This window comes from Diadema setosum, chromosome 16 (assembly GCF_964275005.1).
Source record: "Diadema setosum chromosome 16, eeDiaSeto1, whole genome shotgun sequence".
Taxonomy (NCBI): domain Eukaryota; kingdom Metazoa; phylum Echinodermata; class Echinoidea; order Diadematoida; family Diadematidae; genus Diadema; species Diadema setosum.
Window position 1 is genome coordinate 6563420 of NC_092700.1, and position 72089 is coordinate 6635508.

Below are 72089 nucleotides of genomic sequence, written 5' to 3' on the forward strand. Positions count from 1 at the left end.
AATGTATACATTTGCCGGTTCGTAAAGCCCATGCTCAATTCGTGTGGACGTAGCGAGTGCGCATTACGAACCGGCAAATGTAACATAAAATGGCGCGTATCATCACACATTCCACACGCTTAGGTGGTACGCGCACAGTGTAATGTATACATTCGCCGCTCTAGGTAGTGGGATTGTGATTCATTCATGTTCATTCATGTTCATTCATGTTAGTTGTATCATAATCATGGATATTAGGAAAGTGTAACAAACACCACAGTTATTTTCTCAAACTATACAACCTACCTGTACTTTTACACATTAATTGTTGATGCGAGTAATGTTATCAAACTGTGCAATGGGTTTTTGATTGGATGAGTACCGTTCTATTAAAGTGTGCCTGGTAGTCACTCACCACTATCTATAAATATTACAAGTGTTTAGTCATTATCAGTATTGAGAGAATATAATTACACCCATACAAACACAAACATACACAAACACACATACACGCACATATACCAGTAAACACACTCGAACCCACACACACAACATACTTTCTGACACATTAATTGTTGATGCCAGTAATGTTATCAAACTGTGCAATGGGTTTTTATTGACTACTGGATGAGTACTAAAAGTGTGCCTGGTAGTCACTGTCTATAAAAAAGTGTAAATTCATTATTGAGAGAATATAATTACACCCATGCAAACACAAACATACACAAACACACACTATACATGCACATACCAGTACACACACTCGAACAAACACACACACACATACCCTCTTACAAAGCAGTCATAATCACCTTGTTCTCCCAATTCTAGGTATCTGTGTCTCTCTCACTCCTCTTTTTTTTCTTTTGTTCTTTTTTTTTTGTTTTCTATTCACCAGTCCCCAAGTTTGTGAAGAATTCTGCATTTTATTAATTCAAAATGCACCATTCCACATGTGTGTTCATAATTACATACAGTAACTACAAAACAAAGCATTCTCCTCAAACTTCCAGATATAACCTGTGAATTCAGAGAGTGATTTTTTTTTTTTTTGCATTTTCGACAGCTCACAATAATTACATTGCACACTATTATTACAATACATTAAATTACAATTGATACAAAATAAATGTGACATTCTCCATGATACTTCACTATGTAATCTCACTTGGAATGAGAAGTTAGGCATTTGTTGCATTTCAGAATTGTGTTCTGACCACTATAAAAGTGGTGCAATAACATGTACAAAATACAAAATTCTCCCAATACTTCACGAGGTAATCTGACCTGTAAATTGGTGAGAAGTTCTGCATTTCCTTGACTTTAATGTATTACAGTAGTACGCGTGTTAGTCACAAATAGTGCAATAACATGATCAAGTGTACCATTCTCCTCACACTTCACAAGGTAATTTTGCCCAGGGTTGAATTAATGAAAGTGATACCCAATGTGTTTATAAACACGAGTCTACAAACTTTAACAGTCTGCCAACTACTGGACTGCTGGGAGGAGAGTAGTGTACGTCATTTGTCTCTTTTTGCTGTCCTTAGGATGGGGGACAACATGACAGCATGTTAATAACATGTCTGGCTAGCCATTCTCTTTCTAGGACCAGAATTTTCAAGGCATGATAATATTGTCTGATAGACATTCTGCCATTTTCACTGAGGCAATCATAGCCAAAAGATTGATATGGTTACGTGTTAAATCACATCTTTGATGGTTAAAATGTGTTCTACCATCTACAAATATTTCTGACTTTTTGTAAGCTTCCCCACTGTTCAGCCTTTTTTTTTGACAATTCTGTTTTAGATTCCATGAATTTTTTCATGACAACTGAAGATCTATCAGGAATAGAACTGATGTCAGTACCTACATATTCTTCCACATGAAAATCTTCTGGCTTTGCACTGACATCTATCTCCCACTCCCTCAAAAGCCTCAATGGCAGTAGTTTCCAAATTTGCAATGAAGAGACAATAAATGGAATACATACTGGAACACTACACTTTATTTCTGTTGTTTCTTTTATATTTGAATAAGGTCCTCCCGAAGTGATAAAAATTGGTCGATTTATGTGAAACTGTGTTGAAATTATTGAAAGCATGTAGCAAATATATAACACTGAAGATAAAATAATTACCAGAAAGTATTACAAACTTGATCATGCATCAAGTCTATATTTGTACAAGGCACTATGAGCAAGAAATTCACCAATAATTCCCTTTCCTTTCTTTACGAGAAACATGTACAATAGTTTGCCTAAATGGTCTTTATTTTAGGAAAGTTGGTCAACAGTTAGTGCACTACATATAATAATGTAAATACAACCAGATGTATACCAACAAGACTAGATAGAGGGCAGTATAGAATACATACAGCATAATATGAATATGCTGTACTTCCATTACACTTCACAAACAGTTTTCTATTGCTTTCCTGTGTCCGGTTACCATCAAAATCGGTTCTTCAATGTCTGACAGGGACATTGCTTTCTCGAGATTTAACAGTTTTCCATCATCCAGCAAGGTTCAGTATTCTTTGTAATCTGAAATAAGAGTGGAGGACTTAGTCTGCTTTCAAATTGAAATCAGGTACACCTAATGCAAGGAAAACAAATACATAATTTGATGAAACTGCCAAGTCTGGTTGAATAATTGTTACTTCATTTACTGTTTTTTTTTTAAACTATTCTTTGCAGAAAACAAACTATTTTCTTTAAATTTTACAGGTTGCCTGCCACAAACTTTTTCTTACAAGAGTGAAGGATAAAAGAAAAAAAAAGATAATCAAAGTATTTATCACATGTTTAAATTATTTTACATTTGTTATCGGAAAATTAAGTTTTGGCTCATAATTGCTTTTTTAGGAATTTGCACCACACAGACAGATAATGCAAGACATACAAACAACAGTTATACAATGCCCTGAACTTCTCAACTCCAGTTGAATTACCTTCAGTTTCAAAGGTAACATTGCTGCGTTGTTTCTTAGAATGCGGACACCACAGTTGTTTGTAGAGGCTCTGCTTGAACTGTTGCTGCTGCTGCTTCTAGCAGTGTTGCTAATGTTTCTGGAAGTGCAGATGCTAAAGTTGCAAGTAGAGGCTCTGCTGCTACAGTGGTAAGTAGAGGCTCAGTTGCTACAGTTGTAAGTAGAGGCTCTACCACTGTTGTCGTACTTAGAGGCTCAGCTGCTAGGGCTGTATGTACAGGCTCCGCTGCTGCTGCTGCTGCTGCTGCTGCTTCAAGCGGTGCTGCTGATGTTTCTGGGGATTCAGCTGTCACAAATCGACGTTGAGGCTCTGCTACTGCTGTCGCAAGTAACGATACTGCTGGGGAAGTTGTAAACAATGCATCAATGAAAAAAATTATGTGACCATCCTGAGGGTAGAATCAACAAGATTTATACTAGATATACTTGCAAACATCTATCATGGACACTAGAATCTACAGTGTATTACATGCACATAAAGCAAATTATCAGTAATTGATTTTGTTTTGGGACTGAGAAGAGACGTGGACATGATGAATTGTAAGTAATAATCAATATCAGACTTTTAAAGAAAGGAAGTGGAAAGCTAACAGTCTTCAGCATCCTACAGTCATTGCAAACTGCAATTACGACATTTGTTTTATTCATTACACAGAATTGAACATTTATATTGAAATGGTAATGCAATGAAAGTACATTGTACCTACATGATACTATGCATAAAAATCTCTACATCATTTTAAAATGAAAAAAGACATAATGTATCTTGATAAACTTATTGATGTAGAACAAATCAGTAACTATGTATTCAAATTACCTCAGGCAGAAAGAGGAATGCCCTCGTCATCTGACATCCTACGTCCATCCATGGGCATGTTGAAGACTTGAAGCACCCTCCCTTTCCACCAGCCATTTTCACTTCTCATATGTACGCAGGAACCTTGTTTCGGTTTGGTCCGTTGAGCATGATAGAGGTCACTTGAGCTGACAGGATTCATAGAACCATCCCTCTTCCACTTGACAAGAACATCTATGCCTACGGTGGTTCAAAAACACAAAAAATTGTATGGACAATTTCAGTGAGAAATTTGACAGTTGTGTCATACACTATGTGATAAAACATTACAAGTACCTGCAGGTTTGAAAAATGTGAAGAAGAGTATTTCTTAGAGCTAAAGCACAATTTCAGAAGAAAAAACAAAGTAAGATAAGGAAATTCTTTACAGGCAATCACCTACGACATTTTGTGAGACAAAATGAAAATAGCTACAGCCAGCATACCTATTTGAAATGCAAAAAAAAAAATTGTCATCAAAGTCTGCTGATCTCTGAAGGGCATAGTAATTCAGGTGCTATTGGTCGAGCTTTTACACCTTGGGGTTGGCAAAGGTAAATAATGATAACTGCTACACATTCTTTGATTAGAAATGTGATGTCTTTCACATAAAAACCTAACAATCTTATACACAGAAGTGTTAGTGCTTGCTTTTTTCTCTTTTAATACATTGAGTAGCAGTCAACATTGATATACATGTATGAAATAATTACAGTAAGGCCATTAGAAACTTCCCCCAAGTATGCTCAAGCAGGTGCCTAGGGAAGAGCTTGTAATATCAACATGAGCCTGTCCTCACCAGGTTAATATCTGCATAAGATACTTGACAGTAGAGTTAGATAAGATCAACATTACAGAAAAGGTATGACTACATTACATTCCAGATATCAAAACAGTGATTTCTGTCAAATGACATGGTATTGTTCAATCATCTATTCCACTGAAAGTAATAAATGACCTATTCCAATCACCGTCAACTGAGAAATGTTTGTGAATACCTGGTTCCCGGTACACTTTATGGTCCACAAGTACCGGTACCATAATCACTTGTTACGAATCAAACTTACCATTATAGGCAGAAGGAAAAACATCCTCATCACCACTACTCTCTGCGGTTGTACGTAGAGGCTCTGCTGCTACAGTCTGAAAGGCTCAGCTGCTACAGTTGAAAGTTAGGATCATGCTGCTACAAATGTAGAGTTTTACGGTAGCATACGTAGACGCTCTGTTGCAATAGTACTGTCGGTAGGCCTACTGTAGTACGGTACATAGAGGCTTCGCGACTACAATTGTATGGAGAAGTTCAGCTGCTACAGTTGCACTTTACAGGCTCTGCTAATGCTGCTCCTGCGCCGAGAGGTGCTGCTGATGTTCCTGGGATGCTAGCTGCTACAGTTGTAATGATAGCGGTGCTGCCTTTGTTTGTGGGGACTCGGCTCCTGCTTGTAGTGGCCTGCTGCTCCTAGAATTATCCCCAAGATATAAATAAGGAAAATCATGTCAGTGTTATCAGGGCACAAATAGGATACCGCGGTAACTTATATAGAATAAAAATCCCTGGATATAGGCTTATACTTGTACCGGTACACGAGTGTTAAAAAAAAACTGTGAGTACCGGTACCGGTAATCAACTTCGTTTAATTTTTCTGAAAGTTCATTGATATCTGTCCCAGTAATCAAAATAAGTAACATACCGGTGAATACAACCTCGATCTAGCCTATAAATTTACCGTTTATGCAGGATTTTAGTTAGACAGTAAAGGCCAGAGCAGCTATTCTTGCATGCTTAAGGAAGCTATATGTAACTATAACTGACTTAACACTGACGCTGAACAGTCTCATCATGCAATTTCATTCTTACTTAGGGCCTAAATACTTTTTTTTTCAATGCAACAACATGAATCTTTGAAAACAATGGTAATTATTTATTACTTTGGGCCTATTTTCAGTTCTACCTGGGTATTTGCAATTGCTACACGATATTTTTTTTTCAGTTTATAGATTCTACTATGCTTTAGTTTAAAAAACAATGCATCCGGGTTGTATGGGAGGATTGCTTTATCTCTGACCAAGAATAATCAAGGATCCCCTTCGACAAAAATGGTGGCTAGGTGTACGACTACGACTGTGTAGGATCTACAAGGAAATGAAATACACAGGAAAGCTACTTTTACATGATAATGTCGAGCAATTCTACTTCTCTGATGTAATATTTTATGATTACACATTAACCTGCCCCGATTATCATTACTTTTGTTTTTAAACAGAAGATTAAATAACAAATGAGCAACAAAATGCACCTAGTAGTTACATACCAGCACAATTCCGAGTGCATGGGACTGATAATGATGACGAGCCCTCGCTCGCGGCCTCGCAAGCTCCTCGATTCGCCCCACATACCTCACGTGTGTTCCGTCTGAACAGGGATTTTACGAACCGGCGAATACGAACATTTGCCGGTTCGTAATGTCACAAATTGCAGCATTTGGACATTTTGAAAATTCGTCACTACCAAAAATACATGTTTTCGTGAATTTTGCGATTTGATATTTTGGGGATAGGTAGAGTTTGGTATGGACATTCAAAAAATGGAAAAAAGTGAATTTTGAAAAATTGACCCAAATTCGAACATTCGCCGGTTCGTAATGCGACCGACGTTATGCGGGCGCGTGCGTGGCTCGAAGTGCAGCGATCTATTGAATGCGTGCGCTCTTTGGTAGCAGCACGCACGGTTGACAGCGTGAATTCAAGTCGAGTGAACTGCCGATTATCAGATGTACGGTTCGCACATGCCGCAAATAATCATCATTTTCGGTAAGTTGTAAGTGCATTTCAATATTGATAGCACAGGTATGAAGTCTCATGAATAAAGATTTCTATTAGATGAGTTTGAGGTGACAAAAAATGATCTAAAGTATCAAAATTCAAAGCGATCGCATGCGATCGCTGAACTCTCTTCGTGTTGCGGGTCATGACGGTACAGACCTGTCGCTACTTACAGCGAGTGGGCTGTGACATAGTTAAGTAATTCCATTACAAGACCGCTTGCTTAACAAGTTCAGCTGTATAGAATCTATGCATGCCTTCTTTTTTTGTTCTGCTTCCATGAGCCCCAACTCATGCATTCTTGTGGTGAGGCTGCATGTCATCATCCTTGTTCATTGCAGTTTGTCATAAATTTTGAAAACATTATTATTCCTCATCCCAGTCACTTAAAATTCTGAATCTCTGTACTCAGTATAACTTATTTATAATTGTTCAAATGTAAAAGTCTGGAAATCTTCCGGAGGTCCCCTTTTTAAAGCTGTACGTCATGTACGTCTGAAGATCATAGTACTGTCCCAGATCTCTCATAACATTACATCAATTGAATGGAATACTATTCATTGACCCTACAATTTGAAATCTGTTCAAATGTCCACATACAGACAAGGCAGTCGCATAGTCAAAACCAAGTGTCAAACGACAAGCCGATGAATGCCGCCATGACAGATTTCTCTCAAAATGATGAATTTCTCGCTGCCGTAAAAGACGCAGTCAAACAAGCAGTGCGCGAAGAAATGAAGGAAATCAGGCAGGAAGTCTCCATGATGACGACGCAGATTGAGCTCAACGAATCCAGAATACTTTCTCTAGAAGTTTGCAATGACCAAAAGTCAAAGAAAATAGACGAATTGGAGAGAAAAGTACTTGAACAAAGAGAGCAAATACAATCACTGGAAAACAAAGCGAAAGAATCGGAGCAATATTCGAGAAGAAACTGTTTGAGGGTATTTGGAATCCCGGAAGTCAGGGGTGAGAATACTGACGATATTGTCCTCAAGCTCGCCAAAGAAAAGCTCGGTATCGAAATCGACATTAATGACATCGACAGAAGTCATAGAACAGGACCCCATCGAACCTCAGAGCGATCGCATGCCCACAAAAAAGCAGAGCGTCAACGAGCGCACTCACAAATCCAGCGACATCGACGTCATCATCGTCATCGTCGTCGCGCGTGAGTGAAGCCTCGTCTTCTTCCAAGGCGGACAGCAAGCTGTATCATCGGCCTATCATTGTCAAATTCGCAACGTACCGTGCACGGCAAGTCGTCATGAAAGCTAGGCGCAAACTCAAACAATCGGGAATCTCTATTGCAGAGGATCTCACAGCATCAAACTACAGAATTCTCAAAACAGCCAGACAATCCAAAAACGTCTCTGCTGCGTGGTCTCAAGACGGCAGAGTATATGTTACCATTGTTTGGAAAAGTGAAAGGAAGCACGTGACCTCTCTCCAGGACGCGCAAAAGTTGTAAAGCTTTTAAAAAAAAAATAAAAATCACGTCAGACCAGATGAACAATGAGGATGCTTGTTGTCATTATAATTCTTCCCACCGGCGGCACTTTTCTGTTGTTTTAACTTTTAAATCGATTGATTTTTTTTTTCGAAGTTATAATCTAGGTGTGTTGTAATTCAGTTGAATTTATGGGTAAAGATTTTTTATGTGGTTTATGTAACAAGTCAGTAAGGGTAAATCAAAAAGGTTTGAAATGTACGCAGTGTAAGAAATGGGTTCATATCTCATGTAATGGTATCGCAGAGAAGCTGTACAATGATGTAACAGAGCAGTTTGTAGGCTGGGAATGTCGTAAATGTACTATGAGGCGTATGCCGTTTTACGGTGAAAAATATCATGAATATGAAAAGAAAACTGCAAGTGCATGTAATCAGAAAAGGGATAATTCAGAAAGTGTAAAGAATGAAAGTTTAAAAATTTCGCATATGAGTCAGAATGGGCTAAATTGTGCACATTTAAATGTTGTGAGTTTAATGAAGAATTTTGATGAGATTAAAGCTATACTTTGCAGTAATAACATTCATATATTTGCTATAAATGAAAGTCGGCATGATGAAAGTATTCATTCTTCGGAAATTAAAGTTGACCATTATAGATTGATTCGGAAAGATCGTAATTGGCAAGGCGGTGGTGTTGCTGTATACATTCATGAAAGCTTGAATTACAAAGAAGTATCAGATCCCTCCATTAATGAGTTGGAGGCGATACTGTTATTGGTTGATGTTACAAAATGTACACCCCTACTTTTTGCGAACTGGTACAGACCTCCTAATTCAAAATGCAATATTCTCTCTGTGTACGAAGATATGTTGGTTTTTATTGAAGGGTTCGGAACACCTGTGATTTTGATGGGAGACATCAATCTTAACATTATGCAACAATCATTAAGTACTGATTGCCGAAGGTATTGTGAGATAAATGAAATTCATGATCTTCATCAAATTAATACATGTGAATATACGCGTATATCTCCTGATTCACGGTCTCTCATAGATCATATGTTGTGTGGTCAACGTGATAAGGTAATATCTTGGGGTATACATGACGTGGGATTCAGTGATCATTCTCTGAGCTATCTCTCATGGAAAGTAAAGCAGATGAACAATACAAATAATTATGCAAATGTGATCACGTTTAGAAAAACTTCTGGTGTTGATATTAATGCATTTAAAGATGAAATGCGGTCACAGAATTGGTATGAAGTAGAAGAATGTGGCTGTTTAGATGATGCAGTGTCTCAATGGGAGAAATTGGTTATGGAAGTTGTAGATAAGAGTATGCCAATCAGAGTCAAGAGAGTAAAGAAGAAACACTCTCCATGGATTAATGAGGTTATTTTTGAATTGATGAAGAAACGGGATAAATCGAAAAAGAATGCGAAATTGCACAGCAGGGTCGAAGACTGGAGAGAATATAAGAAAATACGAAATAAAGTTACGTTGGAAATAAAAAAAAAAGCAAAAAAGAAATATTACCTTGAAAAAATATGTGACAGTCAAGGTCGTGGGCAATCTTGGAACATCCTCAAATTATTCATGCCTACTAAGTCTTCAGAAATGGTTCATATTGTTGGAGATGGAAAAACTATAGCTGAGGAATTTAACAGTCACTTCTCAAATGTTGCCAACTCTGTTCTTTTTGAGGAAAACGAATCGCAAGATATCCCACTAAATTGTATGAATAGAAATGGAAACTCATTTGTATTAAGTCCACTGAGGGAAAGAGATGTATTTAAAGAAATTTCTGCTCTTGCAAACAAAAAGTCAGCAGGCATTGATGGTATAAGTTCTTATGTTTTGAAATCATGTGGCTTGGAGCTTGTTAAAGGTATAACGTACATTATCAATAGATCGATTCGTGAGGGACGAGTTCCGAAGCGATGGAAAATAACAAAGATCACACCATTGTTTAAAAAGGGAGATAAATCCGATCCCGATAACTATAGACCTATTTCTCTCTTACCATGCGTCTCGAAACTCTTAGAAAAAATCGTCCAACGTCAACTGATCCGATTTGTGTTAGACAATGACATTATCACTCACCATCAGTCTGGATTTCGAAAATTGCACTCGACAAGCACTGCTGTAATTAAGGTAACAGATGATTGGCTTATGTCACTTGACCATGGCATGTACACTGGAGCTGTTTTTGTTGACCTCCAAAAGGCTTTTGATCTGGTTGACATTGACATTCTACTGGAGAAGCTTGCTTCTACCCTAGGACTTAAGGGTAAAACCTCAGACTGGTTTCATAGCTACAGTATTTAAAGGGCAGACATATAAGAACTGCAGTTAACGGTACGTTATCATCAGAATTACCGATGACTCATGGGGTACCACAAGGATCTATACTTGGTCCGATATTGTTTTTGTTATTCATAAACGATTTGCCAAACTATTCGATAAATGTTCGAAACATTTTTATGCAGACGACACTGTCATCTACTATTCAAATAGAGATCCGAAAATAATAGAACATGTACTTAATGAAGAATTACAGAAATTAAGCGTGTGGATGAATTATAATAAGTTGAAAGTAAACTGTTCAAAAACTGTCTCTATGTTAATCGGCACAAAACATATGCTTCATAAACATAGTACACTCAACTTAAGAATAAAGAACAAATTTATATCTCAAGTTGAAAGTTTCAAGTATCTAGGCATTATCATTGATTCGCAGTTAAAATGGGACTTACATATTGGGCAATTGTGTAAAAAGATTAGTAAGATGATAAGTTTTTTTGGGCAGAGTGAGAGGATTCGTCAACGAATCAACTATGAAATTACTGTATAATTCCGTAATTTTACCACATTTTGATTATGGTGATATGATCTGGCACTCAGCAGCAAAATCCCATGTAGAAACGTTACAGAAACTACAAAACAGAGCAGGCAGTTTAATACTCAAAGTAAAGTCGTCTGAACATAAATCAATAAGTGAAATTCATGATAATCTGAAGTGGGAAACTTTACAAAGTAGCAGCATTTATTTGATGATGTACAAAATTTTTCATGAAATGGCACCTACTTATTTACGTGATAAATTTATTTACAAAGAAATCGGTTACTCTTTAAGACAATGTGAGAAATTGATTTTACCGAAGCCTAATTCTCAAAATTGCAAACGTACATTTTTATATCGTGGTAGTATACATTGTACAATCTATTAGACAGTCCAGCAGCCTTACTGATTTCAATAGAGAAATCAAAAATTGTATATGTAGATTTTGAACCGTAAAATAGTAGAATTATTGAAAATGAATTGATGAATATATGTTGTATGTATTTACATGTATATTACCCTATATGTCACCAGAGATCTAAGATGAGTCGGGGGGGGGGGGGAGGGAGGGGGTGTTTGAGGGATTGTTTTGTGATATAATTTTAGATATTATGTTTGGTATGAATTAAAGACATGTTAGTTATTATATGTTTATAAATCTTGGACCCCATGGAAGAACAGATCTATCATGTTGATAGATCTGAAATGGGCTATCCACCGTTACATGTTATCATCATTGTCACATGTCAACTTGTTTTCATTGTATTTTGATACTTCAATCTTGATTCATGTTTTAGTTATGTCATGTTCAACACAGTTTATCTTGTATATGATTTTATTGTTTCGGAAATAAAAACAAACAAACAAACAATATCTACCACTTGAAACATTTTGGTTGCCACTTACCATTTACAAATTACCATTCAGTATACCATTTACCCTACCATTCATTTACCTTTTACACTTCATATACTATTCACCATTCGGAACTACCCTTCAAACTAATTTAGATTATTGGAACATCTAATTTGCATACCACTGACCACTCACAGTATCATTCGGCATACCCTCCATTTACCATCCACCATTCATTTACCATTCACCCTTCAGAACTAACACTTAAGGTCTACCCTTCGTTTTACCATTTAACTTACCATTCAGCACACCACTCATAATTAGGCTACCATTGGTCTACCCTTTATCACACCGCTTGAGTTTACCATTCAACATTTACCTTTAGCGTATCACTCACCAGTTACCGAGGAGGTGGACACCATTCGTATACCATTGACTTACCATTCAGCATCCATGAAGGGTATACCACTGGTATACCATTGGCTTACCACTCACCATTTATCTCTTATCGCATTCTTTTTTAATATACAGGAGAATAGTTGTATCATTTTTGTGCTTGTTGATTACTGAAGTGCTGCTTTAATGACAGTTTTTGATGAAACATAATGTAAATACAATTTCTAAGAATGTTAAGGTCGTTCAGTTGCAGCATAAATATTAAAAAAAGAAATAAATTTGAAAAAAAAAAGTTTTCATCTATTTCCTTTAGTTTTCAAGATTTAGATTTCTAGACATATTATATATATATAATGTTATTTAACAACGTAAAGGATGTTCACATATCTATGCTGTTTTGTTAAAGAATAGAGGGCATGCATATCAACGTAAAGGATTTTTAAAATGGCAACAATTAATACAACTTGAGGGAAAGAAATGACAATCTTTTTTCGTCGGCCCCGTTCAAGAGCACGGCGGATGTTAATTTACGATGGCTTCAGTTTACAATAGTTAATAAAATTTTATATACAAATAAAGATGTTGAATAGAATGGGGTTGGTTGAAAGAAAAGAATGTTTATTTTGTAATGTGTATGTTGAGACTTTCATACATATTTTGAGTGAGTGTCAATCAATTATGTTGATAGATTGTGAGTTGAAGTAAGAGAATGGATTAATGCTAACGCGGGGTTAGAAATAACATTTACGACGGAAAATAAATCATTTGGTTTTGTGGGTATCAACAATTCTTCTTTGAATTGTATTACTTTGCTTGTGAGATATGAAATTTATGTTTGTGAAATAAAAAAACTAATACCTTGTTTTTATTTATGTAAAGATAGTATAAGGGAATATTATGATAAAGAAAAATTTATTGCTAGAAATAATCACAATTTCCAAGTGTTTCAGAAAAAATGGCGTCTGTTTAGACTCCTGTTTTCCTGATATGTATATGATGATCTGAGTCACGATACTTTATTGGTTGCTTTTCAAAGTATCTTATCTGAAATATTATAATGTTATTTGAAATATTATGATGTATTATGTGTTCAATGAACACATGAATATGTATGTATGTTTGATGTAGAGTGATAAATATCCCAGTGGGGGAAAAAATATTACATATATACATGTATATATATATATATATATATATATATATATAATATACAAATATTCAATGTTTATGAGTGCGATGGTTCCGAATATTACATGAGCGTGCAAGTTTAACCGTTCTATTCAACGACGCGAAGCGGAGTTGAATAGAACGGTTAAACTTGCACCGAATGTAATATTCGGTACCGTCGCACGAATGATAAACATTGAATATTTGTTTTATACAACACATGATATCGAAATATTTAGGCATGGTCTAGAGTCTAGACCAAAATAGATATGCTTTAACCCTAAATAGGTAGGTCGAGAACTATGCGAAAGCCTACGCCTAACGTTACTAGTATGCCTATACTATAGCTATACGTAATGTACGGTACTGCCACTCGCTCGATCTGTGGTAGGTCTTGAAAAAAGGTCTACCTAAACCCTATATATATAGGGCTGGAGAGTTTGCTTACCACTATTTAAAGCATACTGTATTAGACCACTTTCTTAGTATTTGCTGCTGCACTTCACTCATGATTAGCAATGCGCTGAGATCCTCATCAGAGACGAGAACAAAGCTCGGGTGAGAAGAGGTATAGGTTACGTAGCCATGATAACGTATATAGTGGCATGGCCGTACGTGAGTACGCATGGTGGACTGGTGGTGAACCGGTTGCGTGCTGGGCTGGCGCATGCAGCGCAAACCCTACGGGTGCGCGTATACAATGCCAGCTAGCTAGTGTACGATACACAAGTTCAGTGTGTCCTACGATCTATTGCACTGCCGGCTCGCTTGTACCGTTCAATAGTCGACTATTGCACTGCCATTGAGAGTGAGCGTTGGATAGCTGATTCCTCTGAATGTCATGTGACCCGCATTCATCCAATCAGATGGCAAGATTCCATACATGTGTTGTATAAATATATATATATATATATATATATATATATATATATATATATTATGCAATAGTTATGTGAAACACATGTACATATCATATCACACATTATATAATGTGTACAATAATGATATTCATGTGTCTTCTAGATAGATAAAGGCTAGTTTGAGATATTCATGTCTCGCAGTAATTAAAGACTAAATTGCACAAAGAATTCAAAACTTAAAGAGATAACAATGATTCTAAAGCAAGTACTTTCTAATACTAAATACTTATATTCATGTTTACAACATGTATACTGACAAAAGTAGGACAAATTGTAACAACCAAAGAACAAAACAAATCACTTTAATCTAGAGCTCTGTCTTTAAGTGTGTTGTCTTCATGGGTTCTAATACTAATCCAACAGACACCAATAAAGAACCAGTGGTGAAATGAACCATCAGAACAGCAGCACGGCACCACTTTTTATCAAATTAGCTAGATCCCCCTCCCCCAACAACAAAAAAAAAAGTTTAAGTAATCAAATCATGGCTTAGACTCCTGTCTTTCTGAATGAATTTCGACTTTAAATTACTGTGACATGTTACGATTATATTCACGCCTTTGCCAAAGAAAGGGAAGATACGGAAGAAGACGAAGAAAAGGATGAAGAGGAGAGAGTTATACCCTGCAAATAGCTGAATTGCATCTGATTATCGCCTTCACTTATAAAATTCTAGCATGATAAACGTTGAACTGCTTTACTGAAATTACCTTTCACCATTGAGTTACCGCTGACAAATGGAATCCTACCAATGCCTCCATTTGAAATAACTTTCACCATTGACAGTTACCACTGACCACTGGAAAATTACCATTCCAATACTTTTAATCATTGACAGTTACCATGTACTACCCACTGGAAAGCTATCATTTAATTCACCTTTCACCATTGACAGCTACTGCTGACCAGCACTGGAAAGCTCCCATTCAAATACTCTTCACCATTGAAAGTTAGCAATGGGGTCTAGAAAAGCCACCTTTCAAATACTTTTCACCATTGACAGTTACCACTAAACATGCTGATGAGCCTGGATTCACAAGGGAACGAAATTGTACATTTTCTCAATGCAGGACTGGCAATGTGAATAAATTGGACACGTTCGAGCCTTTTGTGCATCGAATGTCGACCAGGCAGGCAGTTCTGAATTATTCTCAAAATGGTGCCAACGAATTAGCAGTAAGCGAAGTCAATCACACCAGCGAAGGCGGAAGAAACGAATCCCAATGGCCAGAGGCTTTTATCCAACGGTTTCTGAGGACTAACATCAATGAAACTGCCGCTGTGGAGCTGCGGTAAGTTCAAATACTGCCGTTACTATGGCAACACAGTAGTGTTGACAACAAAATCTTATCTTTTGGTTCCTGACTGTGTGGGGCGAAGCTGTTTAACTTGTGCCCGTGCGGAACCTTAACAAAGTCACGGACTAATCGCTTATCAAATCTTGTGCCAACTAATACATTGGTACAGAGGAGCGTTTTAAATGAATGTTCTATAGGGCAAGTTTCAAGTTCATATAGCAGCTAAGAACTCGGAGCATACTGCCAAATCATTTACATGTATATAGGCCTAGATGGCAATGTCCCTTTATGAGTACCGATCTGCCGGATCCACAGTATAATTCGGTATGCATTATATGATAACATGCATGATTTGTGTTGCATTATACATAGCTTAGGCAAAAAAACAAAAACAAAACAGACGTTGATCATCTACCATCTAATGCTGATAAATCAAATTGCACACAACATCTGTTCAAGTTTACAATGAAAAGCAAAGTAACGAATGTGGTGTTAGCAGTTTCATCTAAATCTGATATTGACATTGGTAGAATAAAGATCTCTATGGACTTTACTATCACAATTTTAGGGGGGGTTCCCAACAAAAGCAAAACACTGCAAAAGATGGAGGAAATGGTCAATGAAACATGGTGAGTCTGTGACATCACTAGGCTAATATGACGATACTGTTCTATAATGATATTGATAATAATAGTGATAATGATGATAACTACGTGTAAACTAGTGATATGGCCTTGTTTAACTACGGTGGCCTTTTTATGCCTCCGCCACGAAGTGGTGCCGGAGGCATTATATTTTCGGGTTGTCCGTCCGTCCGTCCGTCCTTCCGTCCGTCCGTAATGAATTTTGTGGACAAGGTAACTATCAAAACCTGTTGAGGTATCCTAATGAAACTTGGCATGTATGTGTATTAGGGGGTGAAGTTGTGCCTATCAACTTTTGGGTGCACATGCTCAAGGTCAAAGGTCAAAAGGTCAAGGTCAAATACATAAAATTTCACTTTTTCCACCATATCTACTGAATGCCTGAAGATATTTTCTTGAAACTTAGTGTATACATGTATTACCCAATTAAGATTCTCTGGTGAAAGTTTGGGTCATGAGGTCAAAGGTCAAAGGTCAAAAGGTCAGGGTCAAATACATGAAATTTCACTATTTTCGCCATATCTATTGAATGCCTGAAGATATTTTCTTGAAACTTAGTGTATACATGTATTACCCAATTAAGATTCTCTGGTGAAAGTTTGGGTCATGAGGTCAAAGGTCAAAAGGTCAAGTAAAAATATCAAAACTTCTTTTTTTTCTCCGTGCCTTGGAAAATTGTTCAAGGTATCTTCATGGAACATAGTATATACATGTACTGACTGGAAGTGATTATCTAGAGAATGTAGGGTTCATGGGGTCAAAGGTCAGGGGTCAAAGGTCAAGTGCAACACTTCAAAATTTTACTATTTCCCTCATATTTATGCAATGCCAGCAGGGTTATTATTTTTTTACACTTGGTGTATGCATGTGTAACCTAATAGAAATTCTCTGGAAAGTTTTTTTTTTTTCTTCTTTTTTTGCCTCAAAGGTCAAAAGGTCAAAGATCAAGTGAAAGTGCTGAACTAACTTTTTCCTCCGTATCTCTCGAAGTGGCTCAAGTTATCTTGAAACTTAGTACATATCGTCAGTTGAGAATGATAAGGGCGTTAAGTTGTCACAAAACCCATAGTGTTCAAGATAACTTAACACCCTTCTCATTCTCAACAGACGATATTATGCATGTTCTACCTGAAAGTGATTATCTTATGAATTTTAGGGTCAAGGGCCAGATGAAAATGGTAACAATTTACTATTCAATTCAGAAATTGCACTTTTTCTCCACACCTGTACCTTGAAAATTACTCAATGCCTAAATGTATGAATGGGTCAAAGTCAAGTTAAAGTCCTTAAATCCCTAGATACATGCTCTCCTATTCATCCAATTAAACCTAGGTCAAGGAAGGTGAACATTCAAGACATTTGTGACAAACTTGTCATTTCAATATTTTGCCAATTTTGTGAAAATGTAATCACACATTGTCCACATGTACTATCTAGACCTATTGGAAAAATCATGCATTATGGCGGAGGCATACCAGTCGCCAAAGCGACATTTCTAGTCTGTATTAGCGTTTATCTTCAGGTCTTTGCCATTATTATCACCCCTGCATGCTAGGTAAGTATCAATTTTCGCTCCCAGGTTGAGAGGATGTCGAATTTCGGTTTATGTTTTGTTTTGGGGGCGCTGTGGCATACTGGATAAGACTCCCGACTCCCAGTCGGAGGACCAGAGTTCGATTCCCACCCAGTGCTTCTATATACGTCCTTGGACAAGATGTTTTTACCAGTCATGTCCCTCTCGACCAAGGCGCATAAATGGGCACCTGGCAGCGCTGGGGCAATAATATTGGCAGGGCCCTCTGGCAGAGAAGTAGCAGCATTGAAGAGGCTACCCTGTATAAATAAGACATTGTTATCATTATCGTTATAAACACAGAAATGTTTTGACCCTAGTCTCATCTTTGATACCAAACACACAAAAACAACCCAACTGAGGTGATTTTAATATCAATACAATCTGCCCTGTAAAGCCTGCAATTATCTCATGTTTACACATTATGTTGCCACCCAGAAAGTACATGTGTAGCATATCAGGGCCCTGTTTTGTGAGGAGTTAAAATTGATTATATAATTGATTTCAACTGTAAGTCTGTGGCAGCCTGTGTGGTAAGGAAATTTAAAATCGATTTTATCTTTTGATAAAACGGGGCCCAGGTGTTATCATTCTTATGATAAAATGTATGGAATAGAAAAGTGTGATTTCAGCATTATTTCTACAACCCTTTTTTAGAGGAGAGTAGAATGATCAGGTATGTCTTAGAGGCCCGTTTTCGTTTCTTGAAATCCTTTGCACACTCTTCACTTTCATGTCTAATGACTTTTGAAAGAATGATGCTACTGCTTTGAAAGTTGGCATTAATCATAGACAGAATGTGTTGATTAAATTATAACATGCTTAATTTCAGCTTAATCTGATAATCTCTTCATTGTTGTTGCTCTGGTGGTTTACATCCTGTGTTTTGTCCCTTTCATCGCACAGCTATAGCACAGCTTGGTCAAGATTAACCGCTTGAATAGACCGCCTGCACTTCAGAGCCTCTTTTCTCAGTTCACACTTTCCCAGAGTGTGCGCTTTCTTTCCAATATTTAGATAGGTTAGGAGAGTCCATATCAATTGAGCTATACATCATTTTTAAAGCTTAGAGTCTGTTCTTTCAGAATCTGCCATTAGCTAAAAATCCATGTCTGGCGACTTTTTGTTTGTTTTGTGATGCAGGGTCACAAATTATACCTGCATTGTCCTCTTTAGGAGCTATAGCACTATGAATATTCTCTGTATGGCATTATCCCCAGCCTATGTGACATCTTTAACAAACATGCTAAGTAGCCTATATAGGTCACAAAATCTGTTCTTTCATGAAACTTTGTGACAAAATAGAAGGATGCCAAATCCTGTTGTGCCAACACTTGCCTCCACAACATCTAAATTTACCTATGGAAAAACAGGCGCAAAAGTGTTCACAGGCAACACGAAAATGTGCTGTATAACATGAATGTCACAAAGTTTCGTATAGCCCTACAAAAGGTGTGCAGGCATTCAAAAAAAAAAAGTGGTTATCTCTTATTGTCCTTAAAGGGGCATTCCAGACGATTTTCATAATTTCACATCGTGTAGTACACAAATCAACAGCTCCATGTATAGAATTGTGGAATCTATTGTGGCCCTTGAGCAGAGAAACTGAAAATCTGAAAAATTTAAACAAAACCGTGCTGATGACTCAGACCCCGTTTACAGTGCGCTTCAGTGTAAACGCGCAAAAGGCCAAATGCGAGGCCAACGCATTTGGCCTCGCTCTGGAGGTGGTCTCGGCCGCGGCCGAGCCACGGCCGAGCCCTGCCTCTTCTTGGTGTAAACGCAAACTGGGCCAAATGCGCGGCCAATTGCGCGGCCAATTTTAGTCTGGGGCCGTATTCTGAGAGCTAATTAAATGTCTGATTAGCACTTAACAAAGAGATTATACCACAAGAGGGCGTAGTCCAGTGGGGAGGCAGCCGCGCGAGGGAGCTGCCATTTTGCGTTGTGGGAGCCGCCATTGCACGTCGGATCCTGTAAAATCAGGTGGCAGCGCACTTAATGCGCTCGACTTGAATATTCGGCGCAGTGACCTTGCGTTGTTTTATTGTGACGTCACAATGGTCATGTTGAAGCGTCATAATGGTGCTGATGTTGTTTGAGTTTATGGCGTGAGTGGGAATGTACGCAAAACAAACGTCATAATGCTCAAGTACTGTCTAGTCTACACCCAAGTTCCCACTGTTTATTTTGCGAATAACAAAAAGGTCTGGACTCTACCAAATGGTTCAAATGATTATGATATCATCGTAGAAACTAATATTTAAATAGTTAACCACATTGTGATTCTGAAAATGAAAATGTGTAATGAAGATTAACATATCATTCCACATATGATATGAGAAGATATGACTTGAACGTAGACTTAGATCCAGTGCCAGGAGCTGAGTGTGCGCTCCCTCTTCAATTTTGGACGCACTATTTGTACGCACGCGTATGGCGACTACTTACTCTATAGGTATAATCTCTTTGGCACTTAATTACCGAATTGGTATTCTGAGAGCATGATTAAGTAGGGGATATATTACCTACCATAGCAACAAGCGTTTTGGCGGGAAGGACCTACGCGTTTGCGCGTATCAATGCGCGTGCACCTCTGAGAGGACTTAATCACAGAGTTAATTACGAATCGGTATTCTGAGGGTGTAATTAAGTATGAAAGTTAATGGAAAACTTAATGATACCAAAGAGTGTCATTAACTACTCCGATACCACGCATTACATCGTGTTTTCTCTACCACAACGATGCTTACCGTCTTCGGTAACCGAGGAGCGGTTGAATCTTGTTATCATGGTATCCGTAGAATTCAGAGAAAAAAAGCAATATAGCCGATCTTCGAGGAATTTTGTCATTTTATATGAGCAAAGAGGTTGAGATCTTCGCGTGCGTAGGTGAGGGGTTGTAATCAAATACCGGAGTGTGCGCACGGAGCTCTTGGGTTGTAATTACAGGGGGCGTGGAGGAGCGCGCATTGAGGGCATATTTGCGCGTATACTAGTAGTCATCATTTTGGCTTCTAACAACGCGTCTGATTGGATGGAATAACAATTAGATGGGAGGGACCTAAGATAATTACAGGGGACTTAATCATACCTTAATTACGTCCTCAGAATACCGATTTTGCCCATGATTAAGGGCCTATTAACTTCACGACTTAATCACGAAGTTAATTACAGACTTAATTACGACCTCAGAATACCACCCCACGCTGGCTTTCAAACCCTCTGCCTGTATCTTTCGCTATTCAGGGGCCGTATTCTGAGAGCTAATTAAGTGTCTGATTAGCACTTAATTACCGAATTGGTATTCTGAGAGCATGATTAAGTAGGGGGTATATTAACTACCATAGCAACAAGCGTTTTGGCGGGAAGGACCTACGCGTTTTGGCGGGAAGGACCTACGCGTTTGCGCGTATCAATGCGCGCGCACCTCTGAGAGGACTTAATCACAGAGTTAATTACGAATCGGTATTCTGAGGGTGTAATTAAGTATGAAAGTTAATGAAAAACTTAATGATACCAAAGAGTGTCATTAACTACTACGATATCAAGCATTACATCGTGTTTTCTCTGGTACAACGATGCTTACCGTCTTCGGTAACCGAGGAGCGGTTGAATCTTGTTATCATGGTATCCATAGAATTCAGAGAAAAAAAGAAATAAAGCCGATCTTCGGGGAATTTTGTCATTTTATGTGAGCAAAGAGGTTGAGATCTTCGCGTGCGTAGGTGAGGGGTTGTAATCAAATACCGGAGTGTGCGCACGGAGCTCTTGGGTTGTAATTACAGGGGGCGTGGAGGAGCGCGCATTGAGGGCATATTTGCGCGTATACTAGTAGTCATCATTTTGGCTTCTAACAACGCGTCTGATTGGATGGAATAACAATTAGATGGGAGGGACCTAAGATAATTACAGGGGACTTAATCATACCTTAATTACGTCCTCAGAATACCGATTTTGCCCATGATTAAGGGCCTATTAACTTCACGACTTAATCACGAAGTTAATTACAGACTTAATTACGACCTCAGAATACCACCCCAGGATATTAACCCCCTCAACGTCGAAAACTAGTATAGTTTAAGGTGGTTTTGTCCTGCAAAGGATTTTTTTTTCCTTCGGCAAAGGCCTTTGCCCGAACGGCGACTTGGCAAAGGGTCTGAAAACCAGACAATACCAAATTGCGTTTGTTTGCAAGCAGAGCGCCACTACGACAAAATATTGAAAGGTTTGAATCAAAAGCGCGGCCGAGCCCAGCAGTGTAAACGGACAAAATTGCGAGGCTCGGCCGTGCAATTGAGGCCGGACTCGGCCGCGGCCGAGCCGCGGCCGAGCCCGGCCCCGCACTGTAAACGGGGTCCAAGAGCCTCACATACCAGAAATGTAGCAGAGTAATTCCATTACAATACCGCTTGCTTAACAAGTTCAGCTGTATAGAATCTATGCATGCCTTCTTTCTTTTGTTCTGCTTCCATGAGCCCCAACTCGTGCATTCTTATGGTGAGACTGCATGTCATCATCCTTGTTCATTGGAGTTTGTCATAAGTTTTGAAAACATTATTCCTCATCCCAGTCACTATAAATTCTGAAACTCTGTACTCAGTACAACTTATTTATCTTCAAAATTAAGGGAGGTAAATTCGGCAGTACAATATAATCATAGAGGTCACTGTTAAGTACAATTAAATCTGATTTTGATTATTTAAGTGAATTCCTTATTGTAAATTAGGACAGTATTGTTTTGTTGATATTTTCCAACTGGTGTATAAGAAATAATTACTTAAAATACCATTAAGGGTATACTATTGCACTTGGTACCATATATCCCTGGTGATGCCATAAGGGTATGTTTTACAAGCATAACGTCATTTAAGGCGATACATATTGGATATGCCGTAATACGTCATTCACGACGACATTCAGGGTCCATTAAACTTCTGAGGTGTTTGGACATGGCTGGGGAAGTATATTTGGGTGCACGTCATGAGACCGACACCCACGAATCATACAGCCCAATCAAGGCCCACAAGACCGACGCATTAAGCCCCGTGTTGTAATGTCGAACTCGTGGGCTGTTTTCACCTATATAGTGTGGCACTCATGGGCTGTATGACTACTGGACCTTTTTTCAATGTATGGGCTGTATGACTCGTGGGTGTCGGTCTCGTGGGATGGCCCCGTACATTTGCCCGTAGAGCTAACACTATAGGACATACAGGTCCTACAGTTGGGCATACCGCCTGTACTTGATATGGTGTTCAGTTCACTGTGTGCAGACTGAGCACGACCCGGTAATTCAGAACCTCTGCCTGAGAAAGGATCGTAGCCCACCCCACGAGTCAAAAAAAAAACTTTCTTATCATCTCGTGCATCCTGTACTCTATGTGCAATGCACCCATCATAGCGAAAGGCTTGTCTTCACCTAAACTGTTTAGATATTGCCATTGGTAAACTCTGATGATCGCATACAGTAGCTGTGCTCCTATAAGAACGCTGGTCTGACCTCAGGATGTCTATCCAGTTCAGTCGTGGAGATCTGTGTGCCGATCCCTGCAATGTATAAGCTCCATCGCGTGCTTCACTGAAGATGCAGATGCTGCCCAGCTGTCTTGAAAGAGATCGAAGGTATATATCTAGACCAATTTCAGCATCTGAATCATCACTTGCTGGCAGAGCTTTAACCGGATCATGCAGGTGATATTACCCGCTGCCAGCGTACCCTGATTCAACACCTTGGTTTCAAACCGGATGGTGGCCATATTGGAAACAAGCAATATTGGGGCATGGGGCACAACTCTTGGCCAGGCCCAATTGTTAAGGAGTATAGAGTATAAAGAAGACAATTAGAGCAAATAGGAGTTCCACTTATTCAGCGAAAGGATGTGAGATACCTAAAGAGGTATTAAAAAATGCCCCAAATTGATTTGACCCAAACTTGACCTTGAAAGAGACCTTGAGAGGTGATCTTGACCTTGAATTGTTGAAATGATATCAGGATCACATTCTCTAACACCAAAAACCCCTCCTCAGTGGAAATATTTCTAATTCAAGCTCTTTCAGTTTGGTAATTACACTTGACCTTTAACCTGGATGGCAGCATATTGGATTTAACCAATATGGCCGCCCCAGGAGGTGCCAGTCTTGGCGCCCATCAAAAATTATGATATAAGTGACCTGTATAGGCCGCATGGTGCTTTTGGAAGAATTTGAACGAAACACCCTATACTGTTCCCTTAGGCCCCCGACTATTTCATTTTGGGCTCGCCCATGGCGAAATATGCAAGCTCCCGTGTTTTATCGTGGTGTGCGCACAAATACGTTGTACTTGCATGTGATAATACAGGCCACTCTGCGATCTACCCGTAAACATCGTGCGAGCGATCAGCTGGGTGATCGAGGTAGAGTCTGCAATCACTGCATATACACGCGACTGCGCACGATAGCCGAAAGAGTCCAGTACGCAGAGAGTGTCCCGTGTATCGTCAATACATACACAGGCGCAGGCCACACACTGCAATACCCGTATGTATACATCGTGTGTGTGTGTGTGTGTGTGTCCTCCAAAGATGATAGAGCTTTCGCTGCACCCTATAAGCCAGTTCGGAGTTAGCTCATAGGCACATTGGTCCGAATGACCTTTCTTTTTTTTTTTTCAGTCGGTTAGGGGCACTTCACTCATTTTTGAGCGACACAATGCGTAAACTTTATGTAACAAATATTGTGGAATTATTGAACCTGTCCAAACAAAGAATGAACTTGCGTAGACCAGATGACTAGAATGATCCGTCAATTAACACTTGAGAATGCATCCATTTCATTATTTTGCATTGAATGTATTAACAATCTCTTTCTAATGATATTGCCAAATACCACTTTTGCTGTGAGGTGGATGTGCTGACAAGCAGCATTTATAAGGATTACGTGAATAATCATTACATCACAGATGCTTACCCCAGTGAATTTAGAAACGAACATGCTGTTGGTACAAATGACCTTTCTTCTGCTCATGCCCAAAGTGGAACTGTGAACTGGCGTATTATCTTAGTATCCCACTGTCTCTGCAAGCGAATAACTGGGCGATCGGCAAAACAGGAGTCCAGCGCAATCGCTGATTATGCACGATGAAATTCTGCGCACGATAGCCGAACGGCAGAACTTCCTAAGTCGATTTTGGTCGATTTTCACGTTTTAAGTGTTCCAAGTGGGCCAAAAAAAAATGTGATTCGGTACAGAAAGTTATTTTTAGAAAGTACTTTTGGCAAAATTCCTAGGAAGAGAGGGCGATTAATCTGGCAGAACAGCGTAAGGCGAGATACGAAATGAATTTTACGACGTCAAGGACGTTCCTCAGTTATGTTTGTGCGCATCTTAACTGCGCAGGTTAGGTGAGTGAGAGAGAGCGTAGAAGGGCACGCACGAGTGATGAGATTAGCTAGCTGAGCTGAGCTGCGGATACCCAACAGCTCCCCACCGCGGCAGCACTGGGCGGCCTGCCCGCGTGCCGACTGTACGTTGCGTTACGTATTACGCACAGTGACAGTTCAGCGGTCCCAGCCGCATAACGTACATGGTCATAGTAGCACAGCACTGATCGACGGAATCGGAAAGCTTGAATGTGGAACTGAGCTTTTCCATTTTCATTCCGTGAATCTGTTTTGTGACATGCATCTGTTCATTAACATGATCAAGTCGAGTACTAAGGTACCTATATAGTCGGGGACTATTAGCAGGAGCGGATCCAGGAATTTCGTAAAGGGCAAAATTACTCGGGGGGGGGGCGGTGCGCGCCCCTCTAGATCCGCCACTGATTAGTCTACTAGACTAGGTGTTTAAAAACCAATCAAAAAGGCACACATTTCACCTTAAATTTTAACAACTAAAAACTTTGTGAGTATCTCTGTTAAAGTCGTTAAGTTAGATCTAAACTTGTCCTAGATTACTAATAAAAGATACCATTTTTTAATTTTTGGTTGCAAAATACAAGGTCACGGAAGTATAACCAGACATGTACTGTTCTTAGGACTTTCACCATGCAGATATTAATTTTGATTACCAAATCTAGTGTAACAAAGGGAGATTCAAATAATCGGGTTTTTTTTTTCGGGGGGAAGGTTACTCTAGGTACATCGCCATAGTTTACAACATACGAGTACACTGTACCAACCACAGCAACAACCAAAGAATGCAATCTACAATCAAGCTCAGCCCTAGCTCAGCCCTAACAGAAAATGTCCCTGACAAGGATTAGAGAGATTTTGGTGTAAGTTCTGCCGCGTGAGGGCGCTGCTCAAGAATGAGAGTGTAAACCCCAACTTTAAAACCTTTTCCTCGTTTTGGGTACATTTTTCTGCAATTCTTGCAAATTTGGAGAAAATAACGTGTATTTTGAAAGAATCATGGGGATTTAAGTTTGCCATTGCAGATTTCTGTTGGCCATGATCTTGTAACGCTATCATTTTGGTACTGGACGGCAGATTGTCACATGCGTCAAAGTCCCGTAGAAAGAAAAACAAGCACATGAACCCGTGGTTTTATTTGCAGATTTGGGCTTTGGATGGGTCAAAGTTACGGTATGGAAAGTTTGAAGAAAATGACATGGACTTCATTTTAGCTGAGGAACGTCCTTAATTGGATAATTGCATGCCATGCAGTAGACGACAGTCACGCTAAAGCAATGTTTGTTTGTTTGTTTGTTTGTTTTTATTTCTGCATTCAATCAGATGCAATTTGAATACAAACTTCAAAAAGTACAAAGAACAAAGAATAACAGGTGCAGTGAAATAAATCGATAACAGTAAATAGAGACACATAGGTGATTGCATTGAGCAATGTAGATACACAGAAACATAAAATAAGATATACAGTATTTTTTCAGTAAACAACAGAGATCAATGAATGCAGAAGACCACCATCATAAGCGATTAAGCTTGAAATGGATGGAGGCCTCATAAAATGACTATCCAACGACATAACTCTCTTGGAGGAAGGTGATCAGGTGAGTGCAGTGGAGTTGCAGGTGAGAGTGCAAGATGCAGTTGAAGGAAGAAAATAGAGATTGACAATAACATGACAATCATTTACTATAAATATTTGTTAGCTTAATTGGTTTGGAGAATATAATTGTATCAAATATCGTTTTAGTGAGGTTTTCAAAGAATAAATACTTGAACAGGACTTTGTATTATCCGGGAGATTATTCCAAATGTCCGGACTCGAATGTCTTATAGATTTATGTGTCACTAATACTTTGGGATTCAAAAGGTGGAAATTTCTACATATACGAGTAGGGTATATACGAATGGACAGAAGTATTTACCTAAACATGTTATTAAACGATGATGGAAGTTGATCATATTATATTTAAACATAATTACTGCTACTTGAATAATATTCAAATCAAAAACCTTCAATGTTTTAAGCTCATGAAATAAAGAATCAGTATGAGCCAGAAAGTGCGATCCTGTACAAATACGTATAACTTTTTTTTTTGTAATTTGAATATAGAATCTATTATGGTAGAGCCGCAAGTACCCCATACAATATTGCAATAACTTATATATGGGAGAATTAAGGAATTATATAATAGAAATAAAGTTGAACGAGGAAGAAAGAACTTCAGCTTGGAAATTATCCCTATATTTCTAGAAATACACGTTGTAACATAATGCAAATGCTCATTCCAAGTCAAACTTTCATCTATATATACTCCCAGAAATTTTGAATTCGTTTTCTTTTCTAATGGGATATCATCAATGTTAATATGTATCAGCGTATCTTCATTATGAGAATGAAGTTTGAAATAAATGAAATGAGTCTTTTTTATATTCAAAGAAAGTTTATTAGACTTAAACCAATTTGATACTTTACTAATTTCAATATTTAAAGTATCATTTAACAAAAGAGAGAAGAGAGGATGTATTAATGATATCATTGACATAAAGAAGGAATAATAGTGGGCCCAGAATTGAGCCTTGAGGAACACCACATTTAATTAAAAGGGGGTCAGATTCACAACCATTAAAAGTAACATTATTGTCTTCTATTAGTTCGATAATCTTTAAGCCATAAAAGTGCTTGTCCTCGAATACCATAATGACTAAGTTTGGAGAGTAAAATAGAATGGTCAAGAGTATCGAATGCCTTACTCAAATCACAAAATATACCTGCAACATGTTCTTTGTTTGCAAGAGCACTCGTAATTTTGTCATAAATTTGTATTAATGCTAAATCAGTTGAATAATTTTTTCTGAAACCATATTGAATGGGAATAAGTAAATCATACTTATTAATAAATTTAAGAAGTCTATTATAAACAATTTTTTCTAAAATTTTGGATATACTAGGCAACAAAGAAATGGGACGATAATTACTAATTTCATGAGGATCATCTTTTTTATGAACAGGATTAACTTTCGCTATTTTCAGCAGATCAGGAAAAATACCTTGTGATAAAGAAAGATTAATATATTGCTTAACGGTTCTGCGAGTGGATAAACTATTTCTTTCAATAACATCATACTTATTTTATCAAAACCACAAGATTTAGAACAATTTAAAGATTTAGTGATACTAATGATTTCACTGGGACTCGTTGGATTAAAATAAATAGACTCTTGATTTTGGTCAAGACGATAATCTGTAAAATGAGCAGAAGTATTGCTAATTTTAGTAGCAAGTTCCGGATCGATGTTAACGAAAAATGACCTAAATGAGTTAGCATACATATTGGGATCATTTATTTTGATGCCGTTTAATGTGATATCATCCGTTGGCGGAGAATCAGGCTTTTTACCTAGGACCTCTTTGATGATTTTCCATGTTGCATTAGTATTCGAAGAAACCTTTTTCATTCTATCAGAAAAATATAATCTACGGGATAAACGAATCAATTTTGTCAATTTATTTCGATAAACTTTATACATATTCAAATTAAATTCAGTTGGGTTACGAATATGTAACTTATACACAAAATTACGAGTGTTTATGGATTTCAAAATACCTTTTGTAATCCAAGGATTTCTTGGTTTACTTCGGTTACTTTTTATTCTACATAAAGGAATATTATTTTCATAATAATACAACAATTTATCATTGAAACATTATATGCCAAATTAACATTATTAATACTATAAATATCTGTCCATTCCTCTAAAAATAAATTCTGTTTCAACAATTCCACATTACGTTTTGACTCTTTATAATACCATATTTTATCGCGTAATTTCTTACGACCCAATTTACATTCACAAATTGAGAATATTGGTAAATGATCAGAAACTTCAGAACATATTATACCCCCCGTAATTGTATTATTATACACGTTCGAAAATATATTATCAATCTGAGTTGATGAGTGCGGATTTATCCTGGTGGGTTTATTGATAATCGATATAAAACCGTATGAATACATTAAATGCATAAAATTAAGGGAATTATTATCGGATGTTGGGGGAAAGTTAATGTTGAAATCACCAAAAATAAAAAGATGTTTACTTTCATTACCTATCGTATGGAGATATAAATCCAATTCATCACAAAATAATTCATCACAAAATAATAATGTATTCAAAAGCAATGACCCTCAACTCTAGGGGGAAATTGCTACTTTCTTTCCCTTCATAGACTGGCAGGCTTCAAAACAGGTCAATATGCGGTATGCCTTACTATCAAGTTTTGTTACAAGCTAGGGTATTTTAAGCCTAGAGCATTTCTAGATCTAACAAACATTATAGTTTGCATCTTGTCTGACATCACGCTCTAGTCAACTTTAGGCCTAGGGTGTACTTAGTACTGCAAGACTTGTCCATTGTTAGTGTACGTGAAATCAATATACTGTGCGGTAGGTCACGCTAACAATGTGATACTGCGCTACTGGTTAAGTCCATCTGTAATCCATAGCTTCTCATTTTTTTTTCATCGTAATAAACGGTTAGTTGTCTTGGATCTATCAGACTGATCTCGAGAAGTTTAATGAATATCTAGGATATACCGTCCACAACAATGGCATTTTCGATCCAATCCTAAAGACGTCAGAAATTGGCCAACACTAACACTTTTACAGTTATACCGGTACCAGTAGACTCTACTAGGATTTAGGAAGATCTCATCATGCCGTTACTTGGGCCGAATCGCCGGTTCTTCTGTCTTTACTTAGTTTTCTATTTTTCTAGATTTAATTCGGCATAAACAGTCTTTAAGACTGTAATATAAAGAATCAAGAATCTACATGTTGAAAGCGCATTGAAACCCTGAAGTGTGTGAAATGCGCTATATAAAAACCAGCTATTATTATCATTATTATAAAAGCTAAATCATAACCATTTAGCCCTAGAAATAGATAGATCTCTAGATCTAGATCTGTGATCCAGAATCTACAGACATTACACGGTCATTGGGCAGGTAAGGCCTTACGTTGTTGTTAGATCTAACGTTAGTAGATCTGCTAGATCCCCAATAGACAGTCTAGCTCTAGATATAGACCCTACCTAGATGTAGATCTAGAGTCTTGACTATATACTAATTTTCATTGATTTTAGTCTGTTAGTGATGCCCCAATATAGACGTCTGGATCTAACACTTATTAGACCTAGTAGTACGTTGTAGGCCTACGTAGAGAGTAGAGTACACTACTACTACCCTAGCACTGTACATAGTAGGAGTGTAGTACGGTACTGCACAAACTAGACCTAGGGCCTATCTTCTATTTCTAATAGAGCTGTAAATAAACTTTTAGCCAGGCTTAGCATTCTTTAGTTTAAATAGGGTTTCTAGAGTTTAGGTCTACAGCCCATAGGGTCTAGGCCTACTCTTACTTTGGGCATAGAGTAGGAACGATGGGATCTGTATCGTATGCAGATCCATTTACCGTTCTACTCTAGTCTCTAGGCCTTAGGCCTTGAATAGGCTACGGTCTAGACGGTCTACAATGTAGTAGATCTCTACAAATAAAATTTCCTAATAGAGATTTCTTGACTCAATATCGGGGCAGCGTTTACTCAAAACATTTAGTGAAGATCTCGACCTATCCTAGGCCTACTGTCGTCTAGTCTGGATCATTAAACTCTAACACGTCAAACAAGAAACAAGAATTTGAATTTTACCTGTAGACACTAGGCTCTATTTCTACTAGAAATTTGAAATGTAGAAAGTAGTCTGAAAATCGAATTTCTTATTCTCAAATCTGTAACTTTTATAAACATGAGAATTGATCTGTCTGGATAACAAATAAACGTTAGATAACAATAGATTCTACGTCTTCTTTGGACAACTGCTTGGAGCCTATGCCTAAAACTCATACTGATTAGAACTAATCGATCTATATCTAGACCCTAGATCTAACAGTTAGGCCTACGTTTCTACGAATTCTCGACGTAGAAGAGGCTAGACTGTACAGTAGCACCTAGTTATCAGACACCTTGTAATCTTAACTAGGTCTTGATGAACGTATAGCTTCACATCTAGTCAAATATTATTCTTAATCCAAACGCAATGCTTCATGACATCAACAATGACCCAAATAGCAGCCAGGCTTTTGATGTAACGGTACTTCTCGTGCCGCTAAATAAGACTGAAACATGAATACAGACGGACAATATTTGGGGAAAACAAGTTATTTTCCACAAACGAATGAATGGATAAAATGGAGTTAAATGTGAATCAATAATGATGCATTTATACAAGGTGAACAAATAATTGAAAAAGTTGTACTCGATCTAAAATATTCCTTGTTTTGACACTGCATTCGCTGAATAGTAAGGGGGATGGATGGTAATCTGCAGTAGCTGGACAATCCACAGAAGAAAATAGACTGAGATACGTAGTTCTGGCTGATAGGCACGTGGTTAACCACGAAGAGAGATACGTACCGGTAGTTCTGCCTGATAAACCCCTCGCATGGCCAAAGACTTACGCAGTTCTGGCTGATCAACCCGGGCACATGACCAGAGATACGCAGTTCTGCCAGATTACGATCGCAGAAATTTGACTGAGATTAATCTGGCAGAACTGCGTAAGTTGTTTTTTTTTTATTGTTAATTATTACTACTTAAAAAGGTCAAATTGTCATTTTTTGCAAGTAATCAATTCTTTAGACCAATCACGACCAAGAAAAGAGGAAAAATGCAACTCATCGTATCCCAGTTTAGAAAGGTGTAACATTGAATCTTTAAAGCCGATTCCTGGCGTAATGAGTAGAAGGAGATATGCAGTTCTGCCAGATTACAGCCGCGAACAGTCCAGAACGCAGAATTCGGTGAATATCAAAACGCTCGGCTCTTTCGTCATGCAACTCATGCATTATGCATCTATCTATTTAACTTTTCTTTGCCGCCCTCGACGTCGACACGGAGGCGGAGCGCGGACGAAACCCGGCCCGTTCGATGTAGGATACTCCGGTACCGTACGGCTGTACGGCCGACGGCACCGGACACGGCTGCCCGGAGCCGACGGCTTCGAAGGAGATAGATAATTGAGCGACACTCGAATAAAACAGGAAATTAAGGTCGACCCCCGCGTCTTGCTTGTATAATCATGGACCTACTACACACATGGACTATCAAACTAGTAACGAAGATCTTTCATTGATCCCATTATCACCGCAAGCAGCTGCCACCTGATTATGTGCATCTTAATGAGTACATTCAGGTACGTGGATAATGGCGATTTACAATCGTGCGTCATCACTAACAAAGAACCATTTCCTTCATTGCGGTCTTGTTATGCTGATGTGCCTTTTTCAAATGGAAATTGTCTTAGAATAGATACAGATGATGAGCAGCAAACCTGAGAACATGGTAAATTTTGTGTCAAAAGATGGATAATTGCTGATTCGCACATTTTCGCACACGCATAAGACCTTGCCTAATGGCAAGATATATCTGTTCTCTACCTTTACCGTCCCTTTTTGCTCTGGCATTAGCTGCAGAAAAGTGAAATTTTGAGATCACAAATGACAATCATTCTGCCAAATGTTAGCTTTCTTTTAAAAACTGCCTGCTTCTCCCAAGCGAAATTGTTTGAGGCATGATATCCTAACATACACCACAACTGCACATTCACTTTACTTGATTTTTGTGAGTTATTTTCTTCTGCGCATATAGTTTTAGATTTCTCGAATCTCCGTCTTGTTCTTCTCCCGGCTTGCTGGCGGCGACAATAATGAGATCAAAGCAGTGAAGCATGTTAAAAATGTCTTTGTGGCGCTTTTGAGATGTATTAGTGCATGAGTTAATTAACGATGCAATGAATGTCCTTGTATATTAGGTCCATGTTGTAATTAACCCTGCCAAAAGACCGCCCCCATACTCAAAACAAAAATTGAGAAATTTGCTGATGAGATGGAAGGGAAAATGGTATTCAAAATTAATTTATGAAAACAAACAGACGAACAAGCAGAGAAAAAACGGCAACAACACTCAAGCATAATCATGCTTTATCACTAACGATATCCATGGATATATTCTACATACTGATCTGGTTAAAACAATCCAGGAACTGTTTATTGTGACACTCTTGTCCGTGAGACAAGGTGGATATCTCTGGTAAATTCCGTCGCTCATCAGACATAGTACTGTCTGAAACATTGCGTCGCTACATCAGGTCACACCTCCGTGGTTGTGTGTAGGATTAAATCTCAGAGTTTCAGACTAGACACAGTCGTCGAACAATAATTCAGACCTACGCCGCCAACTCAAAAATCTTGAGATACTTGATAGTAAATAAAGGTCTTTTGCTTTAGCAAGTCAGTTGATTATAGATTTGTGTGTGTGTGTGTGTGTGTGTGTGTTTGAAATGAGGAAAAGGAAAAAAAGAAGTGTATAGATGGTTTCGTGTTTGGAATGAGGAAAAGGAAAAAAGTGTGGCCCACATAAATGAACATGTGCATGAATAGAGAAAAAAAAAATCATGTAGAGTGAGTGTAAGATAGAAGAAAAAGAACTCGTTTAGGGAAGAAAAGAGGAATATGATAGACCGAAGAGGGAGAGGGGGAGGAGGAGATGGATAGGGATGGGTTTTTTATGTGTTTCTGTGTATAAGCAGGGAGGTGCTAGAGAAGGAGAGGCAACTATAAGCTCTCCTTTCAAGTCATGCGCGGCACCGCCGGGAAGTTATGCGTTCAACTACAGGTGTTACCCATGTGCTTTGACAAAAGAGAACATCAATAATCGGGACTAGCGCTCTCACATCTAGAAATATTTGCTCCTACTGCAATTCGCTCTCTCTTTCATTGTGATGGCAACAATGAATTTGTGTACCTTGAATTGGAGCAGCGAATCAAAATGCAGTGTAAAACTCACAATTTTAACAGCAAATAGTTTAGAAACACGCTGGAACCCGCTTTAACGGAGTACTTTATTTGAAAGATCAAAATATCCCTTACTAAAAGATAGAAAGTTAACATGCGGAAATGTGCGCATTGTAGAAAACAAAATAGGTTTTTAAGACGAGGGCCTAATTTTCATTTCCTTTCGATTTGCGAATTACGAAGAAACTAGAAATACATGTTAATATATAATATTGAATTCTTTCCTAAACTATTCTAAATCAATTCGAGTATTTCATATAAAATTTTGCGGTGAAATAAAGCTTGTAATTCAACGAAAGGTGATATGCGTTCTTCGTCTCCGAACTTCGTCTTGCAACTAGAGCGGTGTCGAGCATGACTTCAAAGCGTAATGGAATGCTAGACATCCCATTGCAACGCCTTGAACCCAAACATGTGTTTGCATGAATTACGAAGAGTTGCCACTCCACTCTCTGTAACACCTCCCTGGTATAAGTTTTTGACAAAGTGTTTGAGGGGATGGGTTTGGCCTTGGATATAGACAACAATGAGACGAAACGTGAATGCTCTGGGGTCTGCATGGATTCACTTCACCACCCTTGGTGCTTGGCGGGCACCTTTATAGTCGTGACCAGGGAACTCCCCTTAATACAGTCACTCCCGCATCCCTGCGTGAGTTTAGGAAAGACACAATCTATGCTATATAGTGTTCACACGCATCTCTAAACATATTTTCTTAATTCCTCAAGATTGACAAATCCACATTGCCAGTGGGATTTGATCACAATGACGAAACCAAAGGCATTACAATCCATACAAGATCATTGCGCCTAGTATTATAGAGGAAAATGATTGACACACTTATGTTATTTCCCGCATTTGGACTGCAACAATTAATTTCTAAACAGTTTTCCTGTTTGACAAGAAACAAAGTGAAGAAATGGAAAAATCCAAAAACGTGCATGTCGCCTCATGCTTGGCCATTCATTGGTAAATTACGCAAATGCATTGACTGTTTGTGATTTACCCGGTTATGTCAACGCCGTCTAAAATTGTGTCAGCTATGGGCTGCTATGTACTTTCCTTTTGATGAAATAAACCAATATCTATATATCTATCTATCTATCTATCTATCTATCTATCTATTTATCTATTTATCCTTGCTTGTGATGCAAGATTGATGAGATAGTATTATGTTTGCTTTAGATTATCTATAAAAAGATGTTCGTTCAAAAAGTAGCCTTATCATTATAAAAGTGGGCAATATGTCAAGGGAAATACACATCCACACAATTGAGCGACACTCGAATAAAACAGGGAATACACAAGGCCGACCCCCTGCGTCGCCTTAGCGAATTATTTATATGATATATATATACATATGAAGAGTTTGTTCGCAAAAACCGATAAGTCCATATTTGCCAAATGGAAATATTTGCGATTAAAGGTCAAGAAAAACAAAGAGAATTATAAGAAAATTAGTGCTTCTTTTGGTCATAACTTCAAAAATGTACCTTTATATGTAGTGACCAATATATCATTTAAAAGGTATTATTTTGTACTTTATGACAGAGACCGTATTTCAAAATCTTCAAAAATGGACTTATCGGTTTTTGCAAACAAACTCTTCATATATATATATATATATATATTATATATATATATATATATATATATATACAGTGAGATATGAGAAAGGAAGGATAAATAGGTACGTAGCTTTTACATCATTATTCCTCTCACTGTTCCTCCTTTTTTATATATGCAAAATATATAATACATACATTTTATTATATTATATATATGTGTGTGTATATATTCAATCTATCTGGCTACATACAATTTCACACGAATTCAGTCGCTGTTTCACTCGATTTGTAATGATGTCAAGGGTAAGTGTGTTGCAGTACTGTGTATACAGTATTTTTTTTTTTTCATTCTTTGTTATTCATTACTGCAGGGGTATTTTGATTACCAGCAACGAAAATTGTCGAATTTCATTTCAGGTAATTCATTGAGTTTACTCTCAAATCGGGTAAGTATCAATGTACTCAGACTGTTAAGGATGACTACATCCACTTTACTGGGACATGTCCCCGACAAGTCGTTGCCTTTCCATTTGTGTTGTTTTGGGTTTTTTTTTTTTTTTTTTAGCAAAACAACAACAACAACAACAACCGATGTTTCAAATGAACTAAATGAATTAAAACGATATTACAATTCTTTTCGTTAAAATTTGTGTTTGATATCTGTTCTGAATGTTTCGTTTGGACTGGTTTTGCCCTTCTGTAGGAAGAAAATTGCTGCAAAAATCACCCAATGTGGAGCTTTGGCGATCTACCGAGACCACGTTCCGCCGGGCAGTATAGTCATGGAGGATTCGGCTGAAAAGGCGTTGAAACGCAATCAGACTGACTGCGTGACATTGAAAGGCAGTTGTTCCCTCGTCGGTAACTCAGGGATCCTGTTGGAGAGCGAGTGCGGGAGCGTCATCGACGCGGCCGATTTCGTAATCAGGAATAACTTGCCAAGTCTCGACCGCAAATACGAGAAAGATGTCGGAACCGTCACCGACGTCATGACCGTAAACCTCTCCATCATCCGTGGCCTCATCATATGCCTCGTTATCAAGTCTCCTAGAAAGAAGCTTACCAAAGCACAATGTGAAAATTTGTTGAGAAAGATAGAGTTTTTCCGCGGGGGACAGGTCATGTGGTTCCTCAAGCGGAATCGGGCGCAGTTCAAGGAGATGAAATCGTTACTGTCTGTCCTGAAAGTGACGCACAAACTAGATTTCCGGTTCGCTTACAGTCCCGTAATGCCGATGGAGCCAGCGTCTAAGTGAGTTTTAAGTTAAAGGGATTGTATAGTTCTGGTTAAAATGGAGGATTCAGATTTTAACTTTTTGCGATATACCTAGAAACCACTTATAAAATATTAAAGAAAATACAATTCCAAGAGCAATTCAAATTTTATTTAATGACAATCGGCTTTGAAGTGGCTGAGATATCAAAAAAAAACAAGTAAAACAAAATGGTCGTAATGAAAGTTGTGTCTCCCCTTTTACTTAGACCACTTGATTTCGGATATCTCACTCATTACAAAACTGATTTTCATCAAATGAACTTTGCATTCCTTTTAGAATATTGTATGCTATTTCATATTTATTGAGAGTTTGTATCATCTCACAAAAAAAAAATAATAATAATAAGTTGAAAACCTGAAGCCATCATCTTAAGAGAACTATACCATCCCTTTAGCTGGGACCTTGCTAAAATCATTTCATAATGTAAATAAAGGCATTGAGATGAATCTATATGATTCATTTGACATGTTTGGGAATGCTTTGAATTAGTCGCCAACTTCAGGCCCCCTCTAAAGTTGTTTGCCTATTAAAGGGGCCCTGAAATCCAAATGCATGTTGATTAGTGTTGATTTATGATACCCTCAACATCACTTTTGCGGTAAAACAAATATCTAGAAACATTCCATTATATCTTTAACGATTTTTTTCTTCTATTTTTCTTCAGATTACTTGGGAACGCCCACAAAAAAAAAAAAATCCTTCCAAACCAATCAATATTAATATTCTTGAGATGACATCTTGTCAATCATTGCTAAAGTACTGGAATGTTTAACAAAAGACATTGGAATGCCCCTTCCTCTCGACTCAGCATAACTTGCATGTTTCTGTCATATTAATGTGACTAACAAAAGACATGGCGATTGGCATTTCGTTATAACGGAACACATTTACAACACATTTCATTTGTTTTTCTTTGTGGACTGCACTCGTGTTTGTTGTTAGCGAATGTTGCCCGATAAACTTTAATCATGATAATGTTGGGACCTGAATTTTCCAGCATGGTAAAGACATTTCACTATAGCTGTGTTCGTTAAGACGGGAGTGTAATGTACAGCAGAAACGTCAGGTGTATATCACACAATTAAAATGTAATGAGAATATGATAAATTCCTTGGAAACGGTCAAATTAAGTAAACACACAATGTTTATGAACAACAAAATTAATGATCGGTTGATTGCCGAGGAGTAAAAGAGTGAGGAGATAAGTCAGAGACTAATTATTGGTCTCACACCTGTAGACAGAAGGGACCATCCCCATCACTTTCTCTCCCCAACGATTAAAAAAATTAAAAAAATATGAAACAAAAAAAAATCATTACGATAGTTTGATAATTAAAGTCATAAAAGGCTGTAACCTGGCTTGATGAGAGATAATTCTTCTACAAAATGCACCTTACTATTATTTGGAGCATACTTTTAAAATCAGACGAGAAACAGTTCTTTTTAGCGAAGCGTTTTTTAAGCGTGCAATTTTTAGTGGTGAAACATTTAAAGGACCCTTCTTCCTTTTGCAAATTTTACTACATACAATATTTGAAACATGATTGTTAATCATTATTTTCCCTTTCTTCTTGCAAATACCATTACTTACGTGAAACAAGATTGTTAATCATTATTTTACCTGCTTAGATTTGTGTGTGTGTGTTTTTTTTTTTTGTTTTTTTTTTTATATACGCAAGCCCTCACTTAACTACAGGTGTGAGATTTATGACATCAACATCGTTTCTTCGCATAACTCAGCGTGTGAGTTATCTATACATGAAAATTGTTTCTGGCCTATTACATGCAGTCACCATAGCTACATGTCTCATTGACAGTTTTTATCTTTCCACGATGTATTAACAATGGAATATTTTTCTTCTTACGTACAAGATATTGACCGCGTTATCATTATTGAGTAAAAGCGGTCAGGATTAAAATTGTGTATGATCGAATTTGACCTTTATTAAAAAATTAAAAAGATTGAAAAAAAACTTCTCTATATCCTTTCACCTGGCAGGTTGGCTGGTGTTTACATGCCCTCATCTGGTTTCGCTGCCTTTGCCGCCGCCACCCAGTTCTGCCGCAGTATCAACCTGTTTGGGTTCTATCCGTTCAACACAGCTCCTGGCAACCGGACGGTGCCCTCGCATTACTACGATGAGTCTGTTATCAAGGGTTTTAGCAGAGTTCACAAAATGCCAAAGGAGTTTCAACTACTACTGGACTGGGATAAAAAGGGGTCAATAAAAATAATTAACGACTGTAGACATCACTGATTAGGACCTCATACAGAAAAAAAAAACGCAGATGGATACAGCATGATTTCCGTATACATGCATTCAAAATGCTATGAATGTGTGTCTGGGGAAATTCATATTCATATCCACAATTACGCAAGAAATTTCAGATGGTACTGTACATCTCAATCTTATCTATAATTCCTCGTAGTTAAGAAAGAATGCAGTCACGAGACCGACACCCACGAGTCATACAGCCCACGAGTTATACAGCTCACGAGTCATACAGCCCATGGGTTCGACACTAAGCTAACAAGGCCCACGAGACCGACACATTAAGCCCCGTGTTGTATCTGTCGAACTCGTGGTGGGCTTTATTTGCCTGGTATCGAACTCATGGACTGTATGACTCGTGAGCTGTATGCAGTATGACTCATGGACCTCCTTTCAATGTCGAACTTTGGGGCTGTATGACTCGTGGGTATCGATCTTGTGGGATGACCCCGTTGACAACGCTATTGCAAACTCTACATCATTTCCATCCATCATTGTCCATAGTCAATGGGTAGATTTGGGTTTCTACGTATCTTGGAATGAATCAAAAGACTTTTCTAAATCATCGAAAATGCGTCGGGAAAGAAATGATGATCTACACTTATCTCGAGAATTGCGTGACGGCAATGATTTCGTATTTACTGTCTCTGAAGCAATGTGACAATGACAAGACATTGTCACTTCATGTGTGAAGCAAATCATGACGCCTTCATGTTTCCGACGAGACGTAATTTTCGATAGAGCTTATGGTAGATGTCTCAGGAAAGTGTGACTTCATTACTTCTGTCTTTCAAAACAAGCTTGATGTTTTAGTGTTGTTGCTTTTTTTTTTGGGGGGGGGAGGGGGTTGTTCTTTTGTTTGTTTTACTGGTGCCTGATTTCCACCATATCAAAGTGATTCCTTAGAGATAATGTTTCACGATTTTCTGGCGATACACGTTGGACAGGTTTTGTTGCTTAAAAAGATTGTGGACACCGGAGAGTTTGTATCTTTGGAATCAGGTTGAAAATGCATATAGCACCATGTCCCTTAAGACAGAAGCGGAGGTGAATATCAGTTCCGTGTACGTTAGGCTGTGCAATCTTTGTACTTTTCAATGAAATGCCTTGTTTCCAGTTTATGACAGGCTGATGAACAGAGTTCAAGGTTTATGCGTATAGTATGACGTAGTTTTGTTGTGAGCCTCTGGAGATTGGTTGAAATCTGGAGTAAAAAAAAAAAGAAAAGCAACACAGCAGTTCAAGCAGATACATATAACAGCTTACTGCTAATGGGATGAGATTGTTTATTTCGTCGCGTAAAATCGGTTAAGGAGGCGTGAAGAATCTAAGATGTTTTATTGTCAATTATCGTAATAAGGGGAACAGGGCCGGCGGAATGGGGGGGGGGGGGGCTCGGACCCCCCACTTTTTTTGCACCATACAAAGGAATACATAAGGTGTCACCACTTTGTCTCCCCCCCCCCCCCCAAGTGCGTAAGTGACACTAGGAAGAAACAGATAGACACCTTGAAGTGTGAGCGCGGTAAGGCTTTGTTCTTGCGCCGAAGGGCTTTTTTTTTTTTTTTTTTTTTTTTTTTTTTTTTTTGCTTTGCTTGCTTGCTTGTCAGCTGCTGGCACAAGTCTCGCCGTAGGCCTTTGTTTTTTTTTTCTTTTTTCTTGTAAGCTGATGAAACCCGGAAGTGCCCCCCCCCCCCCGCCCACTTTTGAAAACATTCCGCCGGCCATGGGGAAGGCCTATCTGCCTGTAGCTATTTGAACATTCACCTTATGCGAATATGACAGGTTTTTGAAGGTGATTATGTCATGCATTTTGAAAGAAATCATAGAGGCGAGGTTGCAGTAATGGACATAGGCAAAATGTCATAATCATTATTGACTGACTCAACGCTCCACCAGATATCAAGCTCTGTTATAAAATGGGTTCAAGAATGTAGCCAATTGGAAGCGCTGAAATGAGTCACGTGTGCTTGTATTAATTTCTCACTAACATCCACGGCCGACGTCACATGTGCGCACTCAATTAGTTGTTACAAGTCCGTCGCGCGCTACTATACGCGCTGTCAATCCTGTAAACAACTTCTAGTTCGGGCTGCCGGCCGGCCTTTCTTTCATCTATAATGAATGAAAGAGCTGAGTAAATATTGCAAGATATCTGGATAAAGGTTGAAGAAAATCGATGTACTCGAAATAATGGAAGCTTTACTATTATGATGCAATTTGTGTATGACGTCATCCTTGTGGGAGACGTAAACACGGGTAACCCTGCTGAAAAGAACGCAGTGTCACTGATGTCTACGTCCATAGTGTGAAACACAATGTAAAACACAGTGTGGACACATCGTAAACACATTTGGAACGCAATGTGAATCTTTTCACATTGCAAAATTCGAGCGTTTTAACGTTGTGAACACATTGTGAATCATCGTTCACAGTGTGAAACAGAACATTACTATGTGAACACTCAGTGAAACAAGAGACCCGCGGGTCTAGCGCTCACCCGAGTATCGCAAGTTCACCTCTCACGCAGTGACTAATCTAAATTATTCACAGCTCTACTAAAATTTGACCAGGCTTCTCAAGTAGAAGATGAAAATGTGCAATAAGGGCCGAAATTTTTAAAGATTCCTTAATTTGGGGGGATTGGGGGCCCCCTGGGGCCCTCTGGGTGAGGCATGGTGCCCATTTTGATAAATTGAGATCCTGACCCCCTAGGGATGCTAATTGCCAAGTTTGACGAAAATCCATCATGAGGTTTTCAGGAAGAAGATGAAAATGTACAATTCAGGCCCCCATTTGGACCTTCCCAACCCCCCCCCCCCCCTGCCCCCAAGAGGGGCACCCCTGGATTTGCTATGAACAAACTTGAAACTACAGTCATTAATGTACTCACTCATAGTATTATCTTAGCTCTATAACTTCTGATTCTAGAGAAGATTTTTAAGATTCCTTCATTTTGGGGGGTTTGGTCCCCCCCACCCCCGGGGCCCCTGGGTGGGGCATGGTGCCCATTTTAACAAATTGAGATCCTAACCCCCTAGGGATGCTACCTGCCAAGTTTGGTGAAAATTGGTCATGGGGTTCTCAAGAAGAAGATGAAAATGTATAATTTAGGCCCCGTTAGGACCCCTCCCCACCCCCCTCCCCTGGGTCCCAAGGGGGGCACCCCTGATTCTGCCATGAACAAACTTGAAACTACAGTCATCAATGTACTAACTCATAGTATTAACTTAGCTCTATCACTTCTGGTTCTAGAGAAGAAGATTTTTACAGATTCCTTAATTTGGGGGGGTTTGGGCCCCCCTGGGGGCCCCCTGGGTGGGTCATGGTGCCCATTTTAACAAATTGAGTTCCTAACCCCCTAGGGATGCTACCTGCCAAGTTTGATGAAAATCGGTCTTGGGGTTTTCAAGAAGAAGATAAAAATGTAAAAAGTTTACGCACGACGGACGACGGACGACGCACGACGGACGACGCACGACGGACGCCGGACGAAGGGCGATCGCAATAGCTCACTAACAAACCTTTGGCTCAAGTGAGCTAAAAACCACACCTTGCAGTGTAAATTCATCTTCACGCTGTTCAATTCGAGCATTTTCACATAGTCGACTATGTGGACACTCTGTTCTTACCAGCACGAAACTTTAGCAGCTGAACTGAGGGGACACAGTAAGTTCATTTAATAATTATGAATGCAGCTAGCCTGTGACAAGAACGAGAATTATATCTATAATATTAAAGGCACTATCTGGCATTTGCATAAGAAACATAGCCCAAGCTTTAGTGCTTCAAAATATTTCTTAACTGTGAGTTCAAAAGGGAAAGAAACAAGTTAGTAATGCATATGTATATAATCAATGTTTTTAGATGTACAAAAATTTTTTCTTAATAAATCCTATACAGTTATGTTTTTGACACAAATAGGGACATCTCCTTTTATATTCATGGCTTTAGTGCAAATCCTTTGTTTTTAATGGTAGGATGTTTTGTAATGCAACTGACCCACACTTGTGCAATGTGATAACCTGAACACTCTTTGAATCTCTGTTCCCAATGGTGAAACAATGGCTTTAAGCTATGCCTTTAATAGTGTACTCTGATAACGTCAGGACAACCTGCAGAGAACAAAATTGGCATGAGAGAGAGTTGGGGGGGGGGGGGGAGGGTCCGTCTCATCTGAAAACAGGTACACACCGACACCATCACATAGGTTTCCACAGCAATTGTTATACATGCTGAGACGCCAATATGCCTTTGTATCTTTAACCAGGCCTTTGAATGGGCCATTGTCGCCTTTTTGCCTTCTGTCTTCCTAAACAAAGAGCAGGATTGAGATAACTTCACTGGTGTCGCCCTGTTTCTCGTCCACAACAAAGTGCATGTACATGAAGTGAAATCTCTTTCCGCCTTCTCGTCCTAGACAATGCGTGAAAACGAGTTTAAAAAAGTCAGTGCGTGGGTATTCTCTTTGACTTAGTTTGTCATCTTGCCTTCCTACTTCATAGACGCACAAACATACTTAATATCTCTCTCTCTCTCTTTCCCTCTCTCTCTCTTTCGGACTTTGAAACATTAATCGCATAAATTACTCTTTTGAGATTGCGTAAACATAATAATGTATGTGTATATCATGAGTGTTTGCTTTTCTAAAGATGTTTTAACATGATTATACGAGTGTGTGCAAGTTAATCATTATTGTTTTTGACTCAGGCATGTAAAGAAAATTGTTTATGAGCGTGCCACAGAACTGGAAATTGTGGACCTACGACCGAGCTGCGTATGGTCATGGAGGGGTATAGGTTTAAACGGAAAGACGAATTAATTTTGCACTTGCAATAGGCATGATAGGTCTGTTTGACACATGCATCAGACATGAAGAAGAGTCTCTGATACTCGTGCCCTTATCATCACATGCGGAGTATTTTTTAAGCTCCAGCATCGTTCTTCGTGGATTTGTGTTTGGCATAGGTTGGCTATCAACTATCTCTTTCATGATAATTACTTTCTTGTAACGACTGTGAAGGAGTGCAATAGACGTTAATCGAGTTCATGGCCGTATGTTTTTCTGGTTTTTTTTTTTTTTTTTTTTTTTGAGGGGGGGTTAAAAATTTTCTAAGGTAGTCGTGTCAAATGCAATAATATTGCCTTAAAGGCTATCTCATCCCTGTACATAGATACTACACTACTACCAGTACTACTACTACTAATCATAATAATAATAACAATGATAATAATTTCATGAATTTGAATAATAATATGGATTTATATTGCGCTAAATCCACTCCTAGAGTGCTCAAAGCGCATATTATATACATTATTACCCCGGTGTCTGGATACATTATTTCCAACCAGCACAAAGAGTGCTCACTATCCACTCCCTGGGGAGCATTCCAGCCAGTCGCCATTTCACAGGGGTGCACATGCTTATCAAATAACATAAACTTTCACATCATTCCGGGTACCCACAACGTGGATCAAAGGGGAAGTAACACAATAGCTTTAATAGTGCATATTGGGGAAGTTACAGACTATAATTAGATCCTTTGGTTCACATAAATCGTCTCATACAGCAACTGGCCTTGTTACAAATTGTGATTCGAAAGTCGCAAAAGTTATTCCAAATATCACAAAAAAAGGGAAATGATGACGTCACTAATCACAGATCATTAGCTTTGTTAACTGCAATTGCAAATATTTGAAGAGTAATATACATTCGAGCAGTATTTTTTTTTTTTTAAGATTTGGACGCATTGGGTCGGTATATGTTTAATTGTAACAGTAATCATCTTCCCAAGATATTTCACGATTTATTATTGTTTATCGAAATAGTCACGTACTTAAATATCCCACGCGACAATCCAATTTCTCGAGTTCCATCTTCAATTATTCAAAACAGTACGCACCAAAAATAAGTTCGTTTATAGTTGACCTTAACTTTGGAATACTCCTTGACAACAGCTTGAAAGACTATTGTAAGCTTATTGCATTTAGATTTGACATAAGAAAACATTTGATAATTGATTTCAGCACATAATACATAATTTGTGATATAACATTTGTGCTTTCATTAGTCCTGAAAATGGATTGGCGTGTTCTCTCAAAATACGCAGACTTCTCTAAATACATTCCTAATACTGCTCGTTCTTCTTTCTTCTGTCATTTTTGTTGTCCTTCGTTTTTTCCAATGCTATTGTGTTGGCCTTGTACAATTTTTTTTTTACTTTTGTGTGTGTATTCAGGAGCTGTTGTTTTTAGCTCACCTGAGCCGAAGGCTCAAGTGAGCTAAAAACAACAGCTGTTATCGTCATCGGCTTTCGCATCAGACTCTGCGCGCATATATCTCAAAAAGATATATATATATATACATATATATATCTACAATATATATATATATATATATATATATATACAATCCTAGAATACAAGTTAGTAATAATGTAATTTATTATAAGTCATGGTGTGTTAAGGGGGTACGTTTTGTTAACGATGTTCTAGAAACAGATGGAAAATTTATTTCATATTTTGATTTTCAACGTAAATACAATGTACAAGTAAACTTTCTTCAATATTATGGCTTGTGTAATGCTATTCGATTTGGTTATAATAAAAATGTTATACCTAAGATTATGGAACCTACATGTATTATCCCTGAAACATTGTTTTTAATACTGAAAGTGAAAAAAGGTTGTGCACATATCTACCAAGCTTTCTTGAAACATAAGACAAAGGAATGTAAAAGTCTTATAAAATGGAAACAGGAGTTTGATTTTGACAATATCATTTGGAGTTTTTATTACCAAATTCCCTTTTATTCAACTGTCGATGTAAACATGAGATGGTTTCAGTTCAAGATGCTAAATAGAATTCTTTATATGAAAGACGCTTTATTGAGATTTAAATTAGTAACAGATAACTTATGTACTTTTTGTAAAAACAGCGAAGAAACAATTATGCATATATTTTGTTCTTGTATATATTCAAACGAGATATGGTCAAAACTTGAGCTTTGGCTGTCCCGTAATGCTATTCATATTAAGCTTACAAATCAAAATAAATTATTTGGTTTTTATGGACGTAATAACAGTGCCCTCAATTGCATTATGATTATAGTAAGGAAAGAAATTTTTACAGCCAAATGCAAAAATTGTTTGCCAGTTTTTGAACAAATCATGTCAGCGATAAAAAGTTATTATGATATGGAAAAGTATATATGTAAAACAAATCTGAAAGAAAAGAAATTTATGAAAAAGTGGTTACATTTTACTAAATGTTTCTGATTGTGTTTTCTTATGAAATGATTTGTCAGGTAATTTTCTGACACTTTGAAAAGAATTTGCAATTTATAATTGATTTTTGTAACTGTTCGCTGTTCTTATTGTATTTAGAATGGCCAAGAATATCATGTGTTAAATCTGCATGTACATACATATCTCTTTTTGTATATATTTGTGTGTATGATATTATTCAATAAAGGAACCCTGTGGAAGGGGAAAAAAATACATACATATATATATATAAACATTGTATAATCCTTTTCTTGTCATAGTCGACGAGAGCCGAGACGAATGCGCAGTTTACATTTGGCATCTTGCATGGAATTAGATGTTTATTTGTTTGTTTGTTTTTTACCCGACACCGAATGCTGCATGACTGTTACACGTTTTTCTCCTTTTTGTTTTGTTTTGTTGTTGTAACGACGGTGTACACAATTCGTTAGTTTCAGTTTCAGTTTAGTTTATTTTCATATATCTCAAAAAAGACAATCCTTTCAACCCAAAATACATAACAATACATGCACAAAACACATTTAACAGACAATAATAGTAAAAATTGTATTTTTACAGTTATTACGGTAATATTGAGAGCTAAGAAAAAAAGTGAAGGAACAGGGGAACATGAGATCGGAAATGAATTGAAGCTCTCAAAAAAAAAGCCCGAAAATTCATACAAAACAGGAAAATATCCGTAATAAGGCACAACCGAGGTGTAGAAGGAGGACAGTGCTCTGAGTTAACTCCCTCAAGTAATTACCTAATGGCACAAATAGAATACATCAGAAATGGCATTAGATATTATGGACTCCGCGATATTCTTATCATTATTATACTAGTAAATCGTATTACATTATACTGCATACACGAAATAATCTATTAGTGTGGGAGAGATAACCAGCGTGAGAAATAATTCGAATGGCACGTATTTTGAATGTTTGTTGGAGAGTGTTTTCGAACAACTTCCCCATGCAAAAATGTCGTAATTCAGTCGTGGAGATATCAAAGCTGAGAGAAAATTCAATAAAATGTTTGATGAAAAACAGTTTATTAATGCTGTAATTGTGAGACTTCCAATATAAGTCACAGTGTATATGGAGAGCTAAAAACGTGGACTCAACCTGAAAAGAAAAATTGTAAATAACCTGACACATTTGAGTAATAATTTACAAGAACATTACTAACAATATAATCTCATTAAATATCATAAAGAAGCTCTTGAAAAAATGGAAAATCCCTATTGCAAAAAAAAACACAGTGTCTTACAATGTGAAACAGGACATTCTATGTGAATACTTTGTGGGAAAAAAAAGGCACACCACAGTGTGAAATAATCGTAAGGCTGTTAAATTTGTGCTTTTTAACATATTGATAGTCGACTATTAAGTGAATACAATTGTGAACACACTGTGGTACACTGTGTTCTTTCCAGCATTCCAATAATATTATCATGGGATTAAAAAAAAATCATTAAATCTTGTCGAAGAATGAAAACCAAGCATGAGATTTTTTTTTTTTCAAAGCCGAACTGAGAGTCGGCCAAATATCGCACTCACTTTAGAAATTAAGTAAGTAAAACATAGACTCAAACATTATAAACACTGGAAAGTTGACAATCATCAAAATCAATTTGCCATAAGGGATAGCAAGCTTGTCTGACTCTTTTGCGATCATCACCACCCCTTACCATCTGCTTACCTTTGCTATGTTAAGGGTGCAGAGTTTAACCAAGTTTCACCCAAAAAAGAAGATATATATATACATTCTATAAGAATGTAGAATATTAAAACAAAATAGATGTTCGGATGAGTGTCTCGTATCTTACAATGCAAAACAATAGATTCATTGCAAGTCAATGATAGAAAACTTTCAACATGATTTTTTAGTGACTTTCATTACCTTTGAATCGTTGATAATTTCGCTTTTTAAAACGAACATCCCAATGGTATGGACTACATGCAATTAGTTATCTGAAAAAAAAAAATGTCTGAATTTGTTTATTAGGTAGGTAAAGAAATCTGATCGGTGAGCAGTTTACTCATGATACATATTTCAGTTAGAAGCAGCTTTATACTATTAATATGCATTTCAATACAACCTTAGTTCCAGTGAGCAATATCTTTGTGGAGACACCTTTTGCCATCGGAGGTCATAGGCAGTCTTCGCAGACTCATCTTTTCGAGGACCGGGCAGTAGGTCGGTACGCGCGTTGATTCTGCACTGGGCCGAGGGATCACTGTGCTTGCATGGTTGTCGACGCGTCACGAATTCGTTGAGAACAAGATTTCTGTCACTCATAAACATATGTCTGGCAACAACAGCTCTCTTGGCAGGATCGATAAACAGACATTGAAGATGCATTCCTCATTATATAGGCTGTCAAATCGTCAGGTATTCCACATTTTCAGTAAAGTTGTATACTTTCCAAGAAGTGAAGCATAGGGAGGTTGCCATCAGTCGGATTAATCTGTGTTCGCATCCTTCCCTATTCTGAACATGGCAATACATTGATTTCATATCATCTTAATAAAAACTATACACTTTACAACCTTTTCCCTTTTACATACATACTTCCCAAAATTTCCTTTAAGATTGACTGGGATATTCAAGTAACAATGCCTGACGATACGTCACTTTATTGCCCTATGTATTGACAACAGCATTGTGTGTGTGTGTGTGTGTGTGTGTGTGTGTGGTTTATTTTTTAAAGAGCAAAGCGGTACCAATTTACGTAATATTTATTAGGTTTTACTAAGATACAATTAAGTGCAAAATAGGTCCGTTATCTGCATGATCCGCCGTGCAGACGTAGCACTCCCAAATTGTGTAGCTGCAGAAGGAGCGAGAACTCGTCATTCATCGAGTGCACTCGATTGACTTTATCCAGAGTGGTTATGTCATCATAGTAATGATATGGCACCTGCATCTTCTCGTTACTAAAGCGCGAAGAGAACGGCCAGAACCCGAAGAGATTCAGCTCGTCACAGACATGTATTGCACTCATTGCCATGTAGAATCCTGATTAGACGAAATGAAATCAAGCATTAACAGTCAAATTACGGGCGAAACGGTTCGTCAACATTCTTCTGAAATCGTCTTCCGGTTAATGTCTTTTAACGAGGTGACATGGCAACAATAACCCCCAAAATGAAGATTGTGGTATATACATGCCCCATCCACGTAATTAAAAGGAGGATCAGAATGTTGGTTAACGTGACAGGATGTTGGGGTTTGGTTTCCCTCATTTCTAATGTTAAAACGAGTTTTAACCAGAGCCAAGCAAAAACAAAAACATTTCCATTATTACATTGTACTCCACGGTTCATTCGGCATGGTGTGTTGGATTTCTGTGAATAGCTTTGTGTCAATACTCGCATTTCAATTGAATGTGTTCTTGTTAAAGAAAGAGAAGGCTTATTATTTCTTAAAACAAATTTTTATTACAAATCGCTGAAAAGTGAAACTGAAGTGTACGTAGCACACTACACTGGCAGATTTTAAACAACCTAAATCAATGGAATATGCGATTCTTGAGAACATTTCTCGCGTCGGTATTGTACATTGTACAAATGATGCACAGGACCGTCAGTGGATCGGTGAGAATTGGATGCGCGAGTTTAACTTTGGAACTGTTTAAACCCACGAGTGCAGCGAGTGGGTCGAGTGAGAATCTTCCAAAGTTAAACGAGAGCATCCAATTCCCACTGATCCACGGAATAGGCCTGTGCATCACTTGTGTTAGAAAATGGGCCTGCAAATTCATGAAATACAAGCATTTTCCCCATCATGCGTCCGGTACACCTACTACACTATATAAGACTTGAGCCATGCGTTCGGATTTTACCGGATGCATGACTCAGTATTGATCAGTAAAAATCAGTGCATGACAATTGACCAATCAGATTTGCAGAGATTCTAAAGCCCATTTTATAATATACAAATGATGCAGAGGACAGTGGACCGGTGAGAATTGGATGCGCGAGTTTAACTTTGGAACTGTTTAAACCCACGAGTGCAGCGAGTGGGTCGAGTGAGACTGTTCCAAAATTAAACGAGAGCATCCAATTCTTACTGATCCACGCAATAGGCCTGTGCATCATTTGTGTTATAAAATGGGCCTGCAAATTCATGAAATACAAGCATTTTCCCCATCATGCGTCCGGTACACCTACTACACTATACAAGACTTGAGTCATGCGTTCGGATTTTACCGGATGCATGGCTCAGTGTGGATCAGTAAAAAGCAATGCATGACAATTGACCAATCAGATTGCAGAGATTCTAAAACCCATTTTATAACATGACAAGGAGGCTTACCTGTTGACAACCTGCTTGTTAACGAACGTTCGGCCCAAAATTTCAGTGATTGTTCGAAATGTGTTGGGTATCCACAGACGACCATTGGATCATATCCTTTGTTAACCTTCACAGCTCGTAACGACACCGATAAGTAAGATGGAAAGTTTAGGCACGGAATCCAAATATAACCCTTGTAGTCTGACAATACGTTATTGAGTGATGCTTTGTTCTTGCTGTTGCTCAAGGCGACGTGCCTGGAAAATGATTGCGATAAATTTTTGTTATTCATTTATAACGTGTATTATAAAATAAAACATAATGTCAGTTCTGTTACCAGCGATTATATTACTGTACAAGAACAACACACAATAAAAATCACAAATCAGACAACTGGACATCAATGATGTCACCGGTGCTATCAAAATCTATACAGAAATGATACCATTGATAAGACGAGAATTACCATCAAAATTTGATAAAAAAATGAGGTCAATAATGTTGATCCAGTTTGCAATGTTTCTTTCCTAATGGGAAATTGACTCTTTTTTTCTCCTTCATTGTGAGCTCTGTGATGCACTGATCTACATTTTGATACTGTTCGTATTTGATATTTTAATGTTAACTTGATATTATGTTGTATTTGATAAATTTATTTATAAATAGGATAAAAATGTAGTTTTCTAGATTTTAATCAGTATTTATCCATCGATTCCATTGCTCTTCATCAATACAATTGAGTTTGTTTCCAAAACGTGTTAAATCCACTATAGACAAGACGAAGAATAGGAGGGTATTTTATTCCAAATATTTGCAATTTCTCTAATGTGAAGTTATTTTAGCACAAGATGTATCTACATCAAAGGTTTGCAAAAACCATTCTACGTTCAAGTACTTTTTTTATGATATTGATTTGAATTTTCAAATTATGTGGATTTAGCTGATTTTGGAAATAAACATGGATTTAGCACGTTTTGGAAACAAAGTCATTTTAATATCTTAAAATTTTTGTGTTTCTACATGGAAATTCATGAAACTGGAAGTGTCACATTGTGACAGGGTGATGAAGCACAGGTTACAGCGAAAAATAAAAGGGATGAATGATGAATAATGGATTCAGCAGGTTTTGGAAACAAGCTCTTCAATTGAAGGATACAAGAAAAAAAGTTGGAATTAATTCACGTTGCATGAAAGCACATTTTGATGGCAAACACTTAAAGAAAAACGAAACAATAGTCTTGAAGGGGGAAACGGCGAGGAACAGGAGCATAATCAAAATCATATGCTGGAGAAAAAGACAGAGAGAGAGCTTACGACGATAAAACTCAATAAAAAGATTTGACTATTACAATTAATCGAATGCAGCGCGAAAATCTCTTATCATGAAACAGATTTTCAAGAGTCTGTGTTACATGCCATCGTAGTAACATGCACGGTATCATGCACGATGAGAAGATTACCTTGGCATAGTGACACCGCAAAGCCCTTACATCAGATATTTGTCTCCAGCTGAATTTTCGTGCCAAAATTGATTTTGTTGGCTAAATTTGTCAATTTGGGGCAGCTAATTAAGTGAACCATTTTTTTCCGAGCCGATCTTCAGCCGCCATTTTCAATTTCAAAATGGCCGCCATATTTTTTTTAAAAAGGTTATCGTCCTTTATCTGTACTTATAAGGGATGGAAACCATATAAAATGGTACATTACCCATATTTCTGATACAATAAATTTCATGTGAATCATCACTTTTGTTACACCTCATCAGGCTTGGCGGCGATCTTGAATTTCAATATGGCCTCCAATTCAGAATAGGTTTTGTCCAGTATCTCGTCTGAATGATGAAAATCCTTTCAAATGGAGATCTACCTATGTTTGTGACACCACATATTTTATCTATAAATCATCAACATCTGGCTTGAGACCGACTCTACGCAAAAAAAAAAAAGGCTCACGAGACCGACGCTACACAAGCAAAGCCCACGAGACCGACGCTACGCAAAAGAAGCTCACGAGACCGACACTGCATAAGAGAAGCTCAAGAGACCGACACTAGGCGAAGAAAGGTCGCGAGACCGACACTAGGCGAAGAAAGGTCACGAGACCGACACTAGGCAAAGAAGACCCACGAGACCATCAGAATGCACAGCGCCATCTCTTGAAACCAATGAAGAGTGCATAGAGGGCGTCCTGATAGTGGCATAACGAAGAAACGAGTGATGAGCAAGGGAGTTGCGAAGGTGGTACCCTGGTAAGATTTTAATATTAAAGAATCACTGCAATTCAGATGAGATTTCTTGCATATAATTGCTGTCGTGTTTTTTTTTTTTCTCAATGGACAATATGTTTTCTCGCTTACAAAATTACATTGAAGTGTGTAGCTTTACAGTATGAGAGTATATTTTATGCCTTTTTGCAACTTAAAAATTTCAGTTTATAGACCACTTCCGGGCTTATTAAGCTGACCAAAAAAAAAAAAAAGGCCTTAACAGGAATTTTCTCGAGCCACTTCTGGCTTCCATCAGCGGCCAGGCAAAGGAAGAAGAAGAAGAAAAACCAGGCTTCCACACAATACATTCGGCTGCGAAAAAAATGGTTTCTTTCCAAATAAAAATGAACAAAAATTAAAGGGGGCGAATGCACTCATGGTTCTTCATGTATGTTATGTATGAAATTTGGAAGAATTGCTATTTTTAGCTTATACAGGTAAAAGAACATTCTCATACCAAGAAACATCAAAGTTAATTGCTCTTTTTTTTATTTTGGGTGATTAAAGCAAATTACATATTTATACAGCTGATATATGAGATTTTTGTCATTTTTGTGCATGAAATGAATAAGAAATTGTGAGAGCATGACATCTTCAACTTAATGAAGAGATGTAGAAAACTTGTCTTTCAATAATAATCATAGACTTTTTTGATCAGACAAAAAGTGGTTAGTACATGAGTTAAGAACGCATTAAACCTATTCAAGTAAAGACCAAGTGTGTTTGTTTGTTTGTTTGTTTGTTTGTTTTTTCGGGAGGGAATGTTTTCGTCTTTAAAGTTATATATTGGTTAAATTCATTAAAGCTTATCGTGCGATGTGCCTGGCTGATTCCGTCTGCTGATTATTGCTTATCACCTCATCACCACGAGTGGTCTCCATCATTTGCCTGTTACTCGGGTGAAGTGGTGACAGGGGGACCCACTTCACCGGGCTGGCATCCTGCTCCTTGCGATGAATGAATTACTATATCTTTTACCATGTCTACGTGTATGAGTCGTGGATAACACACACGGGACCTCCATTTTGTCCTGTCTGAGGGACACAGTGTTTTGCCTCTTAGAGGGAGGTATGGTTAGACTCGTGATCGAACCCTTGGGTCTGAAGGCACACGCGCTACCGTCTGAGCCATATTTCACCGCCCAGTCAGTCAGTAGTTCTTATCTTTAAATATTCATGAAAGTCTTATGTAATTTTGCCTTCTATTTCAGTCGTTTTACTCTTATCTACAACTGAAGTGGCCGACTTGTTATATTAGTTTCCTCAATGATGGAAGGTGTGATGACTCTTACCTCGAGCTAATAATACTGGGATTCATTGTAGTCAAATTACTCCTAGACCCAGCGTCATCCTTGAATGGTCCTAACGTTGCTAGGTTGCAGCTTGAAAAACAAAACGACAACAACAAAAGACACAATCAAACAATCAAATAATGAAATCAGACACTGAAGGACGGAGAGCTATTACTGTTGAATGTTTCGGGAAGTTGTAGAGGGTTTAAGTTGTATGCCAGAGAGGAAAACATTCCACTTTAATTTGCAGATGTACTTGCAGATACCAGATTCTCAAACTTTTCTTTAGTACCACCTCATCATTTCAAACACTGCTTATTCTAAAGTCACGTATAATTATATATATATGATGTTATATATATATATATATATATATATATATATACACTCAGCAACGAAAAAAAAAGAAAGTAAACACTTTTTAAAGTTAATATTTTTCATAGAAGATTTTGATAAAAATCAATGTTTCACATACCATATCAAAGATTATTTAATTGGCTATCAGCCTGGTAGGTTTAAACAAAGGGAAATTTTACGCATGAGTGAAGACATTCTTTTGTGTCCTCCAAGGCAGAAAAGTAAAAATTGCAGAATTGGACATATTGAAATTCATTTGCAAATGCCCTCCAAGATATCAAATGATAACAAAAGACCAACTTAACGCAATGAGAGACATGAGTGAAACAGCAGAAATAATTTTCCGTTCCCTTGTTTCCCTTTACATTCAAAACAAAAACATAGTGGGGAAACAAGGTGAACATAAGCATGTTCTATCAATTCAAACTTTAAATGACACAGGGAGTAAGCCGGTGAGATGATAAAATCGACAGAATTTCTTCATTTTACCTTTTAATTAAGGAATTTAAGAATGCATGAGACAAATTCAAGAACCAAATAAATTTCAAATTTTGTTAACTTGGAATAACGTTTCAATTCTAACTTTCTTTGTTACCATAATTTTTTTTTTTTTTGTTTTATGTCTTTTGACTTCGGATTTGACAGAAGATTCTCTATTTTCCCCCATTATACTTTTGCTTTTCTTTATCTTTGGAAGGTTACAGAGACATAATAGAGATCATAGGTTGATTTGTGCAAATTTAATTTGTGTTGAATTTATCTTTTGTTCTCATTATCATATGGAAGAGCAAATACGCTTGAATAACAACTTGTCTATTTTGTAATTTTTACTTTCGTGCCTTGGAAGAGAAAAAACGATTGTGTTCACTCATGCGTAAAATAAACTTTTCTTTGACCTACTAGGTTGATAGCTAATTAAATTACCTTTAACATGGTATATAAAACACCATTTTTAGCCAGATAGTCTATGAGAAAGATGGACTTGAAAAAGTATTTACTTTTTTGGCTGTGTATTATATATATATATATATATATATATATATATATATATATATATGGTTCCATAACAGGCCGAAATTTGACTCAACAATGAAGGACAGCAGCAGATCGTCAGCACAAGCACGGCTTGACTTGGCTGTTACGGCCTCTTGGGGAACTGATCCAAGGTTTGCCTCTGACAACAAAAAAAACCCCAAAAACGTAGACTTTTGCAATGTTTCAATACGTTGAGGGAGAAAGAGCATAATGACACAATAGAGCTGCCGCGCGCGTGCAGCATGTGTATTCGATGTTTGAATTCTGAAGGGTTCGATATCTAAATCTAATTGGTCTGATATGTGTAACTATGCAGCTGTAATTCTGTATCTATAAATGTCATGAATGTAGTAAGCTCTCTAATTTGTTGTCTTGTGTAATATAGTACCATGGCAACAGGAGAATACATCACAGAATGACTAGAACTTTAATTGAAATTGAATAAAAATGAATATGAATAAAACAATTAAAAATATATTGATTTAATCACTTCACTAAATTTCTTCATAGATATTATCTTTCAAAAAAAAAATTATCGTTACCATGGCAACAGTGATAAAGTATGATTGACACTTTATCTGTGATTGAATTAGTTATTCGAAATCTATGAATTTAGTCACATTTTTTATTTCAATATTGTCTAACTGAAAGTATTAGTATTCCATTTCAAAGATATCCCATTGCTATGCCAGCAGGAAAAGATCTTTGAAGCAAAAAGAATTTTGAAGCTCTCAATATAAAATCTACTCAGAATAAATCAGTCTGCATGTGTGCTGAATTGGGTGCTTTAAGGCAAAACTGAACAACTGGTCTGATATTTCTGACTATGTTGCTGTAACTCAAAATATTTAAGAGGATAGAAAGCTTTCAATTCAATTCAAATAAATCCTTTTTTCCATTCAGCAAACTATGTTGGGGACTGCAATGAGGGGACTGCATTCTACAAGCTCTGCTTTTTAGCAGTCCCCTCCATTTCCAGCAATATTGCTTATGCATTTACCACAGTGATATAACAGTTGTTGTTGTTTTTTTTGTATCTCTGTTGATAATTTACCTGTATCTTTTTACAATGTTATTTCTGTTCATCGCATTGTGGTACTGATTTTCTGACATCTGTGTATATGAATGTTTCATTGTACTTCCAATTATTTTGTTTGTTGGAAATGAAATAAATCAATTTGAACTTGAATTGATGAACAAACGAAAAAAAAAAAACTACAAACACCGCTTCTGATATAGGACAACATGATCTAGAATTGACTTTTGCACTATATACTCTACATTGCATGAGGTTCGCCATCTCGTTACGTTATTTTTGTTTCCCTTCTGCCAACAACAGCCAAAATGTAGCAAAAGCCAAGCATATTGTTTTTCAGCGGACTGTATGGGAGACAAATAAACGACATTGCGTTGACGTGTAAAGTCTTTTCTTACCGAAAGATGAAATCATTGCTGTCTATTGTCGTACCACAACGGCTCCCTTTCAGTACTCCACTGTTTCCAACGATGGCGCATGACTTGAATCGTTCCGTCAGGGTAAAAGGATTCGTCTTGGAAGGTATAAAACACAAACAACATAATAGTGATCACTGATATTTGAACACATAAATACGTATGCAATCATTTTATAGCATTTACAATGAGATAAAATCAATAATCATATGACAAACTGTTTGTCTGATTGTTTGCTTGCTTGCTTTCATTTTCCATAATGAGAAGATGGCTGGATAGCCCATATTATTCAGTTGCACTTGCTGGACTTCAATGCGGTCCAGCTGGATGTGAGGGAGACCACTTTAACGGGTTTAGGCACCCTGCTCTTTGCGATAACTGAAATATCAACTGGTTGTTTTACGTACATTGGTTGTGAATCTCTCACACACGGGACCTCCATTTTATGTCAAATCCGAGGGACAGAGCGTTTAGCCTCATGCGTTTATATATATATATATATATATATATATATATATATATATATATATACATATATATACATACATATATATATATATATATATATATATATATATATATACATATATATATGTGTGTGTGTGTGTGTGTGTGTACAACTTACTAAATAACTAGAAAAGCACTCTGACAGCACAGACCTCCGCCAAGCAGTTACTTTCCACCGATGATCTTCCGAAAGCTCTTTGGGCTCTTCCATAAACTGATAGACATCAGTAATTTCCAACCATGCTGAAAAATCGCCCGATGCTGAAAAATCGCCCTAAAAATCTCTTCGGGAAGAGCAAGATCATCGGTGGAAGGTAGCTGCTTGGGGAGGTCTGCGCTCTAAGAGTGCTTTTCTAGTTAATTGATGTTGATAAGTATGTGTTTACCAAACCTCACTTCGACGTTAGTGTACAATTGACTGGTTTTCGTCTCTAAATGTCATGTTTTGGAAAATACTCTGCGCTAGATCTGTCAAATAACTCCGCACTGTCGATTGGCGCGTATAATATTCCTCCTTTTCATAGCAACCGCCAGTGCTCTCATAGCACGCATCCTCTCTTTCCTGGAAATATCGTGTTGCGGCGTAGTTTGCATAATAGCAACGAATATCTTCAAAACTCTGGAGGGCAAAGATTCACAAAAGCTGTGATGGAGGACGCCATCATTTGTCGCATTATGATGACATATTTGATAAAAATTAGCAAAATACATGGTCATTTTGAAACAACATTATAATGATAATAATGATAATAATAATAATAAACGATACATTTATTAGGCGCTTGATATGGATGTTTCTAAGCGCACGGTCTACGGGAAAATTAAGATTTAATCCAAAATAATACAAAAATACAAAAATATTAAAAACTTCATGTAATTCAAACAACAGATACAATGTAAAAATACAATGAATGAATACTGCAAATCAAAATCACTGTGCTTCCCCATCGACCAACCCACAACTCGGCCAGTTCAGAGGACTGAAGTCCTACTAAAGTGCATTGGCTATAATTTTGATTAGGGATTTCCCCGCTCGAACTGAAACTTTACCGGATGTTTGTGACCATGAAGACAAAATCAATAGGAGTGACTTTATTCTTAGAGGTATACCCCTTGAAAGGACTAAAGAAAGATGGCGTTGTTAATATTAACGAGTCATGACGAGAACACCTCGTCTAAACCGGAACTCACCGTTTTGAATGTTCACACAAGAAGCAGGATCTATGTCCATTAATTAATGCATGGCAACAGCAAAATAATACTATCTATCAGTTATCATGAGGAACATGTCTGAAAGCTTGCAACTTTACTGCCAGACAGTGGTTGCTCAGAATATTTATACAAGGGATTAACTTTGCAGATAAGCATATTGGCTAGTATAAGCAAATAGAATCAAGACAAAGCGGTGACGTAACCCTATAGTCATGCTGGTAAAGCAGTGTTTTACTCGAGTTTGTCTTAGACGGACTGAATTCCTAATAGGTTGATATAATTATACGAAAAGATGTTAGGAGATACTGAAGACAACTTTCAGAAATATGTTTTCATATAAAACTACGCAAACTAAAGAAACTATAAATCGCGTGATTGTTGAGGTATTATCAAGTCGGTAGAAAGGACAAAAAGGAAACAAATTATAGCTTAGATACGCTTTTTAAGCACTTTTATAGAATATTTGGTATTCCAATTTTAAACGAAAATATGTCCGATTGATCGATTACTTATTCTTTTAATTCCTTTGATATGTCAACAAATCAGCCACTAAAGGAATGGAAATAATCAATCAAATCAAATGACTAAAAAGATAGCGGTGCTGACCTTTTATTCTGAATGATTTTCTTAAACTTTTTTTTTGTGTAAATCGTTTATATATAAGTATACAACATTGCTTAATATAACCTTAGGTGGTAGTACTTTACTAACTGACATGACAAAAGATATGATTAGTCCCTTATTCGTGAAGAAAGGAATTCCCGCTGATCCAAACAAGTATCGTTAAATCACGTTGCTGAGCTGTTTATGAAAACTGCTTTCAGGTTTATTGAACAGTAGATGCTGTCTTTGAAAGATGTCCATATGATAGGATATTATGAAGAGGTTGAATTCCAGGAAGGATGTTCTACTTTTGATAATATTTTTGTTTTATACTCGTTTATGGATTTGCGTTTTCTGAGAGGAAAACCCTGTATTGTGATTTGTTGATTACAAAAGGGTAATTATTTCATAGTTAAAAGATCGGCTTTATGGCTGAAACTATCCGAACACAACATTGATGGCATATTCTTCAAATTTATTTAGAATTATTACAATTCATCCTGTGAAGCAAAGTATAGCAATAATAATTCACAACATTTATATAACGCATTATCATATGAAATGTGTCTAAGCGCTAAACGCTAAGTAAAGTGTAATGAAAGACAGAGATGAATCTCCCTTGCAATACTTCCTGTCAAGCAAGGAGAACATTTGTTCCTCATTCTTTTTGCATTTTCTCTGTCAGAGTGGCTTCAGCCAATTCCTTTCTGACCAATATGATGCAATTGAATTATTGCCAAAAATTTAACTGTTTTTGGCTGTCAATGGGGCTAACTGGTGTATTTTAAATTGCATATTTTGTTATATACTGATGATACACCGCTACTACCGTCTATCATCTTCAGGTAACTTAAAGTGTATGTAATTTTATGCTCTTCATGACGTTCTGATGATTAATGGTCAGTAGGACCTACATGTTAATGTAGACATAATTAAGATTGTTACATCCCCTAAAAGTTGGTTCTCAGAGATAACTGAAATAAACTTTATTAACGTTATATCAGATAAATTGAATTAGATTACATATTTAGAAAGAAAAGAAAACTGTTATAATTATGAAAACTCCCAATTAAATGTCTCGTTCAATTCTATTTTTTTCATTTTGCAACTCATCGTTTACGAGTATTTACCAAACTTATGCAAGGATTTATGGAGACCAACGTCTTTGCCAAGTTTTTGATAAGCAAACAATCGGTGATGAAAAGTGTATTTCCTTTCCATGTGTGCATCTTTTGAAATGGGAAAAAACAAAATATTTTCAAAAGCAATTAATCGACCTCCCGAAAGAAAAGAAAATATTGAAGATTTTTTTTTTTTTGTAATTTGTCCACATTTTTGAAACCTTCAGTTTTTTTTTTCTTTAAATCGTAGTGATTTGATTAATCATATTTATGACTGCGCTTTGCGTTTCTTTCTCTCATTCTCTTATAAATAGATATTTTGTTCATATTCAAAATGATACTTTGGGAGTTTGGCGCGGTGTGAAATGATTGTGTCATTGCGACATCTATGATGGAGTGAAAGAGGATTCAATAAAAACTGTCAAAAGAAATATATCTATATCTATAGAGGGTCACTTGTGTGGTTGAACACTAAAGTTTAGCAGGAGGAAGCAACATTTCAAGTAAAAGAAATGTATCGTAAGTTGGAGACATAAGCTCAGAGCATGAGAAATTCGAACTCAAATTGGAGATTTTGATAAAGATAATGTCCCCAAAGCGGGACACTCAAAAGTTGGAGAGCAGAAATCTTTCGATTGATATTCTTAATTCTAAAGACACGTTAACTATAGCGTGTTATGTGAAGAGATGGCCCGGTTCGGGTATATTCGAGAATAACCGTATCGAATTGTATACAACTTTATCACTTATCTCTATACACACACTACAGCCAACGAATCTCCACTGGAGTCAACCGTTACTGGTAACCGGATACCAGAGGTAACCGGATGCCAGAGGTTACTGGTAACTGGATGCCAGAGGCTGAACTTTGTTTTACCGTTTGCCAAATGTGTTTTTTTTTTAAATCTTTTCACTCTAATTCAAGGGTGCTGAATCTGAATCTGGATGATGCAACTCTTGTATCCTTAAGGGTTTTGAGATATTCAAAATGGCCGCCAAAATTGCCGAATGGCTGAATCCGAATCTGGTTGATGCAATTCTTGAATTCTTGAAATTTTTGAAATATCAAAGATTTCTGATATCTATTTTGAATTTTTCAAAAACTTGAATGATGCAAGACTTGCATCACCCAGATTCGGATTCTCAGTTTTTTACAATTTATAATGAAATACTTAATATTAGAATTTCAGTTTTTGGCGGCCATTTTGGATATCTTAAAGACGTGTGGGATGCAAGAGTTCTTTTGTCCAGATTCGGATTCAGCACCCTCGAAATAGGTTAAGAACATCACTTTTCTACATTTTTCACTGTTTTAAGAGAAATGTATTGGAATTCCATTTCTGGCGGCTATCGTGAATATTTTAAAATCCTCAAGAATGCAATTTGCATCATCCAGATTTGGATTCAGCATCCTGCGATAAAACTGCATTTTTTTTAAGGAAATATATTGCAATTTCAGATTTTGGCGGCCATTTTGGCGGCCAGTTTGAATATCTCAAAAACGTCTGGGATGTAAGAGGTTTTTCATTTCCAAATTCGGATTCAGCACCCTCAAAATAGGGTTAGAACATCGATTTTTCACATTTTTCACTGTTTCAAAAGAAATATAATTTATGGGAATTTTCATTTTTGGCGGCCATCTTGAATATCTCAAAACACTCAAGGATACAATAGTTACATTATCCAGATTCGGATTCAGCGCCCTCGAAATAGGGTAAAACCATCAAAAAACATCGGGCAGACGGTAAAACGAGTTTAGGCCCAAAATCTTATTTTGGCGCCAAGACTAATGAGCGTATAGGCTACGCTTCTTTTGGGCAAAGAAGCGCAAATAAAGCCTTTCACTTATACGGGCGCTACTCGTGGGGTTTTGAGTGTACCCTTGTGGGTAACGATAGTCGAAGCAACCATGACTCCCAACGTTCCCAAGTTTTACACCAAATGTAACTCACCTTCGGTAGCCTGTTGAAGAAATCGTTTGATATGGTGACTTTCGTCTTGTCTCTGAATACATATTTAATCTTCTCCTGACGCTTGACGTTTGTTTGAGTCATCACCAGGTACTCTCCACTGAGTTTCTGATGAAAATTAGTCATTTCAGTTCTGGGCGTAAATGAAAACACAGATAAAAAGGTGAAACATCAGTCATTTTGAGGAGTAGCTTCAGGATGACACCAGAGTACATGCAGGTGTATATTTCGAAAGACTTTACGCACATTGTATTCCGTTTTGGCGGTATCGTCTTAAAAAAGGAGACGCAAACCCAAAGAGCAATGAGGATTGACTGAAAGCAGCAACATTAATAGAACACATCAGTGAAAGTTTGAGGAAAATCGGACAATCGATGCAAAAGTTATGAATTTTTAAAGTTTTGGTGTTGGAACCGCTGGATGAGGAGACTACTAGAGGTTATGACGTATGAGTGGACAACAAAACAAAGAAAATATAAAGAAAATTCAACAAAAATTCACTTTTCTAGCATTATGAAAGAGCACTTGACTAACCGCTTTCAGTAAGCAGGGGGAATGATTGCTACCCTTAACATAAAAAAAGAAAATTATATATGTCATTATCAAGTTGATGGAATTTGTAATTTTCATGAAAAAATGAATTTTTGTGGAATTTTCTTTATATTTTCTTTATATTGTTGTCCAATCATACGTCATAATCACTAGTAGTCTCCTCATCCAGCAGTTCCAACACCAAAACTTTAAAAATTCATAACTTTTGCATCTATTGTCCGATTTTCCTCAAACTTTAACTGATGTGTTCTACTAATGTTGCTGCTTTCACTCAATCCACATTGCTCTTTGGGTTTGCGTTCCCTTTAATGACCTTTAAACCTTCCACCAAACTCTTTGCACTTGAATGGGGGCAATAACATTATCAATGGAATCACTCTTCAGCTGCAATGAATGTGAAATGTTAAAAGAGAATATATTGAAGGTACTGTTTACCATTAAAAATGTTCGGGATATCATGTTTCATGCATATGTGTCGATCAGTTGTATCTTAAAACATTCTACCATATACAAATTTCGCAATAAAGCCTAAAATATAAGGAGATATCACTATTTTTCCCATTAAACCATACCTGTAGACGGTTTATTCTAGAAACAATCTTATCACAATTTTTGTTCACATTTTGGATATTTCACAATACTTAACATTGATTATACTAATTCGAATTTTTCCACTGATTCTCTCTCCCCTTAACTCACCTTTCAGAACTACATGTATATATTTTAAAGCACTAAAGCCGGGTTTTCGTTTCATCTGCACTGATGTATAACGCCTTTAAGAATAAGTTTATATCACATGTTTATTACAGAAAATGTCATTTTTCGCTATTTTCTCAAAAGGAAGGTGAATATTATCAATAGACATCGAAACGATAGCAAAACCTGATTTCATCTATTGCAGACAGAAATCTTTTCAAGGTTTTGGATACTGACATGTGTTCTTTCCACATTTACTTTATACATTCAACTCTTTTGGCAAGTGTTTGGACCAATAATACTGAAAGTTGGCTCTGCTTTCTACACAAGTTAAAGGGATGGTATAGTATTGGTGGAGATGAAGATAGGGCTTCTCACTTTTTGCGATATTATGAAATAGTACAGAACATGCCATTCTAAGAGGAATTCTAAAGTTTATTTGATGAAAATCGGTTTTGAAATGGCTAAGGCATCCAAAAACAAAGTAAAACAAAGCAATCGTAATAAAAGGTGGGTCCCACCTTTTATTATCATTGCTCTGTTTTGGATATGTTTGTTTGTTTGTTTGTTTGTTCATTTTCCGTCTGAGAAGATGGCTGGATAGCCCATATTCAGCTACGTTAAGCTGGTCTTCCATGGGGTCCAGTTGGATGTGAGGTGGGACCACTTCACCGGGTTAAACACCCTGCTCTTTGCGATGAATAAATGAAGTGGGATCTTTTATAAGCATGAGTTGTTACTCTCTCATACACGGGACCTCCATTTTATGTCCTATCCGAGGGACAGAGTGTTTTGCCTCTTGCTAGAGGGGACGGTATGCTCACACACAACATTGCTCAGTCCAGACTCGGGTTCGAACCCGGGCCGCGTGATCGTGAGGCAGACGCGCTATGTCCGACTGAGCCGACTGAGCCAACTCACCGCCCTAATATCGCAGCCATTTCAAAACCAATTTTCGTCAAATAAATTTGAATTTCTCTTTCAATAGATGCTCCTTCACATTTCGTAAGTGGTTTCTCATTACCTCATAAAAGAAAAATGTTAGAAACCTGAACTAGGTCTCAATCAAAACTATACAATTACTTTAAGGTTGACAAAATTATATTAAAAATACTTTTCAGAATCAGTAAAAAGGACACATGGACTTATAATTTTTGTCTATTCAAAAGCATACGGACGAGCATCAAAGTATTGGACATGCAAAGTGCTACATTCTGGAATTAAAAGTATACTGATGAATATTTCTAACCATGAAATAAAGAAATTCTGTCAAATTTCTGTTTTGAATATTAATTCAGTTACTTAAGTTATGCCATTGACGTTGTTTCAAAAAATATTAAGTTGTGTTCAGACTAACAAGCATTGTAATCTGAATGATATAATCTACTTTTCAGATTTATGAATGAAATACCAACCATTTTGAAGTACTTTTGAGGGACTATAATGATTTTAGGTTTCTTGTTCCCGAAAGACTTTAAATGCTTCGTCATGACAAAAATTGCAATACCTTCAACAATATTCAAGTCGCACATGGGCAAAAGTTTATGTATATCTAAGACGATCTAACACGCATAAGGCAAGAATGTAACCCAGCTGAAAATACGATCAGAGAGAAACAATAAGGGTGGTTAGATATTAAAGTGATTACAAAGCTTCCTTACCTCAATGCATCAATGTTGGTGACATTGATTGTCCAGTTTTTCATTAACAGTGTTTCGTAGAGATAAAGTTGTTGATCACCCGTGTCTTTGAAATTCCACAAGGCACCAGTAAGAGCATTTTCCGGTCTGAAATGCAGCGCAAACATTGGATAACCATAATCGGACTGATGTCATTTTTTTAACTGTATCCAGTTCTATCGTGGATCTGCGCTCAAGACAACCAGGCCAACGTCATAGTTTCTCATATTGCTGATTTATATGAAGAATTCGACCACAAAACTTCGTTTTAACGGGAGTCCACTGTACACACACACATATATATATATATATATAGAGAGAGAGAGAGAGAGAACCAATAGACCGATGTAAAGTCATTGGACGTCGCTGTCTTTGCATGATATGACACGACAGTTTAACGCTATAAATATGTATATATTGATTCAACAAAACAGGAAAGTTGAGACACTAGGCACAGCTTATCAAAATAATCCCAGACTACATGGCTGTTACACGTTTGTGCACAGACAACATGAATTTTGGAATACTTCCCTAATGAAATATGCATATGAAAAAATAAAGTCTTACGTATTCTTCCCTTTCAGCTTCGTGCTGGAAACCTTGGAAACCTTCGTGACCGTCTTGTTTTCTGTACCTGTGCCATTGCCATCTGACAATAGACAGGTGCTGTTCGGGATTGCAATGAACAAAAAAAAAAAAAAGAGATTAATTTATACCTGCTCTGCCGCAATGTTTCAGACAATAGAAAAACACGAAACCAAGTTGACTTTCAGCAAGAGGCAAACTGAAGCAGGAGTTATACGGATAAGAAGTTAAAAGAACATTTGAATATACGGTATAGTATATATATATATATATATATATATATATATATATATATATATATAACAAAACTGGAACAAAGTTCACGCTGTATCTACCAACGATTTATTTCTGTACACAAATTTTCCAGCGACTCGCTCTTTCTCAAGTGTTGATACTGAGAGAACAATGTTCCAGTTTTGTTTTATATCTTTTTATCTTGCCAACACGTGGACAACCTACTATATATATATATATATATATATATATATATATACATATATATATATATATATATCATGATTATTGGTGCATGTTTTCTTCTAAACAAACACATAATAAGCACAACTGTATTCAGTAACGTATTACTAATAATTTTCTGGTACATATATCAGAATATATCGTACATAATCCAAATACAAGCTTTTTAGGTGATGGGCATCTGATATGCTCACAGCTTTGAAGAGAACTGATTTTAGATCACTTAATGGATAAAAGGAGAAGATAAGAATGATTACCCTAACAATGAAATAATTCAGTTTGTATCAAAATTAAAGAGACAACAAGCCCTCTCCTTTTAGTACAGTGATATAGTCTACTTTCTATTAAAGGACAAGATCACCTTCATAGACATGTGGATTGAGTGAATGCAGCAATATTAATAGAACACATCAGCAAGAGTTTGAGGAAAATTGGACAATCCGTTTAAAAGTTACAAAGTTTCTGCTTAGTCACTGCTGGATGAGAAGACTACGACAGCTTGTGATGTCACATGTGTACAACTATATAAAGAAAGTATAAGTAAAATTCAAGATATTTTCACTTTTCTCTCATAATAAAAGAACACTTGACTTTCTTCTTTCAGAAGGCAAGGGGAATAATATTACCTTTAACATTGTTTAACATAATGTCAATGATTAGTCGAAGAATGTGCATTTCTTTCAAAAAGTAACATTTTTTTGAAATTCTCTTTATATTTTCCTTATATCGTTGTACGCATGTGACATCATACGCTCTAGTAGTCTTCTCATCCAGCAGTGATTATGCAGATACTTTTAAAATACACAACTTTTGAACGGATTGTCCGACTTTCCCCAAACTTTCGCTGATGTCTTCTACAAAATTACTGCATTCACTCAGTTCACATGTATATGAAGGTGGACTTGTCCTTTGAGGACATTGTGAGTGTAATTGTTCGAGGACATATTGTATTACGATGCGGGGTTGTGCCTTTCTAGCAAAATACTGAATAAACGAGAGAAAATGGCACGCCGTCAACAGGAGTCAGGCGTGCAAACGTGTCACATAGGGATATATTCATAATATGGTTTTCATAAAGCCATATTCAATATTCCAAATACCTCATGCAATCGAATTTCAAGAGAAGGTCTGCAATGCTAAATTATGATACAATAAACTATTTCAATTTCCTTCAAGCAATGCGTCACCTGCCGTAAGTAGTAATGTGATGTTTGCTATCTTTATCGGAAGAATGATTCTTGTTATCTATGTTATATGATCAAAACCCATACACCTCTTCTATATTGTTATATATATTCTATTTTGACTTTTCAGTTTCTAATCTTCTAATTTGTGTTATAACACCAGCTATAGCGATAGAGTTACAGCTGAATATACTTAATACGTATAGTTTCATTGCAAACTAGCCTAGTGTGTATGTTGGGTTTTGGGGGGGGGGGTTGGGGGTGGGGGGTAAAGGTAAAAGAAATATTTTTGTAGTAGTTTGACGGATACTAATATGTGCGTTGCTTTGTTTTAATAATAATAATACATTACATTTCAATTTATTTTTCATATTTCTCACATATATCACAATAAAGTATATGAATACGAAAATTATACAAAACATAATTCAGATAAGACTTCATCAGAATGTACAGAAGTTTAATTTGGTATAAACACGAGGTCTGTATGCATGCTAATTACACTGTGGTCATAATGTGAAAAAAATATGATGGGGCCTGCGTAAAAGCATTAGCTTGTACAGCCGCAGGTCCCGAGAGTAATCAGATTAGGGGAAGTTTAAAGTACGGATGTTTTTTTAAGACCAACTATATCTGGTGAAACCGATTAGAACAAACAAAACAAAAAATCCAATTAAATATATGTCACTAAATAAAAATACAGAAAACAGAAAACAGAAAGGTCACATGTTGCAGCAGTGAACAACAACTGCAGAGATTCAAGGGGTGTGTTGCAGAGTATAGACAATGGCGTAATTGTATGTCATAAATACATAAGTAGAAGGTGGGATAATGAGATTTGTCGTGAATGTAAACAATACCGAAAGCTCAGAAGTAACATTCCAGCATGGGTCCTAAAACCAAGCATTCCGTGTGACCATAGTAACCGACAGCTGTCACGCGCGAGAGTTTCGATAACCGAGTGGAACAATAGGTGCATGAACAGCGCAACAGGCAGACTGTTCAAAAATAGTGTTCATGGTTAGGATCCCGCCGGACTAAGGTGGGATAGACAAGGGGTAACATGTAAAGAGCAACAAGAACTATACACTATGCATGCCGTACAATGTAGCTGCTAAGAAGATATTGCTTCAGTTTTCGTTTGAATGAGGTTACAGTGGTACAACTTACAAGTTCCATAGGGAGTTCGTTCCAATATTTGGGCCCAGCGAACATAATGGTTTTTTTCGCGAAAATTGTTCGGGTACGTGGAAGGTGATATGCGTAACGTTGACGAGTTGGATAATCATGAACTGTATGATTTCTTGTAAACATTTGGGAAAATACGTCTGGTAATTGGCCAGTTGAAAATTGAAACATAAACAGGCCGACGTTGTAATAAAATAACTCGGGAATTTTCCAAATTTTATTACTTACAAAAAGTTCGTTCGTGTGGGATAAATATCCAGTGTGGTTAACAATTCTAACAGCTCGTTTTTGTACAAGAAATAACGAATCGATAAGATAGAAGCATTTCCCCACGCCAGAATCCCATAGTTGAGATAGGGAGATATCAAAGTTGGATATATGCTCTGTAGAATATTACTTGGAAAATAATAGCTAAGTTTGTTAAGAACCCCGGTATTTCTAGCAATAATTCTGCTTACATAATTAACATGGGTTCTCCAAGATAAATCACTATCGATATAAAGACCCAAAAATTTTGTATTGTTGACCTGTGACAGATCAATGTTGTTTATCTTGACAGAGAGAGGTAACACAGGTAGCGAATTACTGAAGTAACACAGGTAGCGCATTACATTGTAATGCGCTTGATATAATGTTTCTAAGCGCACAGGGAAAAGACGAAAGTAAAGATGAAAAATGAGGGAAAACAGACAGATCAAAACACAAATAAGAATAACATGACATAAATCAATGTGTACCGGTCATTAAACACATACAATAATTGAATTACACTCAGCACATTAACTTAGGCATTGTTAGGGAAACAATCAATATGGGAAAAGATGAGTTTTAAGAAGTGCCTTAAATGGTTCTATTGATAGGGCTTGTCGTATATGAATGGGTAGATTGTTCCAAAGCTTGGGTGCAATAACCAACACGATAACCGCGAATGAGCGTTCTCCGTAGCGTGTCTTAGTGCGAGGTCCGGGTAACAGTTGAAGATGGGCAGTAGCATGGGAGCGCAGACGTCTAGATGCAGAAGAAGTTGATGAGGCGCGCGCCGGAAGCAGTTTTGGATTGGGGGGGCAAACATTGGAGGGGGCTCAAGATTAGACCATGCATATGTTACACAATATACACATACACACACACACACACGCACACATATCTACTATATATATATATATATATATATATATATATATATATATATATACATATATATATATATATACATATACATGTATATATAAAGTGGCGTACGGTGGGTCGAAACATGGGGGGAACCATAAAGTAATTTTGACGGTCTGTATGCTTGTGCGTGTGTGCGTGAGCAATAATGGGACTACAATACATTACGGAATGTGGTACATTCAACAAGCAGTCATTGAGGAACATTGTAAGTTTTCCTTACATGGGTTATGGAATGACGGTGTGAAACGATCGACAAATTATATACTGTCAGCAACATAAGGTGAATGGCATAGCATAACAATAAAATGCGAGCGAGCGAAGCGAGCGAGCTTGAAAATTTTGATATTCTACAGTTCCAAAACTGGAGTTTTAATTGTAGCTACATATTTCGCTTTGAAATAAATGGGGGCGCATCGGGCGCAACTGCTGGCAATTACTGGCAGCAACATTAGGAGAATGGCATAACGATTCAATGCGAGCGAGCTTGAGAATTTTGACATTTTACAGTCCCAAAACTCCCGTTTGTAGCTATATCTTTCGCTTTGGAAATTAAGGGGGGGCATCGGACGCAACTGCTGGCAATTACTGGCAGCAACATTAGGAGAGTGGCATAACGATTCAATGCGAGCGAGCGAAGCGAGCGAGCTTGAAAATTTTGACATTTTACAGTCCCAAAACTCCCGTTTGTAGCTATATTTATCTTTCGCTTTGGAAATTAAGGGGTGGGGGCATCGGGCGCAACTACTGGCAATTACTGTCAGCAACATTAGGAGAATGGCATAACGATTCAATGCGAGCGAGCGAGGCGAGCGAGCTTGAAAATTTTGACATTCTAGAGTCCAACAACTGCCGTCGTAGCTATGTTTTTCGCTTTAGAAATTAAGGGGGAGGCGCACCGGGCTCAACTGCTGGATGCGAGCGAGCGAAGCGAGCAAGCTTGAAAATTTTGACATTTTACAGTCCAAAAGCTGCCGTTTGTAGCCATATTTTTTCCCTTTTATTCATATATATACATATTTATTTTATTTTCTTTGTTTTTTCATTTATTTTTATTATCATTATTATTTTTTTTTTTTTGGGGGGGGGGGGGCTTTTTGGGGGGGCAAAAATGCGTTTTGCCTCCCCACTTTTTGGATTGGGGGGGCGGCCGCCCCCCCTGCCCCCCCACTTCCGGCGCCTATGTCGGAGAGAGACTAGGTTCTGTAGGTATGAAGGGGCTTGGTTATGGATAGCTTTGTAGACAAGGAGAACTTTCCAATTCAATTCAGCTTTATCTGCTCTTGGGATCACAATTCTTTTGTTTTTCTTACAGCGAGAAGACATAGGAATTTCTCATTAACTTTACCAATTTGGAATGACTGATAATTCGTCGCCACCGAAATCCCTCAGGTGTTGTTCGAGCTCGCCCTCTTTCTGGCTGCGAATCGGTTCTTTCACGACGGGTGGAGTGCCAGTAGAAGAGATCAGCACACACAAACACACAATGAAGCTGAGAGAGAATAGATATCCAATGAACAACGCGTTGTTTTTGGCACCACTACGCATCTTGCTCAATGAAGAATCTGGATTCTTGACTCTGGAATCTTGAATTTGATCCTCCTGTTTACACATAGAATAAGGAATTGGTTACTTCATGGATTCCTAGACACATCAACATTTTCCATACCGTTTTCATAAGGCTATACGCAGGCATAAATGGGAAGTCATTCGATATTCGAAATTTCCCCTATGCCATGTACATCTAACCCCAGATTGTTGTGCATTGGCCTAAATAATGACGAACACAGCGCTCAGAGTCAATTCAGTCAAAAATAGAAAGGAGGCCTACCTTTTACATTATAGTCAGCGATTGGCAAAATCCGATGATTAAAAAAAATCCTTATCCCCGCCAAACCTCACCGCTCTTCATTCATTATTGTATTGTCTGATTTTGGTATTTTTTACAAGCCTGAAGAAGGAATGGAATTATAAA

General features: G+C 37.4%; 2 protein-coding genes and 1 long non-coding RNA gene across 4 annotated transcripts; 1 reads left to right on the forward strand and 2 right to left on the reverse strand.

Moving 5' to 3' along the window:
* Positions 1–3070: 3070 nt before the first annotated feature.
* LOC140240136 (uncharacterized) lies at positions 3071–5384 on the reverse strand. Of its 2 annotated transcripts, none has more exons than XR_011902017.1 (3): positions 4876–5384; positions 3791–4009; positions 3071–3310 (listed from the first exon to the last, which is right to left on the reverse strand). It is a non-coding gene; the product is annotated as an uncharacterized lncRNA (long non-coding RNA). The 2 variants fall into 2 exon arrangements; XR_011902018.1 differs by having other exon boundaries at positions 3071–3313.
* Positions 5385–7669: 2285 nt separating this feature from the next.
* On the forward strand, positions 7670–39187 carry LOC140240237 (alpha-2,8-sialyltransferase 8B-like). The gene is made up of 3 exons (XM_072320026.1): positions 7670–7809; positions 36356–36904; positions 38929–39187. Exons 1-3 carry the CDS (start codon positions 7670–7672, stop codon positions 39185–39187), a joined length of 948 nt encoding a protein of 315 aa, XP_072176127.1.
* A 15135-nt stretch (positions 39188–54322) lies between these two features.
* On the reverse strand, positions 54323–71662 carry LOC140239568 (alpha-2,8-sialyltransferase 8E-like). Its single transcript, XM_072319400.1, has 6 exons — positions 71463–71662; positions 66078–66176; positions 65493–65618; positions 62566–62716; positions 57153–57268; positions 54323–54416 (listed from the first exon to the last, which is right to left on the reverse strand). The coding sequence occupies exons 1-6, from the start codon at positions 71660–71662 to the stop codon at positions 54323–54325; spliced, it is 786 nt and encodes a 261-aa protein (XP_072175501.1).
* Between the last annotated feature and the right edge of the window lie 427 nt (positions 71663–72089).

Coding starts and splice junctions, on each gene's coding strand:
- LOC140239568 (XM_072319400.1), bottom strand. CDS start 71,662: ATGCGTAGTGGTGCCAAAAACAACGCGTTGTTCATTGGATATCTATTC. Junction 66,177..71,462: donor TTATCAGTCATTCCAAATTG/GTAAAGTTAATG, acceptor AATCCCGAACAG/CACCTGTCTATTGTCAGATG. Junction 57,269..62,565: donor TCTTCAACAGGCTACCGAAG/GTGAGTTACATT, acceptor ATACCTTCCAAG/ACGAATCCTTTTACCCTGAC.
- LOC140240237 (XM_072320026.1), top strand. CDS start 7,670: ATGACATCGACAGAAGTCATAGAACAGGACCCCATCGAACCTCAGAGC. Junction 7,810..36,355: donor GTCATCGTCGTCGCGCGTGA/GTGAAGCCTCGT, acceptor GCCCTTCTGTAG/GAAGAAAATTGCTGCAAAAA. Junction 36,905..38,928: donor CCGATGGAGCCAGCGTCTAA/GTGAGTTTTAAG, acceptor TTCACCTGGCAG/GTTGGCTGGTGTTTACATGC.